The sequence below is a fragment of the Chlorocebus sabaeus genome, chromosome 12 (assembly GCF_047675955.1).
Source record: "Chlorocebus sabaeus isolate Y175 chromosome 12, mChlSab1.0.hap1, whole genome shotgun sequence".
NCBI lineage: Eukaryota > Metazoa > Chordata > Mammalia > Primates > Cercopithecidae > Chlorocebus > Chlorocebus sabaeus.
This window is the reverse complement of record NC_132915.1, coordinates 9,855,265-9,927,353: the sequence shown is the minus strand read 5'-3', so window position 1 is coordinate 9,927,353 and position 72,089 is coordinate 9,855,265. Positions and strand designations below refer to the sequence as shown.

The window sequence follows — 72,089 nt, the reverse complement described above, 5'->3', positions numbered from 1 at the left end:
TTTTTTTTCTCTAGGAAAGACACATTTGGTATATCGAATTAAATCTCCCCAAAATAGTCTCTGGAAAAGAAAATGCAAGTGAAAACGTGTTGGTGATCCGGAACTTCAGCAGGTGGATACTGCTACAGTCATACTCAAAGGTGGGTATTTGGCAGGTACTTAATTACTTTTTTTTTTTTTTTTTGAGATGAAGTTTCGCTCTTGTTGCCCAGGCTGGAGTACAATGGCACGATCACGGCTCACTGCAACCTCCACTCCTGGGTTCAGTGATTCTCTTGCCTCAGCCTCCTGAGTAGCTGAGATTACAGGTGCCCGCCACCACACCCGGCTAATTTTTTGTATTTTTAGTAGAGACGGGGTTTCACCATGTTGGCCAGGCTGGTCTCGAACTCCTGATCTTAGGTGATCCACCCTCCTCGACCTCCCAAACTGCTGGGATTACAGGCATGAGCCACTGTGCCTGGCTCTTAATTACTTTTTTAATGTTTCCTAGGGGTTATTTTGGAGAAAAAAATTTTAATTAATAATATTACAGAATTAGTTTAATAAGTGAATGTTATTAACATCTGTCTTCTCTTTTTACATAAACAAGAACACATATTGATCTTTCAAAACCTTTAATGTGATGAATAAGATCTATAAAATAACATAATTCAATCAATGCATTTAATACCTCCCCTAACAATAACCATTTGTATTTCTTTGCACATAAGGAATACTTTTAATCCGGAAGTATCAAAATATTCAAGTCAGTTGCTCAACAAAAGAATATTTCATAAGAAACTCTAGGGAAGGGAAAACTATTCTTTTTTCCTCAGCTCATCTTAGGTTCATTGAATGGGGTCCTGTAAATTAGACTGATAAAAGACAGATTAGCAAGAGGAAAATGAAGTTTGTTAACATATGCACCTTGTATTCACATGGGAGCACTCAGAGATGAGTAACTCGAAGGAGTGGTTCCATCGTGGGTTTATGTGGCATCTTCACAAAGAACAATACATTTGCAGAGAAGTCATAAGACAAAGGAAAAAAGCCTTTGAGTTTCTAGGGGTGGCCAATCATGAGGAGGCAAATCTACAGGGAAGCTAAGGGACAATAAGTGCTAGTTAGCGGGGTTGGTTTGTCTAGGCTCTTTCTGGGTGCCATCTCGTCTCCAGTGATAAGGCTGTTATTCCCTTCTTAACACAGGAACGGGGAGGGGTACCTTTTCAAGGGGAATTTGTATTTTACTTTTCAGACAGAGGGAGGGAGGGCAAAGGGCTCATCCTGTGTCTGCTTTTTCTCAACTGCCTTTAGCGCAAAATAAATCCTATGCTACAGTGGCATGTTTTGGAGCATCATACTATGAACCCCATACTCTGAACCCCTGCAAAAGTATACATTTTTTACTTTCTGCTAATGCTTATAGCTGAAGTGGTGTCAGCAATTAAACTCTTTGATCTAAGTATGCAATCTCCATCAACTTACCAGATGACTTTTTAGAAGCTGATTTCTGAGCTGGGCGCAGTGGTTCACACCTGTAATCCCAGCACCTTGGGAGGCTGAGGCAGACAGATCACCTGAGGTCAGGAGTTCGAGACCAGCCTGGCCAACATAGCGAAACCCTGTCTCTATTAAAAATTCAAAAATTAGCTGGGTCTAGTGGCGCATGCCTGTAATCCCAGCTACTCAGGAGGCTGAGGCAAGAGAATCACTTGAACCCAGGAGGCAGAGGTTGCAGTGAGCCGAGATTGTGCCATTGCATTCCAGCCTGGGCAACAGAGTACAGCTCCATCTCAAAAAAAAAAAAAAAAAAAAAAAAAAAGAAGAAGAAATTGATGTCTGTTATCCGAGACAGCATGAATCCAAACTCAGTGATTTTTTTGGAAAAGCCAGAATCTATTTGTAATAGATTCTCAGTTTTTACATGTTGGCAATTATTTGTAAAAAGCACAGTGCATGACAAAGAAAACTAAGTGAGGCTCCAATATGTAGTGTTCCCTTAACCTCTTCTCACTGCAGCTGAAGTGGGACAGAAAGATGAGCGACTGCTGCCCAGAAGCCTCACCTATCCATTCAGTCCCAGGAAGCTTAGAGGAAGGGCCCCTGACCATGGCTTATCTGGGAAGCTGATGACATAGTTGGAGATTCCGGTTATCCTTCTGGCCAGCCTCATAACAGGATAGATTTTCTTCATATAATTTTAGGAACTTCATGTAATTTTAGGTCATCAGCTTAAACCTGAGCTTCATGAAAGCTTTCCGAAGTGGTTCATAAAATACCTATACAAATATAAAGTATGTAAAGCACCATGGTGCTGCTCAGAGAATCTGCATCCTGGATACGCTCAGATGCTGGCTGGGGCAGGCAGCTCCACATAGACAGCCCAGCACTGACAGCTGCATGCTCCGTGAGTCCTTCCATCTTCCATCTCCCTCCTCTTTCCTCATATTTCCACGTGCATGGAGTCTCTCTCTATTGCCCAGGCTGGAGTACAATGGCATAATCTCGGCTCACTGCAACCTCTGTCTCCCAGGTTCAAGTGATTCTCCTGCCTCAGCCTCTGAAGTAGCTGGAGTAACAGGCACGCACTACCACACCCTGCTAATTTTTGTATTTTTAGCAGAGATGGGGTTTTACCATGTTGGCCAGGGTGGTCTTGAACTCCTGACCTCAGGTGATCTGCCCGCCTCAGCCTCCCAAATTGATGGGATTACAGGCATGAGCCACTGCGCCCAGCCCAATTTTTAAAATTTTTTTTTATAGAAACAGGGTCTCACTTTGTTGCCCAGGCTGGTCTCGAACTCCTAGGCTCAAGTAATCCTCTTACCTCAGCTTCCCAAAGTGTTAAGATTACAGGCGTGAGCCACCACACCTGGCCTCATAATACACAGTTTTTGAGATTTATCAGTGCTGTTGTATGTATCGGTAGTTGAGAATTTTTATTGCTCAGTGGTATTTTATTGTATCAACATACTATAGTCAGTTTATCCATTTTAGTAGATATTTGAGTTGGTAGATATTTGGGTTGTTTCTGACATTGGTGTTTTTCAGTGTATAGTATGGGAAAAACTGATGTAGAGGAATTTTACAGAAATGCACACATGCACACACAGAAACCAGTTTTTTTTTTTTTTTTTTTTTTTTTGAGACGGAGTCTCGCTCTGTCGCCCAGGCTGGTGTACCAGTGGTGGGATCTCGGCTCACTGCAAGCTCCGCCTCCCAGGTTCCCGCCATTCTCCTGCCTCAGCCTCCTAAGTAGCTGGGACTACAGGCGCCCGCCACCTCGCCCAGCTAGTTTTTTGTGTTTTTTAGTAGAGACGGGGTTTCACCGTGTTAGCCAGGATAGTCTCGATCTCCCGACCTCGTGATCCGCCCGTCTCGGCCTCCCAAAGTGCTGGGATTACAGGCTTGAGCCACCGCGCCCGGCCTTTTTTTTTTTTTTTTTTTTTTTTTTTTTTTTGAGACAGAGTCTTGCTCTGTCGCCCAGGCTGGAGTGCCAGTGGCGGGGTCTCAGCTCACTGCAAGCTCCGCCTCCCAGGTTCACTCCATTCTCCTGCCTCAGCCTCCCGAGTAGCTGGGACTACAGGCGCCTGCTACCACTCCCGGCTAATTTTTTGTAGTTTTAGTAGAGACAGGGTTTCACCATGTTAGCCAGGATGGTCTTGATCTCCTGACTTTGTGATCTGACCGCCTCGGCCTCCCAAAGTGCTGGGATTACAGGCGTGAGCCACCATGCCTGGCCTGAAACCGCAGTAGTTTGTAACATGGTTCCCAATGGAAGCTGATGAGAAGGATGCTTTTTTCAGTATTCTCCATACAAATATACAATAAGAGAGATCTGCAGTCATCTTTGTAGTGATCTGTAACCTAGGGAGATGTTTTATGTGGAAGAGTAGATGGTTTTTTTTTTTCTTGGACAGAGTCTGTCACCCAGGCTAGAATGCAATGGCATGGTCTTGGCTCACTACAACCTCTGCCTCCAGGTTTCAAGCGATTCTCCTGCCTCAGCCTCCCAAGTAGCTGGAATTACAGGCACGCACCACTACGCCTGGCTAACTTTTGTAGTTTTAGTAAAGACGGGGTTTCACCATGTTGGCCAGGCTGGTCTTGAACTCCTGACTTCAGGTGATCCACCCGCATCAGCCTCTCAAAGTGCTAGGATTACACGCATGAGCCACCATGCCCAGCCAAGAGTAGATATTTTTTATGTCAAAAATCTCAAGGTGTACAGTTTATTTATCCAATTCGTTTATTCCTTTTCTCTGAAGAAAACTAAAGATTTTTTTCACAAAGGCTCTTAAAATATGCAAATGGTTTACATAAAAACATATACCATATAGGGTAGTAAATTTTGAAAATATAAAATCGAAAGCAAAGCAAAAGGATAAAGCAAATGTGCCAACAGTAAAAGGAAACATAATTACTTAACTGAGCTAAAAGTTTGACTTGGCTCTTTCTGGTAAGGAATTTAAACCAGAGATATTGTAAGTCACACAATTCTTACTACCAATGACAAAAACATTTTATTTCCTTCAGAAGAGATGAAGTCACCATAATACATTTCTAAAATTTATATGAAGAGACAACCATTCATTTCAGCAAATACATTTTAAAAATTCAACTGGCCATCTGAGAAATTGGTTGGCTTCTTATAACTAAATCACACAACTGTCCTATCAATCAGTATGCACTGCTGTCTTTGTATCCTGGTGGGGACATCTGACTTCAGGCTCAGGAGTATCTCATAGAAGGAGATCTGAGAGGGGACTTGGGCCATTGTATACCAGGGCATATATGGAACCAGTAAACTGTGGTGTAAAATTTCACAATGAAAACTCTGTTCTTCTATGGCCCAGAAAGAAATGGAATTTTAAGATAGTACACAAAGGTTAAGAATGAGAGTGTAGTGAGGCTTCAAAACTGTGTGGATTTTTAATTCTTATAGTTCTTTGATAATTTTAGCTAGAACACTGTTGCTTTCTTCCAGATCACAAGGTTGGTTTTGTTTTTGTTTTTTTTTTTTCGCTAATCCCATGGCAGATTAAAGATAAGGTTTCTACATGTGTGAGTGCAGCAAAAAGATCTGAGGAAAATCATAAGGATCATTTTCTTCCTCAAGGAACTAGGGGAAAAAAACCCAACTAAACCCAAGGTTAGCAAAAGGAAGGAAATAATTAAGTTTAGACCAGAAATAAATAAAATAGAGAAAAAAATAAATAAAATAGAGAACACTTTGGGAGGCCAAGGTGGATGAATCACCTGGGGCCAGGAGTTCGAGACCAGCCTGGCCAACGTGAAACCCCATCTCTACTATAAATACAAAAATTAGCTAGGTGTGGTGGTGGGCGCCTGTAATCCCAGCTACTTAGGAGGCTGAGGCAGGAGAATCGCTTGAACCCAGGAGGGGGAGGTTGCAGTGAGCTGAGAGCATGCCATTGTGTTCCAGCCTGGGCAACAAGAGCAAAACTCTATCTCAAAAAAAAAAAAAAAAAAAAAAAAGACAAGAAAAGAAAAGAAAATAGAAGTGGGCATGATGGCACACAGCTATGGTCTCAGCTACTTGGAAGGCTGAGGTGGGAGGACTGCTTGAGCCCCAGAGTTAAGGCCAGCCTGGGCAACATAGCAAGAGCCTATCTGTAAAATAAACAGGCTGGGTGCGGTGGCTCACACCTGTAATCCCAGCACTTTGGGAGGCCGAAGTGGGTGGGTCACCTGAGCTCAGGGGTTTGTGACCAGCCTGGCCAACATGGCAAAACCTTTACTCTACTAAAAATATAAAAATTAGCTGAGTGTGGTGGCAGGTACCTGTAATCCTAGCTACTCGGGAGGCTGAGGTGGGAGAATCACTTGAACCCGGAAGGCAGAGATTGCAGTGAGCCGAGGTTGTGCCATTGCCCTCCAGCCTGGGCAACAAGAGCCAAATTCCACCTCAATAAAAAATAAAATGAGATAAATACACAATATATAAATAATATATAGAAGAGAAAATTTAAAAAATCAATAAAATTACAAATTGGGTTTTTGAAAAGATCATCAAAATTGACAAACCCTTAGACTAAGAAAAAAAGAGAAAAGGCTTAAATAATTAAAATCAGACATGAAAGAGGAGACATTACCACTAATGCCACAGAAATAAAAGCAATTATGAGAGGCTACTATGAATAACTATAAACCAACACACTGGGTAATCTTGGTAGCTTACAAACACACAATCTACCAAGTCTGCATCATAAACAAATAGAAAATCTAAAGAGAGCTAAAACTAGTAAGGAGATTGAATCAATAATCAAAAACCTCCCAACAAAGAAAAGCCCAGGACCAGATGACTTCACTGGAGAATTCTACCAAATATTTAAGGAATAATTAATACCAACCCTCCTAAAACTCTTTCAAAACATTAAAGAGGAGGTAGGGAACACTCCCACACTCATTTTATGAGTGCAGCACTACCCTTATACCAAAACCAAAGATACTACAAGAAAACTGCAGACCAATATCTTTAATGAATATCGATGCAAAAATCATCAACAAAATACCAGCAAACTGAATTCAACAGCACATTAAAAGGCTTACACATCATGACCAAGTGGGATTTATTCCTAGAATGCACTGTTGGTTCGAAATGCAAAAGTAAATCGACATCCAAAACCAGACTCTTGTTCTTGTCCCCAAACCTGCTTTCCCCCAGGATTCTCAGTCTCAGAAAATGGCACCGCCATTCACGCTACTGCTCAGGCCAAAACTCTGCATCATTGTTAACATCTGTGTTTGTTTCACACCCAATATTTAACCTGCTCGCAAATCCTTTCAGCATTCTCTTCACATATATCCAAAACCCAGAATCTCTTCCCTTTGCCTCCATTGCTAGCCCTCAGGATGGCATCACTGTCTATTCTTCTGCTCTTGGCTATTTGCATGACAGACAGTGCAATTCTTTCAAAATCTGAATGTGATGATGATACTCTTCCACTCAAAACTGCCCAGTAGCTTCCCATCACACTTAGAAAAATTTGGGGTCCTCACTGTGGCCAATATAGTGTTCCATGACCTGGTCATGGCTTCCACTTCAGCCCTCATCACCAGCGCCTCACTCCCTCGCTCTGCTCTCGAGCACCACCTCCTCCCACAGCCTGGAAGATGTCCCAGGTGCTTCTGCTTCAGGACCTTTGTATTTGCTGTTCCCTCTGCTGAATGATCCTTCTCCCAGATCGCCGCATTTGCTGATCCTAGGCCTGAAAATTTTCTCCCACACATCTACATGGCTCAATGCCTACACTACATTCAGAAATAGCTAGCAGAAAGGTCTTTCATGACCACCCTGTATAAAACAGCACCCCACCAGTCTCTTGGCATTTTATTCTGTTCAATTTTTCTTTGATATCATCCCCTGATGTTACTTATTGCACCTATTGTTTATTTATTTATTTATTTTTGAGATCGGCTCACTGCAACCTTCGCCTCCTGGGTTCAAGTGATTCTCCTGCCTCAGCCTCCCGAGTAGCTGGGATTACAGGAATGAGTCACCATGCCCGGCTAATTTTTGTATTTTTACTAGAGACAGAGTTTAGCCATGTTGTCCAGGCTGATCTTGAACCCCTGACCTCGGGTGATCCACCCGCCTCAGCCTCCCAAAGTGTTGGGATTATAGGCATGAACCACCGCGCCCAGCCTGATGTACCTATTATTAAGTGAGACTATAGGGTACAGAAAATACAACATTTTGCCTGTGTCAATATATTTCTGTAGTGTCTGTGAAAAAAAAAGTGCCTGATGCTTAGTATATGCCGAACCAATATTTACTTTAATGAGAGGATGGCTTTCTCTTTCCCATCTTTTACCACACTGGGTGTGGACTAAGCAAACGGGAAAAATGCAGTAGTCAGAGGCAGCAGCAGATGGCACCGTAAAGAAAGGTGAGCATTAAATTTTGGACAAAATTGAGGAGTCTGTAGGAACCACGTGTGAAAAGCAAGTGATGCTTGCTGTAACACGCAGTCTACGAAGTCTGCATCATAAAGAAATAGAAAATCTATTGCTATTGCTGTAAGACATTAGCATTCCCCTAGTCAGTCTCTCACCCTTAAACTGCAGGAAATCCTGGCGTGAAAGGTTAGTGTCAGTGACCAGGAAAGCCAAGCTGCTCAATTTCCCATAACCACATCAAAGCAGGGGCAGGGTTAATAACATCAGCCTTTCTTATCTTGATGCTCTATAAGGAAATAGCCAACACATTTTAATAAGAGTTGCCTTGAAAAGATCTTGTCCTGTGAATGTGGAAATGGGAAATGGAGTGAGAGGATGGTGCAGGCATTTTGGCAGCATAGGTACCTTCGAGTCCTTAAAAATGAAGGTGCTGACATCTTGATTCACTTTTGAAAACTTTTTATGATTAGTCTCCTTTGGGGATAAGTGAAAAGAGTGTGTTTTTGGGATAAGACTCTTTTCCTTTGTAAAGTCATTGTTTTAGAGTATAAAAAAACAAAACAAAACACAATTCTGTGTGTTTTTCCAGATGGGAAACGATGGGATGGGGGGCGATGCACAGACACTTATTTTTTAAAAACCTCCCCTCGCATGCGACACTTCTTGGGAAGCCACTGCATGGTTTTCTCCAAAAAAAGTGGATGTGGAAAGCAACAAAAAGAAATACACTGGAGATAAGAAAAAAGGATTTGGAAAGAGTCAAATCCTCATTTTCATACTAAACCACAGTAAATGATATCTGAGTTAGAATAATCAAGAAATAGCAGTGTAAGTATGTTGTTTAGCAACATGAAGACTAAGACCAAGAGAACCAGCTAAGAGCTAAAATTACTACTTTGCTGGGGTAGCCAGGTGTCCAGGCTGACTCAGGACTGTCAGTCCCACACTCCGGAAAAATCCTCAGTCCTAGGACACAAGATGTCTCAGTTTTTCATGATGGGTGAGGAAAGTTGAGGGAAAAGTAGAAAACCCATAAGGTATCCTAAAAAATAGGGGCCGAATACAGCATAGATCCCCTGCAACCATGGCCACTGCCCACTGATGTTGGCACCCACAAGTTGGGGTTCCCTGCAATGGGGCATTGAGTGATGAGTGAGTGAGGTGACTGGTATGACTTAAGCGTGCAGCAGTTCAGGGAAGTATTAAGAAAAATGAAACAGAAAGAGTAAAAATATCCCACTGTCTCATGGTACAGAAAAAAGATATCATTGTTGTTTTCAACTAAATATAGGTAATCTCTCTTTGGTTAGTCTTGTTGTACTTTCTCCTTGTTAAAACATTCACATGTATCTTGAGAATACACAATTACATGACCTACAAAATTTATTAAATTTAATAAAGAGTTAAAATAAGTTGATATGTCAGAGAATAAAAAATTATGAAAATATTGTTATATTTCCCTCACACATATTTTTTGTTTAATCAGCCCTACTACTAATTGCCACTGTCAACTAGCTATTGTTTTTTGGTTAAATAATAAATTCATCATTTCATTTTGTTTAAATGATAGCATTTATGTAACAGAAAAGTAAATAATATATAGTAATATTTCAAATAAACACCCATTTATCTCATCTTACATAACATAAAGTTTAAGTAACCTGGGTTGGCGCTCTAATAATCTTGTTGCCCTCATCTGGGGAGGGAACAGAGGGACAGGAAAAATGGGAGATAACTTCTGTTTTCCTTTTCTAGTATGTATATAAATTATTTTGTTTAAACTTAAAAATTTTAAGTGTACCATGGTTTAAGAAGGAATATCTCTAGAACCGTTGTCACTAAAAGTACTGTATACTTCAAAATACCAAAAATGCAGACAAAGTGAATTAAAATGAATTTGTTGAAAGACTAAGATGAAGGTAGTAGTTAAAGCCAGAAAATAAAAACAGAGTCTGCTGAAATAAGGGGAGGAAAGGATTAGTAAACATAAGAACAGAAATCAGAGAAAGATAAACCAACAAACCAAGCAGACAAACCAAACAGATGATTCTTTAAAATGACTGATTAACTCATGAGAAAAGTCTGACTACATGAAAATTAATTAGCTGATAAATTAAAATGGATATATTTGACTTAGTCAAACTTTAAAAATTGAGTACTACAGAAGACACTCTAGACAAACCAAATATAGGAGACATACTGAGAGGTGAAGCCAGCTGGACTTCCTAGGTCGAGTGGGGACTTAGAGAACTTTTCCACAGTTAGCTAGAGGTTTGTAAAACGCACCAATCAGTGCTCTGTACCCAGCTAGAGGTTTGTAAAATGGACCAATCAGCACCCTGTAAAATGGACCAATCTGCACACTGTAAAATGGACCAATCAGCAGGACATGGGTGGAGACAAATAAAGGAATAAAAGCTGGCGCCCCCAGCTGGCAGCTGCAACCGGCTTCCACGCTGTGGACGGTTTGTTCTTTCATTCTTTGCAATAAATTTTGCTGCTGCTCACTCTTTGGGTCAGTGCCACCTTTAAGAATTGTAACACTCACCACGAAGGTCCGCAGCTTCATACTTGAAGTCAGTGAGATCACGAAGCCACCGAAAGGAACCAACTTGGGACACAGTACCAGGAAATAGATTTGCAACATCAACAATAAGCAAAAGCTTGATACAAAAAGATCTGAAGAATTCTTACACATCAGTTGGACAAAAGCAGTCCAACGGGCAGGCATTTTAATCTTAAAAGAAGAAAACTCATGGCTTAATAATTGAATAGACACTAAATAAACTTCACTAATAATTGGGGAAATGCAAAATGACACAAAAGGAGATCCATTCAAACTCATAAGACTAGCAAAGTATTTTAAAGGAATTTAGTATATCAAATGATGACTGAAATATGAAAAAGCAGAAATTCTCATTTTGCTAGTGGAAGAACCACTCGAAAGAGTAGTTTGGCAACATATGGAAGAGTTAGAAATGTCCTTTCCTTGTGACCAAGAAAACACCTGAAAAAAAACTTGCACATATATACCAAAAGATGTGTACAAAAATGTGTTCATAGCAGCAGCACTATTCATAAGAGGGAAAATCCCCAGGGACATCCAAAAATGTCTAAAAGAAGAAAGAGATGAATAAATTATAGTCATATAGTAGAATATTATAGTAAATAAGAGAAATGATCTAGAAATATATGTATCAACATGCATACACTTTACAAAAATAAAACGGATAAAAGTGTTTCAAAATGAAACATAAGGTGTGATACCATTTATGTAAATTTTAAAGTAAATTTTTAATTGAAATAATGGTGTAAATATTAAACCATGCAAAATAATATTTTGCAAACAAAATAAGGCTAAAAATATATCAAATTCAGAATAGTGGCAGCTTCTGGGGATTGATGTAGGGAAATGAGGCTTAGAAAATTAAAAATAGAGATTTCAACGTTCTCTCCAGTGTTTTTATGTTCTTTTATAAATGTGTCCAAAATAAAATGTCTAGATTTTTTGTGTGTGTAATAAGTACAGAAGTGTTTATGACATTATTCTCTGTATCTTTATTCTCTGTATCTCTCTAAAATTTTTAATTTCTTAAATATACACACACACATATATATAGAGAGAGAGAATATGAAATACTATGAGATCCCTTAAAATGGCAGAGACTATTGTACACTAAGTAAGCATTTTATTAGGACGAGCTTTCTCTCCGGGGTGAAAAGGTGAGTTAATTTATCCCAAATCAAATAACATTAAATAACTAGCCTTCAAGAGCTGAGAAAAAGAGTATGTGCTGATACTGAGCATATTGGGTTGGGTTCGTCACAAAAGCAAGGGCTGAGCCAAAGGAGTGCAGATAATTCCAGAGAGCAGAAATGGAGGACTGCAACAGGAAAGGATGGGAAGGTAATACAGGGTGAATTCTCAAGTGACTCATTGTTGCGGGCAGCTAGTACCTCTATCTGTGGAACCCTGGTGTTTCCATCAGCTCCTGTTTCCCAGTGACCTGTAAGATGGTAACACCCTCACGTTCCATCAGTGCCAGAGCATTGTCCTCAAGTCCTGGAGCAGGAGGCGGGTCTACACCCTGCAGTGGAGGCCAAGTACGGTGTACAGCTGGGTCGTGCCTACCTGGGGATCGCTGCTGGAGACGTGTGCTGAGAAGATGGGAGGGGTGGGGCACTGTGAGTTAGACATCTAATCCAGGAGAGCATTTTCATTTGCCCAATGTGATAACCAACCTGAATTGAAAGAGTAAGGATATGTTACACATTAGGAAACGCTCCCAAGCTTAGCAGATGGGAGGTACTGACAAGAATTAGTAACAAAGGAAGGTCCAGGAATGGTGACTTACGCTTGTAATCCCAGCATTTTGGGAGGCTGAGGCGGGAGGATCATTTGAGGTCAGGAGTTCAAGACCAGCCTGGCCAACATGGTGAAACCCCATCTCTACTAAAATACAAAAATTAGCTGTGTGTGGTGGTGGGTGCCTATAATTCCACCTATTCGGGAGGTTGAGGCAGGAGAATTGCTTGAACCTGGGGGGCAGAGGTTGCAGTGAGTAGAGATCGCCCCACTGCACTCCAGCCTGGGTAACAGAGTAAGACTCTGTCTCAAAAATGAAGGAAGGAAGGGAGGGAGGGAGGGAGGGTGGGTGACTTCCCTGCAGACTTCTCTGACAGTGCTCAAGAAAGATCTTTCTGCAATGATAGGGCCTGGATGGAAGAAGAAGACTGCCCAGACACTCTTGACATACTAAAGTTCTAAGGGTTTGGTTCTAACTGTTCCAACTATGTATTTCCTCTTTCTTCCCTCCCTCCCTCCCTCCCTTCCTTCCTTCCTTCCTTCCTTCCTTCCTTCCTTCCTTCCTTCCATCCCCACACAGCTCTTCAGTCCTTTTACATCAGTTTTCTTTTGTCTACTAAGTTGTATTCTGAATTCTATTCAATTTAAACTCAAATTCATAATAGAAAGTAGAGCAATACCTAGATATCTGTTCTTAATAAATCGTTTGAGGTAGGGAAGGCAGGTATTGAATTTGATTTATTCACCAGTAAGTGATACTGAAAAAAATCATTGGTGGAAAATCAGTTTTTCTTATTTTCAGCAGGGAGATTACTTTAATGTGAAATTCATTCCTTTTATAATTATAAACCATTTGATTTAGACCAATTATTGATCAAAATTAGACATTTTAAATATCTCTGATGTAGTTTTTAGTCCTATATAATTTCATGATATTTTCCACGTTCTAAACTTTCTCATTTCAAATAATTTGGGTACATTTTGGAAATTCCCATGTAATATATCACACATGAATTTTATTTATGAATATAATGTTTAAATATCATAATAATCTAGAGAAACAAGTGAGGATAAAGAATGACAAGAAAAAGCAAAAACAAATCTGTGGTCATAAAAGTATAAATATTCACATTCATTTTTATTTTATTAAAAACATTTTTATATAAATTTATGGGTACAAGTGTAATATTGTTATATGAATCCATTACATACTGGTGAAGTCAGGAATTTTAAAGTATCCATCACCCAAATAATGTACATTGTATCCATTGGGTAACTTCTCGTCATTCCCTTCCCCACCTTCTCACCCTTCCGAGTCTCCATTGTCAGTTATTCTGCACTCTATGCCCATGTGTACACTTCATTTAGCTCCCACTTGTAAGTGAGAACATGTGATATTTGTCTTCCTATGTTTGTCTTGTTTCACTTAGGATAATGACCCCCACTTCCATCCATGTTACTGCAAAAGACATGATTTCATTCTTTTTTTATGGCTGAATGGTATTCAAGTGTGTATAACACCACCTTTTCTTTATGCAATCAGCCATTGATGGAATCTTAGGTTGATTCCATATCTTTGCTGTTGTGAATAGTGCTGTGATAAACATATGAGTTCGTGGGGTTTTTTTTGTTTTTTGTTTGTTTGTTTGTTTGTTTTTGTTTTCTTTTTGAGACAGAGTCTTGCTCTGTGGCCCAGGCTGGAGAGCAGTGGCACGATGTCTGCTCACTGCAAGCTCCGTCTCCCAGGTTCACACCATTCTCCTGCCTCAGCCTCCCAAGTAGCTGGGACTACAGGGGCCCACCACCACGCCCGGCTAATTTTTTTGTATATTTTAGTAGAGATGGGGTTTCACTGTGTTAGCCAGGATGGTCTCAATCTCCTGACCTTCTGATCTACCCGCCTCGGCCTCCCAAAATGCTGGGATTACAGGCATGAGCCACCGCACCCGGCCATGTTATCTTTTTAATATAATTATTTCTTTATTTTTGGGTAGATACCCAGTAGTGGGATTGCTGGATCATATGGTAGTTTTTTTTTTAGTTCTTTAGGAAATCTCTGTTCTGTTTTCCACAGAGGTTGTACTAATTTACAGTTGTGCTAACAGTGTATAAGGGTTCTCTTTCTCTACATCTTGCCAACATCTGTTTTTTTTTTGTCTTTTTAATATTTAATATTCTGACTGGCGTTAGATGGTATCTCATTGTGGTTTTAATTTGCATTTGTCTGATGATTAGTGATGTTGAACTTTTTTTTCAAATGCCTGTGGGCAATTTGTGTGACTTATTTGAAAACTGACTATTCATGTCCTTCTTCCACTTTTTAATGAGATTCTTTACAGGTATTTTTGTAGAGTTGTTTGAATTTCTTGTAAATTCTGGATATTAGTCCACTGTCAGTTGTATTCAAACTCATTTTAAAATATATATTCTGCATGGCAAAATAAAATAAAACAGCATAACCCCAAACACACACATCTGCTGACTTTCATAAGTCAGTCAATACTAGGGAATTGGCTGAAGCAGGACAGAAGATACATACACATATGCCTTTGGCATCCAGATAGACAACCTAGGTCCATTAGGCATTAATAGGGAACTCTGGAAACTGCAGTTTACTGCAGAGCACGTGCCACACCCAGATAATCTTTTTTAAAAAATCTATAATTAGCTTTATTAACAGTGTAACATTTTCACAAATTCTTAAATTTTATGTTTTAATTTTCATATTACAGTTTAAAACATACAGCTTAAAAACAAGCATATTAATTCAAATCAACAAATATTCAAGCCTACACGAAAGAAGAATGAAATGAGATTACCTTTTTATATAATCAGCTGAATTCTTTTTACGGGCAAAAAGTTAACATTGGTATTTAAAAACCTAAATGTCCAATGTTTCTGCTGGCCATCCAATCCAACCATATGTATATTACTTAGGCCACAGGATTGCCCATTAGTCTTTCTTGTCAGAGAGCAATTAGCCTCTGAATCATTTTCACTCAGCACCAGCTTTCTCTATAAATAAATTTGGATAGGCCAGGGAATTGTCATCTTGGTACTTGATAGAAGTAGGGATGCTGCTCAGTTGTATTTCGTTTTTCAGTACTGGGTGGATCAACATCTGCTAATGCTGGTCCTGATGTTGAAGTTGCATGTTTTGCCTCACTACGTTCCACTAACTTTTTGACTTCTTTTTTTTTTTTTTTTTTTTTTTTTTTTGAGACGAGTCTGGCTCTGTCGCCCAGGCTGGAGTGCAGTGGCTGGATCTCAGCTCACTGCAAGCTCCGCCTCCCAGGTTCACGCCATTCTCCGGCCTCAGCCTCCCGAGTAGCTGGGACTACAGGCGCCCACCACCTCGCCCGGCTAGTTTTTTGTATTTCTTAGTAGAGACGGGGTTTCACCATGTTAGCCAGGATGGTCTCGATCTCCTGACCTCGTGATCCGCCCGTCTCGGCCTCCCAAAGTGCTGGGATTACAGGCTTGAGCCACCGCGCCCGGCCCACTTTTTGACTTCTTAATTGATCTGAATGTCTGCTGAACAAAGGAATCACTTTCAACAGCTTCCATTTCTTTTACTTTTTTCACTTGTTCTACCAGGGTGGCTTGGTCTTCCTCCTTTCTTCTCTTTGCTTCTTCTCATTTCTTTCTTTGGCTTTCAGTGCATCATCAGCTTTTGCAGCAGCTTCAAAAACCAGCTGTAGTCTGGCTTTGGCCTGTTCAGCTGGTGGCAGATGTTTTAATCCAGCTTTGATGTTTCCAGATTCCCAATGTTTAATGTTATGTAATCCTTGTCCTTCCCTTATCTTTCCCCTTTTCTCTTTATCTCTGCCTTTACGTTGTTCTTTATCCCGAGAACAACTATGCATTCTTCTGTGGCTGGACCTTTCACTGCTCTGACTGTGAGAACGTGGACAAGGCCTTCACCTAGATCTTCTTCTTCTGCTTTTTGACCTCGACCTCTTAACTCCATAGGATTTCCCTCGACCCCTTGAACGACTTCAAGTTAGTTTCCTTCTAGAGCCATGAGATCCACGGCTTGATTGATGCCTGAGTCTTCTATCATAAGAATGCCAACGAGGCTGAAGATCTCTGGACCAAGATTTTGACTTTGATCTTGATTTCCTTCTTTCTTTCTTTCAGCTGTATATTCTACTATCTGAAGAACTCCTCGTTGAGGACCGTCTACAGTTCTTTTTTTTTTTTTCTCTCTCTCTCTCGGTTCTGCTTTCTTCTACAGTATTTGATGACCAGCGTCCCGTTTCTATAAGCTAGGTCCAGACCTTTGGGCTCACACCTTCCTTTGACACGCAAGCGCTGCAGACCCTGAGAGGTTTCTTCGGATCAGGGTGCCACTGGCATCCACTGAACTTGCTTCAGTTTAAGCTCGGCACCTTCCTGAGAATCATTTCATTTTATCTTTCATTTTGTAGTGAGAAGAGGCTTCAGCATGAATAGGGACATGCAAGGTGTATAAAATAGAATGGAGTTGTGAATTAGGTAATATGAGGGAGAAAATTATAAAAAATATAAAGCATTTTAAAGACAAATGTGTGTTACACAAAACCAGGTATCTGCTGGTCTCAGAAGCTTTAAGTGGTTTATAATCGAGTCAACAATAAGTGGCAGATCAATTGAAAATATGTTTGCATGAAGTTCTTAGTTCAGAGGTAAAGCTAGGATGCTATGCACAGCAACATTGGAAGGGAAAGAGCTTTTGAAATCCAAGTCTGGGCATTTGCTCTAATCAGAGGTCAACATCTTCTCTGCCCTCCTAACCCACTCCCCTGCCAGGTGTCCTATCTCCCAGACCACACATTAGCAGATATAATATCTGTCATTCGGGCTTCTCTTCATTCTCTTTCCAGAAAAATCCTGACATGATTTTACCTGCAAGATGGAGAGAAAAGGAGAGAGCATCACATGTCTTATATTAATCACAAAAACTAGATGGGTTTTATTTCAGGTGCTAATTCTTTTGAGAACACAAGGGAACCTTTGATCTTAATCTATTTGATGTGGTTTTAAGTAAAGGAGCATCTTATGTTTACTTTGAAGGTGTTTTTTACTTCGGGCTTGATCAAACATTACATTTTGTTCCAGAGAAAAACTCATTTGGAACGCAGTATGTAGTGTAGAATTAGACATCCCTAGGCTTGAAGCCCATCTCAGCCATCAACTGCCTTCATGACCTTCAGCTAGTTACTTTTCCTCACTCAGCTTCAGTTTCTTCATTTAAAAAGCAAGTGCCTCAACATCCCTTTTTGATTTTCTTACTTGTCTACACGTCTACAAGTAGCCCTTTTATTACTGATTTTTAACTAGTGCTGGCCATTGAAATGACCTGAGAAGCCCATGTCTCACTCTCAAATGGGGGGAATTTTGGTTCTAATGGCAGTCATGGTTGAGAGTCCACTGTGTTAAAGTCTCTTCATTTGAAGCATCTGATGTGAATTCTATTTTCTGCTTAAACCCAGACATAGATGTTAAGTTTTAAAATTACATCTTACATTCATTTCCACCACATACTCATTGAGTGCTTACCATGTACAGACTCTGTGATAGACTATGGAAATACATTCAAAGAAATTCCCTGTTTTTAAGAACTTTATCTAGTATTTAGAAAATGCATTTAAAACTTATAATTAAAATACTGTAGACCTTGGCTTAAAGGATGCACCTTGTTGTCTGTAATCATATTTGTAGTTATATATTGCTTTGAAAATACACTGTAGACATTAAGAAAAAAAAGGAAATAAAAAGTACATGAATCGTGAAGGAGAAAATAAAATTGTCTTTGTTCACAGATGACATGATTATCCATGTAGAAAATCCCAAAGAACTGGCAAAACAAACAAATCTAGAACTAATTAGTTCTAGATTATAGCAAGGTTGCAGGATACAAGCTTAATACATGAAAGTGAATTCCTTTCCTATATACCAGCCATGAACAATTGGAATTTGAAATCAAAATACACCACCATTAATATTATTACCAAAAGAGAGAGAGGGAGAAATATGTATTATGCTAACAAAAGAAGTAAAAAAGGTATGTGAGAAAAAGTACAAATCTCTGATGAAATAAATCAAAGGAGATCTAAATAAATGGAAAGACAAACTATATGAATGGATAAGAAGACTGAATCTCGTTATGTGTCAGTTCATCCCAATTTGATCCATAGATTCAGTGCAATCCTAGAAAGCTACTTTGTGGATATCTGCAAACTGATTCTAAGGTTTACATGAAAAGGCAAAAAGATGCGATAGTCGAAACAATATTGAAGAAGAACAAAGAAGATGGACTCTCCTTGACTTCAAGTCTTTCTATAAAGTTACAATAATCAAAATAATGTGGCATTGGTGAAAGAATAGACAGATCAAAGAAACAGCATAGAGTATTCAGAAATCAACTCATACAAATATAGCCAACTGATCTTTGACACAGGGGTAAAACCAATTCAATGGAGAAAGGGAAAAGATAGTCTTTTTAACAAATGGTGCTGGAACTGGAGTTCCTTATGAAAAAGAAAAAGAGGCCGGGCACGGTGGCTCAAGCCTGTAATCCCAGCACTTTGGGAGGCCGAGACGGGCGGATCACGAGGTCAGGAGATCGAGACTATCCTGGCTAATACGGTGAAACCCCGTCTCTACTAAAAAAATACAAAAAAACTAGCCGGGCGAGGTGGCGGGCGCCTGTAGTCCCAGCTACTCGGGAGGCTGGGGCAGGAGAATGGTAAACCCGGGAGGCGGAGCTTGCAGTGAGCTGAGATCCGGCCACTGCACTCCAGCCTGGGCGACAGAGCGAGACTCCGTCTCAAAAAAAAAAAAAAAAAGAAAAAGAAAAAGAAAGAATCTAGACACTGACATTACACCTTTCACAAAAGTTAGTTCAAAAAAAAAATCATAGATCTAAATGTAAAACACAAAACTATAAAATATGTAAAAGATAACATAAGGAAAAATCTAGATGACCTTTGTTTTGGTAATGAGCTTTAAGATATGATGCTAAAAACATGATCCACGAAAAAAAAAGTGTTAAGTGGGACTTCATTAAAATTAGAATCTTCTGGGCCGGGCATGGTGGCTCACGCCTGTAATCCCAGCACTTTGGGAGGCCAAGGTGGCAGATCACAAGGTCAGGAGATTGAGACCATCCTGGCCAACATGGTGAAACCACGTCTCTACTAAAAATACAAAAATATGGCCAGGCACGGTGGCTCAAGCCTGTAATCCCAGCACTTTGGGAGGCCGAGACGGGCGGATCACGAGGTCAGGAGATCGAGACCATCCTGGCTAATACGGTGAAACCCCGTCTCTACTAAAAAATACAAAAAACTAGCCGTGCGAGGTGGCGGGCGCCTGTAGTCCCAGCTACTCGGGAGGCTGAGGCAGGAGAATGGCATAAACCCGGGAGGCAGAGCTTGCAGTGAGCTGAGATCCGGCCACTGCACTCCAGCCTGGGCAACAGAGCGAGACTCCGTCCCAAATAAATAAATAAAAAAATAAATAAATAAATAATAAAAATACAAAAATTACCTGGGCATGGTGGCACGCACTTGTAGTCCCAGCTACTCGGGAGGCTGAGGCAGGAGAATCACTTGAACCCAGGAGGTGGAGGTTGCAGTGAGCCAAGATTACACCACTGTACTCCAGCCTGGCAACAGAGCGAGACTCCGTCTCAAAAAAAAAAAAAAAAAAAAAAATTAGAATCTTCTTATCTATGAAAAATACTGTTAAGACAATGAAAAGACAAGTCACACACTAGGAGAAAATCTTTGCAAAACACTGTTGGTAAAGGATGTGTATCCAAAATATGCAAAGAACTCTTTAAAAAAATTCACAATTAAAAAAAAAAAGCCCAATTAAATTGAAAAACCATCTGAACAGACACCTCACCAAAGAAGATATATAGCTTAAAAGCAAGTATAGGAAAATATGCTCAACATCATATGCTATTAGGTGATATAGCTTGGATGCTTGTCCTGTCCAAATCTCATGTTGAAATGTAATCCCTGTAATCCCTAACGCTGATGGTGGGGCCTGGTGGGGAGTATTTGGGTCATGGGGGAGGATCCTTCATGAATGGCTTGGTGCTGTCCTCACAATAATGAGTGAGTTCTCACTCTGTTCACGTGAGATCTGGTTGTTTAAAGAGTGTGGCCCCTCCCCACTCTCTCTTCTGCTCCCACTCTCACCATGTGATGCCCCTGTTCCTCCTTCTCCTTCCACCGTGACTGTAAACTGACTGAGGCCCTAACAGGGGCAGGTACCGGTGCCATGCTTACTGTGCAGCATGTAGAACTGTGAGCCAATTAAACCCCTCTTCTTTATAAATTGCCCAGCTTCAGATATTTCTTTATAGTGATGCAAATGCAGCCTAACACATCAGGGAAACACAAATTCGAGCAATAAGGAGACCCCTATTAGAATAACTAAAATCTAAAATACTGATGATACCAAATGCCAGTAAAGATGTGGAGTAACAGGTACTCTCATTCACTACTAGTGGGAAAGCAAAATGATACAGCTACTTTGGGAGAAAATTTGGCAGTGTTTTTACAAAGTTAAACATATTCTTCCCATACATCAGGCAACCACACTCGTTGGTATTTAGACTATGAGTTCAAAACTTATGTCTACCCAACCTGCACACGAATGCCTACTGTTAAGTGAAATAAGCCAATGTGAAAAGGCTATGTAATGTATGGTTTCAACTACATGACATTTTGGAAGTGGCAAAACTATAGATCAATGATATAAAGGGATTTGGGAAGCACAGGAGGAAGAGGAGAGGGATGAATAAGGTGGAGCACATGGGAAAGCGGTGAAACTATTCCTTTTTTTTTTTTTTTTTTTTTTTTTGAGATGGAGTCTCGCTCTGTCTCCCAGGCTGGAGTGCAGTGGCGCAATCTTGGCTCACTGCAAGCTCTGCCTCCTGGATTCAGGCCATTCTCCTGCCTCAGCCTCCCAAGTAGCTGGGACTACAGGCACCCGCCACCAAGCCCGGCTAATTTTTTTTTGTATTTTTAGTAGAGACGGGGTTTCACCGTGTTAGCCAGGATGGTCTCGACCTCCTGACCTTGTGATCCACCCGCCTCAGCCTCCCAAAGTGCTAAGATTACAGGCGTGAGACACTGCACCCGGCCGAAACTATTCTATATGGTATTATAATGATGACACATGGTATTATGCGTTTGGTCGTAGAATGTACAACACAAGAGTGAACCCTAATGTTAATGATGGACTTTAGTTAATAGGAATGCATCAATATTGGTTCACCAATGGAAACAAAGGTACCGTTCCAAAGCAAGGTGTTAACAATAGCGGAAACTGCTAGTTAGGGTGGGGTGGAAAGAACGGGCTATATTTACTTCCTGCTCATCTTTCTATAAACCTAAAACTGACCTAAAAGTAATGTCCATTAATAAAAAATATGCTGCAGAAGTATCACAGGCTGCATTTAATAAAACTGCTTCTCATGCGTATCTAAAACTTTTTAAAAATTACTAATAGAATCTTATTGATTAGAAATAATAAAATATAATGGTGGGACAAGGAAGCATTAGGGGTCCTTTCCTTCTCTTTGGAGTAGGAAGCCATCATGTGTTCCGGAGGCCAGAATGTTCAGAGGCAAATTTCGAGTTGTTTGGGTTGTGCCTTAGCTTTCCCACTGAGTACAAATGTTCCATCCAAATGCACCGGTGGAATTGTTGCCCCGAATTTAGTGTTTGGAATTACTAGTAAGACTCACTAGGAATTACTAGTAATTCATGCAGGCTTGAAGTTGGACTACATGAGAAGCAGGTAAGATGATTCTGGGGAAGGTTTCATGAAAGTCTTTCCATACAGACTTTATTTTCCTTAGCTGCAAACAAGGGAGACAGAATAGATGATGTGGATGATTCATCTTAACTCAAATTATATGAATGATTGATATTCTGGGCACAGTAGGAAAACGAATGTAAAACATCTTTATCAGATAATGAGTTTTGTACTTGAGTTATCACTCGGGAATGGAATATAAAATTTCCTATCAACCAATTCCGGAAAAGCAGGGATTGGCAAACTTTTTCTATAAAAGTAAAAGACTTGATAGTAAATATTTTGGGTTTTGTGGACTCTACTGTCAATCACAGCTATTCAACTCTTCTATTATATGAACACATCACAGATAATACATAAATGAATGAGTGTCACTATGTTTCAATAAAATTTTATTTAAAAAAACAGGCAAAGTGGGCCGTGGTTGGTCAACATCTTTTAGGCACTGAAACAATATGTTGGACCAAAGTCAAAAGAAAAGGAGAAATGAAGAAAGGGGGAAAAGAAAGAAAAAAGGAAGGAGAGAAGGAAGGAAGGAGAGAAGGAAGGAAGGAAGGAGGGAAGGAAGGAAGGAAGGAGGGAGGGAAGGAAGGAAGGAAGGAAGGAAGGAAGGAAGGAAGGAAGGAAGGAAGGAAGGAAGGAAGGAAGGAAGGAAGGGAAGGGAAGGGAAGGGAAGTCACAGGTGCCTTATAGTGTTCATTCACTTAATCGTTTGTTCCCATGGCAAATATTTGAAGCTTCTGTTTCCAGGCATTGTGCTAAGCACTCGAGATTTTTAAAAAAGAGAGTGAGGCCGGGCGCGGTGGCTCACGCTTGTAATCCCAGCACTTTGGGAGGCCGAGGCGGGCGGATCACAAGGTCAGGAGATCGAGACCATCCTGGCTAACATGGTGAAACCCCGTCTCTACTAAAAAATACAAAAAAATTAGCCGGGCGCAGTGGTGGGCGCCTGTAGTCCCAGCTACTCGGGAGGCTGAGGCAGGAGAATGGCATGATCCCAGGAGGCGGAGCTTGCAGTGAGCCGAGATTGCGCCACTGCACTCCAGCCAGGGGAACAGAGCAAGACTCCGTCTCAAAAAAAAAAAGAGAGAGTGATAAAAAGTTGAATAAGAGAGTCTCTGCACTCCAGAGGCATACGGGCTAGAAGGGGATATATTCATGTAATAATAATCATAATAAGTAGATGCACTGAGACCTCCCCGACAACCCTGAATAGGCATGATCCCTACCTGCTACCCAAGTATGCCTGAAATCATAAACGGCAGCCATTTAGAAGCCACTCGCTTTTGTTTTGCTGAGTAGGGTGTGAAAAGTACAGGCAAGAATTGAGTTCCCGTGCGTCCATGGGCAATGACGTGGATTTTAGAGGTTATGCTGGGTGGAGGTGAGGAGAAAAGAGATGAGAAAACTGATAGAACTGTGGGAAGAAACACGGAGCCAATGAGAAGGATTGCGATGAGGCTTCTGAACTGTAGTGTGCAATATGGATTCTCCGTCCTTCCCCCTGGGAAACAGCACATCATTCACATGCTGTGAACTTAGACCTGTCTTGGGGAATTAAAAGGAAGTGCTCATGTGGGCTCAGAGCAGCTAGGGGGAAAAGACATAAGAGGTCTGCCCATCCTGCCTCCCATCTCTAACCCCTGGCAACCAATAATCCACTCTCCGTCTCTATAATGTCACTATTACAAGCTGACTTATAAATGGAATCGTACTGTATGTGACCTTTGAGACTGGCTTTTTTCATTCTGCATAGTTCCCTTGAGATGCATCCAAATTGTTGCCATATCAGTAGTTGATTCCCTTTTTTTTTTTTTAAGACTGAGTCTCACTCTCTTGCTAGGCCTGAGTCTAGTGGTGTGATCTTGGCTCACTGCAACCTCCGCCTCCTGGGTTCAAGCGATTCTCCTGCCTCAGCCTCCTGAGTAGCTGGGACTACAGGTGCCCACCACCACGCCCAGCTAATTTTTGTATTTTTTAGTAGAGATCGGGTTTTACCATATTGGCCAGGCTGGTCTCAAACTCTTAACCTCATGATCCACCCGCCTCGGTCTCCCAAAGTGCTGGGATTACAGGTGTGAGTCACCGTGCCCGGCCCTGAATTCCTTTTCATTGGTGAGTAATAGTCCATGGTGTGGAAGTTCCCACACCTTGTTTAACCATTCATCCACTGAAGGACATCGGGATTGTTTCCGGTTTTGGGCTACTGCAAATAAAGCTGCTGTAAACCTGTGCGTATGTATTTTGTTGTGGACATAGGCTTTCACTTCTCTGGGACACAGGACCAGTGGTGCAATTACTGATCATATCTTATGTGCATTTCTTAGTTTGAAAAGAAACTATCGAGCTATGTTCCCGAGTGGCTGTACCGTTTTACATTCATACTAATATGAGAGATCCAGTTTCTCTGCAATCTCCCCAGCATTTGGTGGATCACTGCTTTTTAAAGCTGTTCTAATAGGTGTCTGGTGATATGTCAGTATGGTCTTAATTTGCCTAAAGGAGAGTGATAAACATCTTTTCATGTGCTTATTTGCCAGACACATAGGCCATTGGAAAAATGTGTATTCGTTGCCTTTTGCCCAATTTCTTTATTTTCTCTCCTCTTTCTTTCTCTTTTCTCTCTCTTTTTTCTCTTTCTTTCTTCCTCTTTCATTCTCTCCTTTCTTCCCTCCCTCCCTCCCTCCCTTCCTTCCTTCTTTCCTCCCTTCCTTCTTTCCTTCCTTGTCTTTCTTTTCTTACATCTCACTGTGTCACTCAGGCTGAAGTGCAGTGGCAGGGCTCACTGCAGCTTTGACCTCCCAGGCTCAACTGATCCTCCCGCCTCACCCTCCTAAGTAGCTGGGACCACAGGTGTGTGCCTCCATGCCCCGCCGATTAAATTTTTTTTCTTTTTCTGTGGAGACGGCATCTCACTATGTTGCCCAGGCTGGTCTCAAACTCCTGTGCTCAAGTGATCCTCTCGCCTCAGCCTCCCAAAGCTCTAGGATTATAGATGTGAGCCACAGCACCCAGCCTTACCCATTTTCTAATTGCATTTTTGTTTTATGCTTTTGCAGAACAAAAGTTTAAAATTCGATGATGTCCTATTTATAATTTTCCCTTTTATGTCTTGTGCTTTGGGGGCCAAGTCCAAGAATTCTTTACCTAACCCTAAATCCAGATGATTTCTCCTGTTTATTTTTCCTAAAGGCTTTATAATTTTACCTTTCACATCTACGTCTGTGATCCATTTTCAGTGAATGTTTGCATAAGATGTGAGGTTTGGGTCCATTCTTTTTCCTGTGGGTGTCCCATTGTTTCAGCATCATTTGTTGAAAGGTGATCCTTCCTCCATTTAGTTATTTTTTGCACTTTATGAAAAATCAGATGGGCATGGCTGTGTGGGTTTTGTATTCCATTCTATTAATCTACGTGTCTATACCTTCTCCAATATCACAGTCTTAACAGCTGTAGCCATAGTAAGTTTAACATCAGGTAGAGTGATTTCTTCCACTCCATTTATTTATTTCCTTATTTAGAGACAGGGTCTTGCTATGTTGCCTGGCTGTGTTTGAACTGGGCTCAACTGATTCTCCCACCTCAGCCTCCTGAGTAGCTGGGACTCCAGGTGTGCACCACTGCACCCAGCTCCATTTTCTAGTTCTTTTTCAAAATGTTTTAGCTATTCTAGGTTCTTTGCCTTTCCATATACATTTAGAACGTGCTTCTCTATGTCCTCCCGCCTCAGTATGAAAAACTACTGAAGCCAGGCACGGTGGCTCATGCCTGCAATTGCAGCACTTTGGGAGGCTGAGGCAGGTGGATCACTTGAGGTCAGGAGTTCGAGACCAGCCTGGCCAACGTGGTGAAACCCCTGTCTCTAATAAAATCACAAAAATTAGCCAGGTGTGGTGGCAGGCACCTGTAATCCCAGCTACTTGGGAGGCTGAAGCATGAGAATTGCTTGAACCCAGGAGGCAGAGATTGCAGTGAGCTGAGATTGCGCCATTGCACTCCAGCCTGGGCAAAAGAGCAAGACTCCATTTCAAAAAAAAAGAAAGAAAGAAAGAAAAAAGAAAAACTGTTGAGATTTTGATAGACATTTTGTTATATCCTCAAATCAGTTTGTGGAGAATTGATGTCTTTACTACGTTGAGTCTTCCAATCCATGAACGCAATATGTCTCTTCATTTAACTACGTCCTCTTTAATTTTTTTTGTCAGCATTTTTGCAACATTCAGTATGTAGATTCTGTACATGTTTTTTCAGACTTATACCTGTTTCATTAGGGAGGGTACAATTGTAAAGGGCATTGTGTTTTTAATTTTAGTTTCCACATGTTTGTTGCTAGTATATAAAAATGTAGTTGATTTTTGTGTGTTGATCTTGTATTGTGCAAATGTGCTGGACTCTCTGGTTAGTTTAAGAGGTTTGTTGAGGAAAATTCTTTGAGATTCTATGTGTAGATGATTGTGTCAGCTCTCAATAGGAACAGTTTATTTCTTTTTTTCCAATCTCTATGCCTTTTAATTCTTTTTCTTCCATGTTGTACTTGCTAGAACTTCCAGTATTATGTTGGCTATGAGTAGTGAGTTTGGACATCTTTGCCTTGCTGCTGATCTTAGGGAAGGGCATTTGGTTCTTCACTATTAACTACGGTGTTAGCTGTAATTCTTTGGGAAAATGCTTTTTGTCAAGTTCAGAAAGTTCCTTTCTAGTATTAGTGTCTTGCAAATTTTCATCATGAGTGGATGGTGGATTTTGTCAAAGACTTTCTTGGTGTCAGTTGATATGCTCATAAAACCTTTTTGTTTTTTAGCCTAGTGATATGTTGATTGATTTTTGCATATCAAATTGACTTTGCATACCTGAAATAAATCCTAATTGATCATAACATGTAATTCTTTTCATTGTTGGACTAAATTTGCTAGTATTTTGATGATTTTTATGTCTAAGTTCAGAAGAGATATGGATCCTTCCCTCCTTCCTTCCTCCCTCCCTCCCTCCCTCCCTCCCTCCCTTCCTCCCTCCCTCCCTCCCTTCCTTCCTCCCTCCCTCCCTTCCTTCCTCCCACCCTCCCTCCCTCCTTGCCTCCCTGCCTTCCTCCCTCCTTTTCTCCCTCTCTGACTTCCTTCCCTTTCTCCCTTCCCTTGCTCTCTTTCTGTCTTTCCTCTCTTCTTTCTTCTGTCTTTGTCTAATTTTGGTGTCAGGGTGATACTTGCCTTACACAAAGAGTGGGGAAGGGTTTTCTCTTCTATTTTTCTGGAAGACATTGTGTAAAATTGGTTTTAATTCTTCTTTAAATGTTTGGTAGAATTCGCCAGTGAAACTGTCTAGGCCTGGAAACTTTCTCACAGGTGTTTTAGCTATAAATTAAATTTCTTTAATGGTTATATGACTATTCAGGTGATCTATTTTATCTCAGTTGCATTTTGATAGTTTGTGCTTTTCAAGGAATTAGTCTGATTTTCTATATTCTTGAATTTATGGGCATAAACTTGTTCATAGTAGTCCCTTACTCTCTCTTTAATGACTACAACAGATACAGTGATATTCCATCTTGTTCTGACACTGGAGATTTGCATATTCTCCCCACTGTTATCAGCCTTCTTAGAGGTTTTTCAATTACTTATTATATTTTTTTAATGATCCAGCTTTTGTTTCACTGATTTTCTCTATTGTTTTCCTGTATTAACTTCTTTGATTTTTGCTCTTATTATTTCCTCTCTTTCTGCTTATTTGGATTTAATTTAGGTTTTCTTTTTCTACCTTCTTCTTAAGAACTTAAGATCACTTAAGATCATTAATTTGAGAGCTTTTCTGTTTTAAACATAAGCAGTTCATGCTTAAATTTCCTTCTCAGTACTGCTTTTGCTGTATTCCACAAAATTTAATGCATGATATTTTCATTTTTCTTCTTCTTCTCTGTATTTTAAATTTTTATTTGAAAGTTTTTATTGCCCCATGGATTATTTAGAATTGTGATGTTTAATATACAAGTTTGGGAATATTTTTATTGACTTTCTATTATCGATTTCTTAGTTGATATTTTGTGATGGGAGAACATACTCTTAACTGTGTGTGTCTTTTTCTCTTTTCAGCTCCATCAATTTTGCTTCAGTGTTTTGACGCTCTGTTGTTTGGTGCATGCACAGTTAGGTCTTCTTCGTGTATTAATCCTTTTATCATTAAGTGATATTCCTTTGTCCCTACTGTTTTTCTGTGCTTGGAAGTCTACTTTATCTGATATTAATATAGCCATCGCTACTTTTTTAAAATGAATGTTTGCATTATCATTTTACATAATTTTTTTAACCTACCTATGTCATTGCTTTTCAGTTGAGTTTCCTGTAGGCAACATACAGTTAAGTTGTGGTTTTTTTAACCCACTATTCCAATCTCTGTTTAGTGGATTTAGACCATTTCATTTGAAATAATTATTAAAATATTAGGGCTAAAGTCTTTCATTTTACTATCTTTTTTTTCTGTTTGTTCTCTCTGTTTCTTATTCCTGTTTCTCTTTAACTTTTTTTTTTTCCAGACAGTCTCACTCTGTCGCCTAGGCTGGAGTGCAGTGGCACTGTCTCAGCTCACTGCAACCTCTCCCCAACCAGGTTCAAGTGATTCTCGTGTCTCAGCCTCCCGAGTAGCTAGGATTATAGGTGCCCACCACCACACCTGATAGATGACTATTTTCAAGATATTGTTTCTTTGCCTTTCATTTAATTATAATATGCTTTGGCATGGGTTTTCTTGGGTTTATCTTATTTAGGGTTCACTTAGGTAATTTAGTCTATAAGCTTAGTTCTTTTGCCATGTTTAGATAGTCTTCACCAATTATTTCTTTTTTTTTTTTGTCTCTCTCTCTCTCTCTTTTTTTTGAGATGGAGTCTGTCACCAGGCTGGAGTGCAGTGGCACAATCTTGGTTCACTGCAACCTCTGCCTCCCAAGTTCAAGTGATCCTCCTGCTTCAGCCTCCCAAGTAGCTAGGACTACAGGCACATACCACCACGCCCGGCTAATTTCTGTATTTTTTGTAGAGACAGGGTTATCACCATGTTGGCCGGGTTGGTCTTGAACTCTTGACCTCAGGTAATCTGCCTGCCTTGGCCTCCCAAAGTGCTGGGATTACAGGCATGAGCCATTGTGCCTGGTCCATTATTTCTTTGCAAATTTATTCAGCCCTATTCTCTTTGTCTGCTTACAAATGTTAGATCTTTTGTTACAGTCTCACAGGTCCTGAAAACTCTGTTTTTTTGTTTTGTTTTGTTTTGTTTTTTTAAGTCTTTTTCTCTCTGTTGTTCAGATTGAGTAATTTTTGTTGCTTTATCTCCAGGTTCATTGATTTTTTTCTTCTGTCATATTCATTCTGCCATTGCACCCATCCAATAAGTCTCTGCTTTTCAACTATTGTACTTTTCAATTCTATAGTTTTCATTTGGTTCCTTTTTATATCTTTTCTTTCTTTAGTGAGACTTCATTTATTTTTTCATTTGCAAAGTATATTTGTCATTTCTCTTTTGAATGATTTTTGTATGATGGCTACTGTAAAATTTTTGTGAGATAGTTCCAACTTTGATTCACCCTGGTATTGACATCTGTTGATTGTCTTTTCTCATTCCATTTGAAATTTCCTGGTTCTTGGTATGACAAGTGAGTTTTGGTTGTATCCTAAACATTTGGATATTATATGAGGAGACTTTAGATTCTACTTAAATCTCCTCTTCTAGCAGTCACCCTGTTTAAGTTTAGTGCATAGGTCCTGTTCCTCCTGTGGGCTGTGGTTCTTTTATGTCTTGTTTGTTTATTTGTTTGTTTTTTTGTTTTGAGACTGAGTTTCGCTCTTGTTGCCCAGGCTGGAGTGCAATGGCATGATCTTGGTTCACTGCAACCTCTACCTCCCAGGTGCAAGCGATTCTCCTGCCTCAGCCTCCCAAGTAGCTGGGACTACAGGCACCCGCCACCACGCCCAGCTAAGTTTTTGTATTTTTAGTAAAGAAGGGGTTTCACCGTCTTCGCCAGGATGGTCTCAATCTCCTGACCTCAGGTAATCCGCTCACCTGAGCCTCCCAAAGTGCTGGGATTACAGGCATGAAGCACCACGCCCAGCATGTGGGCTGTGGTTCTAATGACAATAGAGTTTTCAAAGCTCCTGCAGTGCTGTTCTTGTCCGTGTCCTTCCCTTGGTCCAAGCTGGTGCAGTGCACTTCCCCGGGACTCTGGGTGTCAGCAGGAGATACCAGCACATGGGCCAAGAGTGCCTTGCTCATTTGCTCTCGGCCATCTGGTGCCAGCTTTCATCATTCGTTCAGGTGAAAGGGAACCTGGAGGCATCAGGTTCCGCAGGGCAGTGTGCCCCTTGCCCACTGTTCTTTGGGCTGCCAAAAGGATCTCTGCCTGTCCCACTGTGGGAGGAAAGCCCCTGTCTGGGCTGCCTGTGCTCTGGGGTGAGGGGACTGTGATCACATGGGCCTGTGTCACCTTCTACCACTGGGTGAAAGAGGTATGAACAGGCAAATTAAAAATACAAAGTCAAGATGTGTTCAGAAAATGAAATTTTCTTATCTCTCTCTCTGCTAAGAGCAATCAATTTTATATTTTAGCTTCATTTTGGTTCTTGAGTTACTTTCAGTTTTAAAATGCTGTCTCGTTCAGAGAGCTTTTCTGCCAGATCTGATCACTTTCCCCCTATTCTCGATGCTCCTGAGGGAGTCTTCTCCTGCTCTTGGTTCTTCCCCTCCTTCCTCCTGGTGTACGAAAGGGCCCATTGCTCATTAGCAGAGGGCAGGGAGGGCCGGTGGGCTCCTGCAATCAGGCACGTGTCTGTGGTCCCCTTCCTTAGCCTGAGATCCCCAGATTCAGCAGCATCCAAGGCTGGCTCCTCTGTGTGGGTCACTGGGTGGCCCTGGGACTCCCTCGTTTCTCCTACAGGTTCCATCCTGCACAGAATTTCCCCAGCCCCAGCTCCCTCCAGCCCCTACCCCTCTTTGCTTCTGTGTGTGACCTATTGTGGGCTGGCACATAGACCATGTTCCCAGGCCTTTTCTACCTCAGCCTTTGGTGCATATGATTACAGAAGTCTTTGCCCTGCCATGGGGACCTGCACAGATACTTTCCTTGCCAACTGGTATCCTCAGCTCCGCTGCCGCTCATCTCTCTCCTGACTTTCTCCCGTGCCCTGGCAGGACTTTTTGTCGAATAATTCACATCCAAGAAGCAAACCCTGGCCACTCTTCCCATAAGCTTGTGTCTCCCTAAACATCATTCTGCCTCCTTCGCAAATACCTCAGATTCACTTTATTTCCTTTCCACTCTTCCTGATTGTTCTTATATCTTCTCCCTCCCGTCTCTCTCCCTCCCTCCCTCAATGATTAGACATTGTCAGGTAAAGGTCAGGACCGGTAGATCAGTTGGAGTCACTGCCACATTGCCTCAAAAGCTGCACCTGAGGCCTCCACCAGTACTGAGTGACCATCCTGCTCCCACAGCCTCTTCACTTTTCCATTTAAAAGTGCATTTCTTGTCACCTCCACTTCCTCCCTCTTGAGGAAAGATAGCCCTCCTGGGTCTCTCAGACCACTGCCCGTCACTCTGATTTCCACAAATGCCAAGCTGTGATCATGCTTTATCTGAGCCTTTTCTCAGGGCTGTTCGCAGCAGGCAACCTTGAGGGATGGGGTAATGCCTCTCTCTGGACAAAGAGGAGGTTTGTTCGCTGCTTGCTATTAAAGTGATGGATTTCTCATGTTCATATTCTTCTCATACAACTTACTTCATGTGCCAGTGTCATCTGGATGCTCCGGACCAGCTCCATAGGAACCTGGGGGACAAGAAAAACGAACACAAACACACAAATGCTAAAATGAAGCAGAAACTCACAGTCATTTAGGTGAGGTTAGAGGAATACTTTCCTTCCCCTGAACAATCCATATTAACATTTTCCTATACAGTACCAGATGCTTAGGTAATTGCTTGCCCTCTTCCCTGCTCTTTTTTGCTTTGTATTTTTAGCCCAGAAGCCTCCCGCTGACAAGAACAATATGGCACTAAGGAGATTAAAACTTTGACGTGATAAATACTTGGGACTTGAGACCTGTTCTCAGAAGGTACATTGTCTCCATTCAAATTGCCCAGGAAGTCTTGTGCAATGATACACATTTTAGCATCTCTTTCAATGCCTGCTCTTATGTCTGATAATATGAAGAAAGCTATATCTAACATAACAAGCTGCTTCCTCTTCTATCCCTGGCTCCTCCCAAGGGACATGAGGAGATGCTAGAAAAATACAAAGGGGGAAAGAACCTTGGCTCTGAGTCAGAACAGAAAAAAAAAAAAAAATGTGGAGAGGAAGAAACCCTGAAAATAAGCCTAAGGACCTCAGCACCCACTATAAAAAAAAAAAAAAAAGAGTCTGGAGAGGGGACTGGACTGCAGCTTTCTTAACACTAGGCTCCAAATGGCACATTCACTTCTGCTGCTAAGTCACTACTGGTCACCTATCTGCACTGGCAGGGGGTGGGGGAGGGTGGTGGTGGTGGGGTGGGAATGTTGAGCTATGTGCCCAGGAAGCAGAGAAAATGGGGTTTTGTCGGACAGCTGGCAGGCTCTGCCATGGTGGAGGAGGAGGAGATATCTGAATCAAGTCTTATTATTTTTCTCTTTCTGAGTCACTTGATCTTTTTTAGAAGATGCCCAAATTATCTTCTCTTTATTTTTGAAGTCTAATTGCTTTACCAGGGTATGGCTGAGTGATGACTTTTCTATATCATTTTCCTCCCTAACATGGTGCACTTTTTAAATCTGCAGATTTGATTCTTCTTTCATTTCAAGAAAAATTTTTGAATCATCATCCTAAATACTTATATGTTACATTTGTTTAGTCCTCTTCTATAGGCACAGAAATCCATTTTTTAAAACAAATACACTTACAAGATTTACTGTTATCACAAGGTCACATTCCTGTAGAATATAGAAATATGTGTAGTTTTCAGTTTACTAAGTCTGCATTTTTTGTTTTTTAAGAGAAGAGGTCTTGCTTTGTCACCCAGCCTAGAGAGCAGTAGTGTGATCATAGCTCACTACAGTCTCTAACTCCTGGGCTCAAGCAATCCTCCCATCCCAGCTTCCTGAGTGGCTGGAACTATAGGGGCATAACACCATTGCCCAGGCTGGTCTCAAGCTCCTGGCTTCAAGCATTCCTTCCGCCTTGACCTCCCAAAGTGCTGGGATTACAGGTATGACCAATACACCCAGCCAAGTCTGTGTTTTCCAAATTGCAGCCTGTGACTCATGATGGGGTCATGAAATCTATTTAGCGGATTATAATCTGCTGGATTGGTTTCCTATTGTTGCATAACAAATTATGACAAAATGAGCAGCTTATAACAACACATATTTATCATCTCACAGTTTCTGTAGGTCAGGAATCTGCAAACAGCTTTGTTGGGTCCTTTGTTCAGGGTTTCATAGGGCTGCAATCAAGATGCCATCTGGGCTCCATTCTTATCTGGAGGCTCAACTGGGGAAGAATCCACTTCCAAGCTCATTCAGGCCTTTGACAGTATTTGTTTCCTTGTGGCTGTATAACTGAGGGCTCCTGCCTTTTGTTGACTGTTGGTGGGAACCCACCCTTGGTCCTAGAGGCTGCCCACAGTTGCTGGAGGCCATCCACAGTTCTTTACCACATGGGCTTCCTCAATGTGGCACTCCATTCACTGAGCCAGCAAGGAGGCTCTCTCACTCCAGTCTGATGACATAATATAGTCCTGGGAGTGGCATATGATCACCTTTGCTGGTCCTATTAACCCATAGGAGCATAAGTCACTGGTCCTGCCCAGAGTTGAGGGGAGGGGAGTATCCAAAGGTGTCAACACCAGTAGGTACAGTTCATTGGGGATCATCTTAGGGTCTTGTCACCCCATCTATATTTAGAAAATAGAGTAGGATTATCTAGAAGATACCAGAACGTATCCCTTGTAATAAGAGTATGTATTTCTAGACAAAAATTGTATTTAATGTAAATTGTGTGTGTGTGTGTGTGTGTGTGTGTGTGTGTGTGATGAAAAATGTATTTCTTACCAAATGGTCTAGAGCAAAATAGTCTGAGAGCCCCTGACCTGGGAGGTTTCCTTGCAAACACTGAAGATAAGACTGCTTTTGAATTGTACACTGCCCTGGTGCTACCTGGCTTGCTGCCTCTGTTCAGTGTGCTTTCATGGCAACCAAGATGCAAATGTTCTCCAGCCTGCTCTACTGTATTTCCGCCAGTAGTTGTAGTAGCTATCACAGTTCTTGAATTATCAAAAGACTTAAATCAATGTCATTACTTCCTCTACAGTTTTTTCACCAGCTCCTCCCATGGCTCCCACGCCATGCTGGATCTGCACACCATAGGGAGCGCCTTCTTGCTTGTGCCTTTTCCCTGCTCCCCAGCTGTGTACAAGGTCTGGTCCTGTTGTGTGCTCAGGTTTACGAGTTTCCCCTGCCCTTGGCGGCCCTGCTTCAAGCATATTGAAGTTTGGCATTAGAGATGTTCTCTTATTAACACCAAGATTGCCATTTCTGTTCTTAGTCTCCGTGTCATTTTCTTTTGGTTTAAGAGAAAAGAGGGGTCTGAGAAGTCCTTACTTTGCCATCTTTAAGTCCTGCTCACCCGAGGCAGCTCTGAGGCTTTGAAATAGGTCCCATTATCCTCCCACTACCTCTGAAGCCTCCCTGCGGCCACTCTCACAGGCAGTGAGGCCTGGATATGGCACGTCCTCAGTGTCTTCCCTGCCTTCTTGGGTGGTGGCCACTTCAGGATGGGGAGCTCAGCTGGGAATGGGCACAACCTTGACTGCCCTACGAAGACTCCTATTTCTTCTGCAGTTTGGTTACAGTTTGTGTCAGAGATGTTTATTGCTGTGGGATTGAGCCCATGGGTTTTGGACTCAGTTTCCTGTGGCCTGCCATGGGGGGCCTTCGTTTCCACCTGAGTTGGCCCTTATGCCTCAATCCCTCCAGGGCTGTAGCTGACATTTCACCTCCTTCCTGAGATCTATCCTCCTCCCCCGACCCCCACCATCTCTCCTACTTTTGGGGATTTTTGTTTGTTTTGTTTTTGAGACAGGATTTGCTCTGTCACCCAGGTGAGAGTGCAGTGGTGTGATCATAGCTCACTGCAGCCTCGACCTCCTGGCCTTAAGCAGTCCTCCTGCCTCAGCCTCCCAAGTAGCTGGGACTACAGGCATGTGTCACCACGCCTGGCTAATTTTTAAATTTTTTATAGAGATGGGGGTCTCACTATGTTGCCCAGGCTGATCTCAAACTCCTAGGCTCCAATGATGTTCTAGCCTCAGCCTTCCAAATGTTGAGATTACAGATGTGAGCCACTGTGCCTGGCCAAAGGGATTGTGTGGTTTCTGTTTCTCATTTTTCTTCCCTTCTGTTAAGTTTCTGTCTATTCATGAGAATTATTAGATCTTTGTGATTTTAATAATTTTGCCTTTATTTTCCCCCCACCTTGAAGAAATGAAAGTGGTGAGCTCAGAAGACCCCAATTACCTCTCCCCATACCTGTCCCTGCAGTCAGAATGAAGGGCGTCTCCTTTCTAAGGTTTTCTTTGTGTCTTCCCTCATCTCCCTCCCTTTCTCAATAACGTGTGTTGGCAACAATCAATGTCATTACTTCCTCTAAAGTTTTAAATATCAGTGAAAATTCTCAAGATTTTGTTCACCCACTTCTTTCCCCTTATTTGGGGGCGTGTTCTGAGGCTAGGTGCTTCTGCAAACCAAGTCAGGCTGTTCCGCTTCTTCCTTTCTGTGAGCACCGCTCTGCAGAGATCATGGCCATAAAGCCTCCTTTCTCATCATTGGCCGAGGGATGAGAGCTCATGTGTGTGCACATGCGTATGTGTGCTTCTCATTTCTTTTCTCTGTTGTTCATTTTGTCAGACGTTGTAGAGATAACCCTACAACCATCTCTCAGCTTTCTTTTCCTGGAAGTTGTAGATGTGATTGTCTAGATTTTATATATATTTAATATATGTTATATATATTATATATGTTATATATTTAATGTATACTTTTTATATAATATATATGTTATATGTATTATATTTATATATATATATATATATTTTTTTTTTTGAGACAGAGTTTTGCTCCTGTCACCCATGCTGGAGTGTAATAGTACGATCTGGGCTCACTGCAACCTCCGACTCCTGGGTTCAAGTGATTCTCCTGCCTCAACCTCCCGAGTAGCTGGGATTACAAGCACATGCCACCATGCTTGGCTAATTTTTGTATTTTTAGTAGAGATGAGGGTTCACCGTGTTGGTCAGGGTGGTCTCGAACTCCTGACCTCAGGTGATCCACCTGCCTCGGCCTCCCAAAGTGCTGGGATTACAGGCATAAGCCACCACACCCAGCCGATGGTACAATGTTTTTAAGGAGTTTTTTTTTTTTTTTTTTTTTGAGACGGAGTCTCGCTCTGTCGCCCAGGCTGGAGTGCAGTGGCTGGATCTCAGCTCACTGCAAGCTCCGCCTCCCGGGTTCACGCCATTCTCCGGCCTCAGCCTCCCGAGTAGCTGGGACTACAGGCGCCCGCCACCTCGCCCAGCTAGTTTTTTGTATTTCTTAATAGAGACAGGGTTTCACCGTGTTAGCCAGGATAGTCTCGATCTCCTGACCTCGTGATCCGCCCGTCTCGGCCTCCCAAAGTGCTGGGATTACAGGCTTGAGCCACCGCGCCCGGCCTTAAGGAGTTTTTAATTCTAAAAGTGCCACAGACCCATCCTTGCCTGTGGAAGTGTTTCAGCACACCACCACATGCATGACCTAAAATTAGCTATGCCCCAGAAGACCCTCTTTCATGCCCAAGTTGGAAACAGTGCAACACTAGGTGTGATGCGGTCTTTCCTGATTTCTTCTCCTTTCTCTCTCTCTCCCATCATCCGTGCTTCAGCCTTTACCCTTTTCCTAAAAGGGAAGTGGAAAAGCTCAATTATGCAAATAAATGCAGCACAGACTGATGCTACAGCCAAATTCAATTAGCATTACTTCAGGGGAACAAAATCAGTTTTAGGTAAAAAACAAACACGAAACTTCCAGGAAGAAAAAGAGCTACTTAACAAACAAGCAAAGAAATTGTTTGTGGCACAATAATTTTAATCTTGTGAGCACCTGTCTCCGCAGCTTGCTGTCCAAATAAGGTCAGATTTGATTTGCTTCTTGAGGCGACCCACACTGTTCATTTTAAACATCTCAATGCAGTGGCCATCAGGAACAGCTGCAGCTTCGCTGGTGGGGTCTTAGCAAGAAAGGGCCTTCATGCTCACAAACCCACCATTTCAAGAAAGAGAAAGATAAAACACAAACAAAATCACAGCTGTAAGAGAGCTACATTTGTGGAATGATAAGAAAACAGCTTTTCTGGCACTTAGCCACTGCAGGGCTCTGAGGGATGAGGTGAACAAACTGAACAGGAATCCAATGTTTTCCCAGGTGACAAGAGTGTAAGGCTGCAATAGGCAAGGAGATTGCATGAGTTCCAATGATTAAGCTAAGCTTTCATTTCGATTTGTGCAAAATCAGTAAAAATTAATAAGCACAGGATGTTCTCATGAAGCTGACATTGAAACATAAAAGTAGGTGTGCTGCATACTTCACACCACAGCAAACCCTCCCTTTTTGAGTTATTAGGTTTTGGGGACATGGGGTGGGTGGTGCTCTGAGACACTCAGTGATCGCTTTCAGAAACCAGATTCTAATGAGTATTTTTAACTAGTATCTAGTATTCACTCTGCAAATATTTTTGCCGTATAATAAATAAGTCACTGTTCCAGTGACAGATAACTATACAGATGACAGGACACCATATGGTGGTTACAAGACAGAATTTAAAATCTTAAAGGACAAAACACTCATATTCATTTGCAGCAATTAACTAGGGGACCGAGACCATCTGCTGTGACTCATGAGTTCCCCAAGGACACTTACACAATGGTAAGTTTCACATTGGTTTATCTTGCTTCCCATAGTTCAAGCAAGAAAATAATACTTTCCATAGTTTCTGATTCCCTAGTAATGTTACAGCAATGTTTTTACCACTCTTCTGTGTGGTCATTCAGTAACTTAGCCTTCTTTTGTAATGTATAGATCCACCCATCCCCAGGGTTTAGTTTTCTCTGGTATCCAAGTGGCAGAGGGGAAACAGAGTCTGGAGAGGGAGGCCAGGCATGGTGGCTCACGCCTGTAATCCCAGCACTTTGGGAGGCCAAGGTGAGCGGATCACCTGAGGCCAGGAGGCCAGTTACCAGCCTGGCCAACATGATAAAACCCCACCTCTACTAAAAATACAAAAGTAGCCGGGCATGGTGGTGCACGCCTGCAATCCCAGCTACTCAGGAGACTGAGGCAGGAGAATCGCTTGAACCCGGGAGGCGGAGGTTGCAGTGAGACAAGACCGTGCCGTTGTACTCCTGCCTGGGCAACAAGAGCAAAACTCTGTCAAAATTTAAAAAAAAATAAAAAAAAAAAAAGGAAGTTCTGACACATACTACAACAACATGGATGAAACCTGAGGACATTATGTTCAATGAAATAAGCTAGTTACAAAAAGATAAATACTGTATGAATCCACTTATGTGCGGCACCAAGAGTAGCCAGATTCATAGAGATAGAAAGTAGAATGGTGATTGCCAAGGGCTGGGAGAAGAGGGAATGGGGAGTTATTGTTTAACGGGTACAGAGTTTCAGATTTGCAAGACGAAGAGTTCTGATGACTGATGAATGGACTTATTGAACTATATGCTTAAAAATGGTTAAGGTGGGGCTGGGCGAGGTGGCTCATGCCTATAATCCCACCACTTTGGGAGACCAAGTTGGGCAGATCACCTGAGGTCAGGAGTTCGAGATCAGCCTGGCCAACATATCAAAAAATAAAAAAAATTAGCCAGGCGTGGTCATGGGCACCTGTAATCCCAGCTACTTGGGAGGCTGAGGCAGGAGAATCACTTGAACCCAGGAGGTGGAGGTTGCAGTGAGCTGAGATTGTGCCACTGCACTCCAGCCTGGGCAACAGAGTAAGACTCTGTCTCCAAAAAAAAAAAAAAAAAAAAAAAAGAAGTTAAAGTGATAAAATTTATGTTTTGTGTATTTTACCACAATTGTAAAATTTTTTAAATGGCAGATGTAATCACAAAGCAAAACCTAACGTATATGTAATATGTAAAAAACAGATCTAAAATAAACTAACTGAAACACTAAAATGATAGATGGGGCTGGGTGTGGTGGCTATGCTTGTAATCCCAGCACTTTGGGAAGCTGAGGCAGGCCCTTCACTTGAGGTCAGGAGTTCGGGGTGAGCCTGGGTAACATGGCTCATCTCTACTGAAAATACAAAAATTAGCCGGGCATGGTGGCATGCCTGTAATCCCAGCTACTCCAGAGACTGAGGCAGGAGAATCACTTGAACCCGGGAGGTGGAGGCTGCAGTGAGCTGAAATCACACCACTGCACTCCAGCCTGGGCAACAGAATGAGACTCCATCTCAAAACAAAAAACAAAAAAACTAATAAACCTAAAATCAGCTAAAATATACAAAAAAATATTAGAATACCTAGTAAATAAAATAGATAATTTTCTAGGAAAAATAAATGGAAATTATTTAGAAAATATTAACAATTCGAGTATCAAAAAATAATGAGAGAATGGTTTCAAAAGACTACCCCCATGGGGAGAAAAGAGCATAGATGGTTTTACAAATAAAGTCTACCGATCTTTAAGGTTGAGGTAAGCCAAAGATATTTAAGTGGTTTCCAAAACACAGGGGGAAAAGGGAAACATAAAATTTTTATATAGTCAGCATAATGCTGACACCAAATTCTGAAGTGGATAGCCCTAAGAAATAATCTCATAAGCAATCTGAAGTAAAATGACTAATGCAGAAATTCAAAGTAAAATATTAGGAAATGGAATCCAGCAGCATTTTATATCATGATCAATTGTCTTCATAAGTAGAATACAAGGATGGCTCAATACTAAAATTCTGTCAATAAAATTGATCATATTTATAGATAAAATTAGAAAAACATGATCATCTCCATAGATATTGAAATAAGATTTGATCAAATTTTGAAATCTATTCCTTAAAACTTCTTAATAAAATGGAAAAATATTTTCTTAATTGATGTAAAATCCAATATTATATTTAATGGAGAAATATTGAAAGGTTACCAATAAGGTAGAAATATGACAAGGATATATACCATTATTTAGCATTGTTCTGGAGACACTAGCTGATAAAATCAGAGGAAGGAAGGGAGGGAGGAAGGTAAAAGAAGAAAACAGAGAAGGAAGAATAGAAGGAAATTGAGAAGGTGGTGCAAATATTCTTTTAGTGCTGGAGACACAGTGTATATCAAGGAATCTGAAGGGAATAAACTAGAAAAACACTGCTAAAGAAATTAAGACATTTCAGTAAGGTGGTGGAAATACAATTCATATACAAATATCAAAAGCCTTCCTGTGAAAATATAAATATACCCCAGATAACTTAAAAATGTAGGTGTAAAAAATTAAAATACAGAAAATTCAGGGAAAATGATTGCATTTTAATTTTATAATATCAGTGAGAAAGACATTCCCATTATAATACAAAGCCTAGAAGTCTAAAAATAAGACATTCTTTTTCATAAAATTCAAAAAAAGGCTGAGGATACAGTTTAAAAGATAAATATAATGAGGGAAAATACTCAATGCAAATGACAAAGTATTACTTCCTTAATGTAAGAATAACCTCCAAAAGAGAAATGAAAAGGAAAACCACAGTGAGATCCATCACCTCATCCATTTTATTTTGAAATGTTTAAAAAACTGTTCACCCTATTGGTGAAAGTATGGAGAAACAAGTCATTTCAAATATTTGTTATAGTTTCTATGGAGAGCAATTTGGTAATATCTGTCAAATATTAACATGGATGTGCTTTAAGACCCAGAAATTTTGTAACATCTATGCTTTCAGGAGCACAGAGATGAATATACAGGGGCTCTTAAGGCAGCATTATTCATGAAGCAAAAATGGGTCACAAAATAATGCTCATCAGTAGAGGAACTTTGAGTAACTTATTGTTGATCTACCAGTGAAAAACTATCCATCTTCATCTATTTATTATTGCTATTATTGTTACTCTATTATTATATAATCTTTTCAATCATCTATCTATCTATCCAATAATAATAATAGTAACAGGCAGCACTTACCATTTCCTTTTCTGCAGAGGTAGAAGCTTTCTTGGGAAGTCATTTAGGCTGTGTTCTAGGAGTTGCTCTTAGAAGCCTAACAATTTTTAAATCCCTGCATTAAATCATTTTCTGTTTAAAATACCTGGAGCAGTTTCTCTTTGCTGCCCTGAACCTTGAATGATACAACTTTTAAGGGAAAACAAAAGGTCATTTCTATTGAGTGCTACAATTTATGAAAGAAAGACGCTCATATACTGGAATCCACTCACTATCTCTGGAAGGATGCAGCAGAAAGAGGTTGCTACTTGAGGGGACGGAAGGGCCTGGACCTCCACTGCAGGTAGTAATATTTTCCTTTCACATGGACCCTTTTTTATTTTTAATTTTATAGCAGGTATGTACATTACCTATTTAAACAGCTAAATTTGGTAAGGTGACATATATAACCGAGCAAACATTTTATAGAAAGTAAAAAGCAAAGAAAATGAACATAATATGAAACAGGTAAACAAAGAATCTATTATGAAAAAAAGCATAACCTAAGAAAGCAAACTGTGATCATCATCAGCATCATCCCTGTGAATGTGCTGCTCTACAGGAGAAAACTATTTTTTTTTTGAGATGGAGTCTCGCTCTGTTGCCCAGGGTGGAGTGCAGTGGCACAATCTTGGCTCACGCAACCTCTGCCTCCTGGGTTCAAGAGATTCTCCTGCCTCAGCTTCCCAAGCAGCTGGGATTATAGGTGACCACCACCATGCCCTGCTAATTTTTGTATTTTTAGTAGAGACTGGATTTCTGCCATGTTGGCCAGGCTGGTCTTGAACTTCTGACCTCAGGTGATCTGCCTGTCTCAGCCTCCCAAAGTGCTGGGATTACAGGCATGAGCCACTGTGCCCAGTTACAGGAGAACTGCTGAACTTGAATTGAAAATAGAAGTATTAATTTATGATGTGTTTTTTTCCTTAAGAAACAAAAATAACTCAGCTTAGGTCCTGTTTCTGTCTGCTGATAAATCGAGAACCACTGACCAGCCCTGAAGCTAGGAGCGGCGCCTGCCCCAGACTGTGGTTTCTGTGGCCATAGCTCACTTGAATGAACAAGGGCTCCTTGGAAAGATGGCTGACTGCTGGTCAGGGACAGAAATGACCTGAAACATCTGGTCACCCACATAGCAAAGAAGTAAGGTCGCGTCCGAAGGCCTCAGGAGCCAACCTAAAAACTTCCCACTGATCAACGGTGGAACAATTTGATGCTCAATAACCACAATCGATTGAAGCACATCAAGTATGTTTAAACATATTGGTTCATAATAATACTAAATACATAATCATATTAAATACCCACAACTCCTTTCCCTCCCAAGGAAAAAAAAAATAAAGAATGTACATTGGCTCCTTGGTCACATTTGGAGGATGCTAATGGGGGGAAAATAAAATTTTCCAGCTCTCTTCTCATCTTTCCTTTACAAATTGAAGCAGATAAGGAAAAGTTAGTGTTCCAGATAATAAATGAAGATAAAGGCTGATACAATTATAATACCACTATTTTGCAATTTCTACTGAATTAACAGATATAAGCTCTGTGCATCACTGGCTGCTGACATCACAAAAAGAGACAGCCTGGCTGGGCGTGGGTGGCTCATGCCTGTAATCCCAGCACTTTGGGAGGCTGCAGTGACAGGATTCCTAGAGCCTAGGAGTTTGAGACCAGCCTGAGCAATGTAGTGAGACCTTGTCTCTACTAGAAATAAAAAAATTAGCCGGCTGTGATGCACGCCTGTAGTTCCAGTTACTTGAGAGGCTGAGGTGAGAGGATCACTTGAGCCTCAGAGTTTGAGGCTGCAGTGAGCTACAATTGCACCAGTGCACTCCAGCCTGGGCAACAGAGCCAGATCCTGTCTCAATAAAAAAAAAAAAGAGAGAGAGAGAGAGAGAGACTGCCAGACAAAAAAAGTTTTCTGATGGAAGAGAACAGCATCTGTGAGGTAGACTTCCCAAGTAACCACACTTGAATCCAATCAAGTTCTTAGTAACAATACTAATCCAGCAGAAACATGAGGAGCAAAGGGAGATGTTAAAAATGATCAAGAGACAAATCTCCCTTGTTAATACTAAAGTAAATATTAATGCAAATCCTTAATAAGATATTAATAAACAGAGCTTATTAAGTGCATTATAAAATCATAAACTTCAGACAAGTTAAAGGTCATCTCAGTCACCACGAAGATGGTGCAATATCAGGAAATCAACCAGTATAATTAATCATGTTAAAAATCAACAAGAAAAACTGTATGATCACTTAAAATTTCATGCTTAGGCCGCGCGTGGTGGCTCATGCCTGTAATCCCGGCACTTTGGGAGGCCAAGGAGGGCAGATCACCTGAGGTCAGGGGTTCAGGACCAGTCTGGCCAACATGATGAAACACTGTCTCTACTAGAAATACAAAAATTAGCCAGACGTAGTGTCACATGCCTGTAATCCAAGTTACTCAGGAGGCTGAGGCAGGAGAATCTCTTGAACCCAGGAGGTGGTGGTTGCAGTGAACCGAGATCATGCCACTGCACTCCAGCCTGGGCAACAGAGTGAGACTCCGTCTCAAAACAAAACAAAACAAAAAAACCCTCATGTTTGATTAAAGCCATAAGTATAATAAAATAAAAATATTTCAATTATTCAATAAGACGTGTATGTGTGTGTGTGTGTGTGCATCACTTAATGATAAAATATGCCATTAAAATCAGGTACATGTGGTTGTGTGTTATCTCCATTACTTAGTTGTATTCTCATTATTAAATTGTTTTGCCTGTTGTTAGACAAAAGAAAGAAGGTATAAATATAGGACAGAAGGAGGCAAAAGTATTATTTTTAGATGATATATGCCTGGAAAATCCAAAAGAATAAAAATTTTATCATAAGGAAAAAAGAATTCAGCGAGATGGCTGGAGAATCATCATCATCATTATAACGACAGCTCACTCTCTCCAGGCTTTGTGCTGAGAGTTTCTCACACATGAGCTAGTTTCATTCTCATAACCATCCTGAGAGGCACACAGTACCGTTATCCCCATTGTAAACATGAGGGAACCAAGGTGCAAAGAAGCTAGTAATTTGTACAAGTCAAAAGCTGGTAAGTGGTAGGGCCAATATCCAGAAGCAATGGTGCTCAGAATTTCATATAATAGCCACTTTTAAAAATTTCCCATTGATAATAACGACCTAATTAAAAATACGTAGAAATACGTGTAGCAAGAAGTGAAGACTTGTATGATTAAAACTTTAAAAGACAAAAATATAAAATGAAAAAATAAAAAAGATGAACAGCAGAATTGTTGAATTCCTGGTAAACTCTCACCTTCTTGGTTGTCTAGACCAGCCATTTCCAAATCCATGGGGGCAGCCATCAGATCTGCCATTTGGATTCAGGGTTTATGCCCCCTTGTCACAAGGGGGTGGCAGGGGCATCTGAGAAATAAGCAGAAGTTCCATAATGAGAGCGGCCCCCACACTCAATTATTACTCATGAACTTCTGCCCACATCCAGTTAAGTGAATTTATAGGTGTTATTATTAAGTAGAAAATCTCTTAATTGAGAAGTATCGTAATTATACAGGGAACAACCAAGAAAGTCTTTGGCATTCATGGTAATTTGTAGGTCATCTCATAATAAAATATTTAAACCAGAGTTTTTACCTTACACATTACAACCAAAATGTGCTAATGCTGCTAAATGTTTCTATAAATAGAAATGTCTTAGTAATTTGTTGCCTGGAAGATATTTTCAAAAAATGAACAGACGGCCAGAGGCAGTGGCTCACGCCTGTAATCCCAGCACTTTGGGAGGCTGAGGCGGGCGGATCACGAGGTCAGGATATTGAGACAATCCTGGCTAACACAGTGAAACCCCATCTCTACTAAAAATACAAAAAATTAGCCGGGCATGGTGGTGGGCACCTGTAGTCCCAGCTACTCTGGAGGCTGAGGCAGGAGAATGGCGGGAACCCGGGAGGCGGAACTTGCAGTGAGTCGAGCCACTGCACTCCAGCCTGGGCGACAGAGCGAGACCCCGTCTCAACAACAACAAATAATAATAATAATAATAATAAAAAGAACAGACAAAAATCTACTCTTTCAAGGCAAATTTTAGATTCTAACAAGGAGGAAAAAAAACAACCTTTTTTGAAAGAGAGATGAGAAAATTCTGTGTCATTGTGAAATTTCTTATAACACACTTAAAAATTAGGGAACAGAGTTGTTTTTTTTTAATGTTTTGAAATCTTCCAAATGAAGAACCCACTTCATAAAACATAAAAAGTAAAACCCCTTCTAATCGATTTGCAAGGCCTCCTGAACTGCATCAGGACAGATGAGCCTGACTCCCTTCAGATCTCTGCAAAGCTGGCCCGTGGACCTGGACTCCGGGATGCACAGCTGGCAAGGGCAGCACAGCCACAGGCTCCTGTCTGGATTCTTGTGTTTCAAAGAACTCTTTGCAACAATGAAGGAGATAGAAACCAGGCATCAAAATAAATGGAATCTAGAGCCAGAACTTCACAAAAGAAGTTGTATCAAAAGATTCAAGCTCAATTTTTCAAAAATAACAATACACGTCCAATCACATTGCTGTATTAGAATATTTTCTAGTGAAAGTAAAATAGGTTTTTGTATCGTAGATACAACGCAAGTATTTTTAAATAATGCTTATTTCATCTCCAATTTATCCCTTTTAATTTCTATTTTTGCATATGTTATAATGAACACAGGGTTATAATGTAAAGGTATACTTAAAATACTTTAAGGATAAATATATATAAACCCATGATAAATATAAACAAACATACTGGGTGCATACTAGCCTATTTAAAAACTGTTTAGGGCACATGTTAGAATCTGGAGACATCTATATTGACTTTCCTTACTTAATAATTGATGATCAAATAATCTCCTTTGGCTGCACAGCAGCCAGAAGATTGACTGTTCGTAAGTCTTCCCCTGCTGAGACTTTTAAGTGTTACTTGTTGGTTCAGTTGATAAAAACAAAGCAGGCATTTTGCTCACACACACACACACACACACACACACACAAACACCCACACAGTCAACATAATCTTTGCTGAGACATTTGCATTTGATAATAGAAAGAAACAAACTAATCGAATCTCAGTTTTCCCAGATAAGACTCTTATTTTCAATTCTGCATTTATGGGTTATAAAACCAATTTCTTGATAGTTTATTTTTCTGAAAATAATTGGATTCCTATACATGGCCATCTGACATTAAATATTATTATTATTGTTGTTGACGTTTTGCCTCTTTGCCTTTGCAGTAGGCCACTAAAGAAATAGTTCCTTGAAAAACTGAATTTCTGTTGTCTCTGTCAGAAGAAATCATTCACTAGCAGGAGAAGAACAGCAAGAGATCAATCACATAATCTGTAAGTACTTTCTGGAAAGAAACAGTTTAATTTATGGTTCTCAACCTCAGTGACACATTGCAATCACCAGGGATCTTTAGAAAGTCCTGATCCCCTGCTTTCCCCCCAATCTCAGGGGTCTGAGGTCATTGGTTTGGACATCGGGGGTTTTCAAAGCTCCCCCAGTTAAATAAATGGGAACAATAGCCTGAGAACCTGTTGACACAACTGTAATCATGGTTGCAAAGGTATTGATGGCTGAAGGGGAAACTCCATCTGTCTGTGTGGGAACAGTCACTGTGGGAACGGAGGGTCCCACCCACTGCCAAAGGCCCCATCTGCCTGGCACTTCTCAACACAAGCATCACTTGAACTTTGTTCCTACCATGTTTTTCAGTTGTATTTTTAAAATCTTGATTCTAAGTTCTTCTCAGGGTTTAAAACCATTGTTCAGGGTTTGTTTTTTAATGAAATATCATGAAATGCTTTCATGATGTTCCAAAGTCATAAAAAAAGGAACTGTGTGTTAGATACGTACAGATCCTTGTTAATAGAAAAAGAACAAAAGATCTATCGCCTTCATCTTCCTAAAAATAGTAAGCAGTTAAGGCTTTGGAAATGCAGATGGAAATGAGAAAGAAAACATGTGGCTAATGAACACAGGTGCTTTGAATCACTTTAATTTTGGAACAGAATTGAACAGAGGAAGGGGATGCAAAAAAGAATCAGGATCTTGACAAGCTGTGTGATTTATCCACTTTCATGTTTTTAGATAATAAAGCAAACAATTTAGAAAACTGTCACATTCTTGGAGTCTTATAACTTGGACATTCTTTTAAATTGGATGCCTAGTGAGAAGCTCTAGCATGGGGGATGCTGAGGCTACTGGTCCAGGAAGCACATTTTGAGAACCACTGAGCTAGAAGATTACTGCATTAATCCAGGTGAGAAAAGATGAATCTGAAATAAGGCAATGGTGAAAGAGGCAAGACAAATCTGAGAAGTGTTTAGGAGTATTATTACAATTCTCCAAAGAAACAGAACAAATAGAATGTGTATGTGTGTGTGTGTGTGTGTGTGGTGTGTGTGTGTAGAGATTTATAAGGAACTGGCTCACAGGATTATGGAGGCTGAGAAGACTCATGATCTACTACCTGCAAGCTGGAGACTCAGGAAAGTTGATGGTGTAGTTCAAAGGCCTGAGGGCGTGAGAGCCAGTGGTGTAGAGTTGTAGATTCCAGTTTAAGTTTGAAGGCCTGAGAACCTGGAGCACTGAAGGCAGGAACAATTGAATGGCCCAACTCAGTCAGGCAGAGTGAATTCAACCCTCTTCCACCTTTTTTGTTCTATTTAGGCCTTCAACGGATTGGACACTGTCCACCCACATTGGGGAGGGCCACCTGCTTTCCTCAGTCCACCAATTCAAATGCTGCTGTCTTCCAGAAACACCACAGACACACCCATTATATATTAAATACCATGTGTTGCTAAATATCTGCGCATACTGTGGCCCAATGAAGTTGACACACAGAATTCACCACTACAGGAGTCAGGGTTAAAATGACTGGATGATTATCTTGAGATCAGTGGGTCGGCTCCCAGGTTTTAAAATTGAGTGACAAGGTAGGAAATACCCAAACCAGGAATCTCAGGAAACACAGGATAAGTTTGATGAAGCGAAGACAGAGCTTCTGCTTTGGGCACATGAAGTTGAGGTGCTAATCATGATTTGGGTTTTTAGTGTAGAAACCCAGGCAGCCGTTTGGAAGATTGGTCTGGAGTGCTCAAGAGAGATTTATCTAGAGAGAAACTTGACAGTCATTGGCATTTGGGCTGGGTGAATCCACAGATCCTTTGAGAACGATGTGAGAGACTGGGAGAAGGAGGGACATGTGAATACTCAGGTCACTGAGAATGAAGTGGCAGTGGAGAGAAGAGCAGGAATCACAGAAATGGAGCAATGAGGAAGGAAGGAAGGGATGGCATCTGTGCCAAAAGTCAGCGGGAGGGCACGCGGCAGAGCATGGGAAGTGTCTACAACTCTCATGATTTTGGGTAAAACTGGAGTCCTGTGTTCTAGTAGTCTCGATAGAGGGAAGAAGGTGGAAGCTAGATTTTGAATGGGGTTGAGCCAGAAGGGAAGTTAGGAGGGAAATGAAACTATTTTTAGAAATTTGACTATGAAGAAGACTTGAGATGGATAGCTCTCTCTTTATCTTTTAAGGTGAAAATCATACAATTGTGTTTATATCTCGAGAGAAAGAAGCTATGCTGGAGGGCTCACGTAGGTCTCCGGATGCCAGGGAGACCCCAGCCCCAGCCGGTTTTCCAGGTTCTCGACAGCATCACAAGAACGAATTCAGGCACCGGTCGAGTCAGAATGAAGCTCAAGGCGAGAAGCTTCCATTGTAAAGCAAAAGTCTGCGCTTGAGAGAAGCACTGGCATGCCCGTGAGAGCAAGTCAGGCACAACAGAGGCTGGGTTTCTTGTTTTAGGGATGTTTCTTTTTTTATTATTTATTTTATTTATTCTTTTTAGACGGAGTCTCGCTCTGTCACCCAGGCTGGAGTCCAGTGGCACGATCTCCCCTCACTGCAAGCTCCGCCTCCCAGGTTCATGCCATTCTCCTGCCTTAGCCTCCTGAGTAGCTGGGACTACAGGTGCCCACCACCACGCCCGGCTAATTTTTTGTATTTTTAGTAGAGACGGAGTTTCACCGTGTTAGCCAGGATGGTCCCGATCTCCTGACCTCATGATCCACCTGCCTCGACCTCCCAAAGTGCTGGGATTACAGGCGTGAGCCACCGCGCCCAGCCGGGATGTTTCTTTAATAAGGAGGTGGAATGCTCATTAGATATTCTGGAAAAGGAGGGGATTTCAGGGACTCCTCCCTGCTCCTGTTGTTGCCCCCTTTCTCTCTTATTTGGGTTTGCCTGGAAGAGTCACGGACATGTCACCCTGACCAGGGTTTTGGTCACTTTCTCTGCCTTATTTTGGGCTTTCTCTACCCTGTGGTTTCTTTGCCTAGCCCCTGCTTCAGGGGCACTTTGGGTTTGTCCATACTCCTGCAACTACCCGTGCTATTCCTATCTCCTTAGAGGAGGAGAGACTGACAGTATCGAAGAGAAATTACTCTGCTCTGTGGATCTCGTTGGCACAGGTTCCTGCTGAAGTCTGGGGGAGAAAGGGGATTCTGGAAGGCGGGGAAATGAATGGGTCCTGTGGAGAGGCCAGACAGCTTCCGAGCAGCTGGTAAAGAAGGAAGTCAGCCAAGGTCTGAAAGAAGAGAGATGGATGCTGGAGTGCATTTAAATGAAAAGAATTTAACCAGAAGTATCGGCAGAAGTAAAAGAAATAAAAGCGATGTTAAAGGAACCTAAAGATTAGCCACAAGGGTTAAGGGAAAGGAGGGAGGAGAGAAGACGTTACTGCAGCCTGTGAAGGCCAGAGCAAGAGGCGTGGCCATGGAAGGTGCAGGAAGTATGGCTACGGAGAGTGCTGGGGTGTGGCTGTGGTGGGTGCAGGAGGCGTGGCTGGCTGTGGAGGGAGTGTGGTTGTGGGGGTGTGTGGCTGTGGAGGGGGTGTGGCTGTGGAGGGTGCTGGGGGTGTGGCTGTGGTAGGGGAGGTGAGGTTATTGGATAGTCATAGCTGTGGAGGGTGCAGGAGGCATAACTGTGGAGGGGGTGTGGCTGTGGAGGGGGTGTGGCTGTGGAGGGGGTGTGGCTGTGGAGGGTGCTGGGGGTATGGCTGTGGTAGGGGAGGTGTGGCTATTGGACAGGTGTGGCTACTGGACAGCTGTGGTGGGTGCAGGGGGCAAGGCTGTGGTGTAGGAAGTGTATTGTGGCTATTGAATGGGGTCATAGCAGTGATGAATACAGGAGGCGCGGCCTTGGTGGGTACAGGAGGGTGGGCCATGACACAGGAGGCGTGGCCTTGGTGGGTACAGGAGGCATGGCTATAATACAGGAGGCGTGGCCTTGGTGGGTACAGGAGGCATGGCTATAACACAGGAGGCAAGGCCTTGGTGGATGCAGGAAGCTTAGCTGTGATGCAAGAAGCATGGCCTTGGTGAGTGCTGGAGTATGCTCTCTAAAGACACTGTGAGCACTGCTAGCCCATACTGAACCATCACTCCTGGAGAAATACACGGTTAGCTTCCATGCCTCTGGTCACTACATTTTTGTCATCCAACCAATACATATTTTTATGTGTTTTTATCTACACACACCTTGTTTAATATATATTTCTTACCAATAGCTAACTACATGTATTATTCTTTATAATAAAACACAAGCTGGGAAGAGTTTTGCATTTTCCTGACCATGGGTAATGTGACTACAAATTTCTTTGGCTGTCAGCCTCACAACAATGCTGTCTACTAAACTTTTTTTTTTTTTTTTTGAGATGGAGTCTCACTCTGTCTCTCAGGCTGCGGTGCAGTGGTGCAATCTTGACTCACTGCAACCTCCACCTCCTGGGTTCAAGAGATCCTCCTGCCTCAGCCTCCTGAGTAGCTGGGATTACAAGCGCGCACCACCACGCCCTAATTTTTGTATTTTTAGTAGAGACAAGGTTTCACCATGTTGGTCAGGCTGGTCTCAAACTCCTGACCTCGTGATCTGCCTGCCTCGGCCTCCCAAAGTGCTGGGATTACAGGCGAACCACCGTGCCCGGCCAGTCCACTAAATTTTTAATGTCATCTCATGAATCCACAAATTTCACCTTCTTCTTTCTTCTTCTTCTTCTCCTTCTCCTCCTTCTTTTTTCCATAACTTTACCAGGTACTATAGGTGTTACTTGGGCACTTTTCAGAGTGGTCTCACATCTGCGTCAATGACTTTCCTCTTCCTCCTTCTGGATGTAAAGTATTGTTGACTCAATGCTGTTGAACTTGCTGTCAACAGCACTATAACTCATGCCTGAGCCAAGCTTGTCTAACACGTATATTTTCTCTGTAAAGCACATCACAGCCTTTCTGCACTTAGGAACACTAGACACCACTTCAGCAGTACACTTGGGGGCCTTTTTTTTTAATTTATTTTTGAGACGGAGTCTCACTCTATTGGCAGGCTGGAGTGCAGTGGTGCGATCTCGGCTCACTGCAACCTCCACCTCTCGGATTCAAGCAATTCTCCTGCCTCAGCCTCCGGAGTAGCTGGGACTACAGGTGAGCGCCACCACGCCTGGCTAATTTTTGTATTTTTAGTACAGACGGGGTTTCACCATGCTGGCCAGGATGGTCTCTATCCCCTGACCTCATGATCCGCCCGCCTCGGCCTCCCAAAGTGCTGGGATTAGAGGCGTAAGCCACCGCGCCCGGCCAACTTGGGGGCCCATTTTAAACAATTAAATCACTGACAGGTTCCACCCCGGGCTGCCCCAGACATGGGTTTCCCGCGGCAACACCCGCGGCACGCCCGGCGTAGGCGCTGCCCCGATCCCCCGGCTCCAGGGGGCAATGAGGGGGCAGTGGAAGGGGCACTACTCCTCGGGCATTACTTACAGAAGCCAGACCGGGAGTCCCGGCCTCCCACCGGCGCAGTTGTCCGCCACAGGGACAGTCGGTCCAATATGTCAAGACCTCTGATCACTAGATCCCCTGCATCTCCGCTGAACAACCAAGGCATCCCTACACCGGCACAACTCACAAAATCCAGTGCACCTGTCCACACTGATGTGGGCGGCCACATGTACACCAGCAGCCTGGCCACGCTCACCAAATACCCTGTAACCAGAATCGGAAGACCTTTTGATGATACAGAACCCATTGCTTTGGACAGTCTCAAACAGCACTATTTGTTGAAGCAGGACAGAGAAACTGGTCGTTTTTAAAGGCCCTGTGAGTGCCTTGTTGCACGTGTGGACCCAGACCTCAGAGAAAGGATTACGCTAAGCAGTGACAAATCCCCGATAGAAGAAGTATTTCCAGAGATCTGCGACGTGATGTGTGACTCTGTCAATGCAGACTAGAATCACGACTCAACACACGTCATCAGGTTTCCACTAAGTGGCTACTGTCGCCTCATCTCAGTCCAGGTCCTCGAGAGGTTGCAGCAAAGAGGATTTGAAACGGTGGGCTCCTGTGGGGAAGGAGTGGGCTCGTCCTAGTTCAGCGAATGCCTCCTTCATAGGGAACTGAGGCGGACGTCCCCCCGTACCCTCCATCACCCAGATAAAGTAAGAGCCTCTGGACTAAACGGACATATTTCTTATGCAAAAAGGAAAACACATACAACTAATAGCTCAAACAACAACAACAAAAAGGACGTTTATGTGCAGTTGGGAGAGCAAACCAAGTCCTGGACCTAAACTTGAATAAAAGACACATTTATATCCACTAGAGACCACACCTGTATTCATATGGGAACAACTGGAATAATGATATCCTCAAGGTGTTAAAAAAAATTATATATATATATGTCAAAAGATAGGAAATGAAAAAAAGAAAAAAGAAAAAAAAGGGTGCTAGCCACAGTTGGTGGTGTGATGGCCATGAAGTGTCCTGGGCCTCCCGAGCCTCTGACTAATAAACAAGCCATGAGCAGTGAGGACACAGTCTCCTTACAGTTTCCATTGCCAGCAGCCATCCATTCTTTCTTTTTCCTTTGTCTTTCCTTTTCCTTTTTTTTTTTTTTTTTTAAAAAAAAAACAACAGCAACAACAAAAACACCTTGAATCAAGTTTCTTTGTATACGGAGGTTCCACATCTCTCTTTTGGCAGGGACCGGGCAAGACTTCAGAAAAACCCTTATGAGCACATTGCATTTGAAAGATGTTAGACACGAAATGCTAAATGTAGTTTGTACAGAAGTCACACTTTTTTGTCCACCTCACAGATGTGAACTTTACTTTGTTTTAAAACTAATCAGTTTTGCCAAGGGGCCAGAATTATTCCTTGTTTGAATTGCTCCCGTTCAAGTCTGCTGCTTTCCTACAATTTTTCAAATTTTATAATGTATTAAATACGATAAACTGTTTAAAAAATAAGGTCTGTGTGAAACACACGTGTAGGGATCAGGCTGGATTAAAATGAAATTTTTGTTTTAAAAAAAATTACTGACAAAAAGCACAAAAATGTACAACATGTGACACTAAATAGACGGTGATCAAGACACCGTTACAGTACGACAGTTGAAACAAGAGGCAGCACACTGCCTTGTTTGACCTCAGCTGAGAACTGTGCCTGCAGAAACACATTTTTCACCACTCGGGGCATGCTTGTGAATGACTGAGGAGGCCTGACAATGACTGATTCGGGGGTTACAAATAAATTTCAGCGAGCAGGCAAATTTGGAAGTTTGGAACCTGCAAATAATGAGAGTATCTCATGAAGCCACTAGAGGATGTCCTTTTGCCCAAAAAGAGAATTCAGCCGAAAAGAAGAAATTTTGTGATATAGAAAACAGAAGATTCAACCCAGGAAGGATTGGAGTGGTTGGGAAAGGCGTCTTCAGAAAGAGGAAAGTGATAAAATAACCGATGCACCTGATTATACTGAGAAGAGACTTAAATAACTGGTGGAAAATTGTGCTTGAATTAACGATAATTATATATGTATTTAAAACCAAGTGAATAAACAATAGGCCAGGTGTGGTAGCTCACGCCTGTAATCCCAGTACTTTGGGAGTCCAAAGTGGGTGGATCACCTGAGGTCTGGAGTTGAGACCAGCCTGACCAACATGGTGAAATCCCGTCTCTACTAAAAATACAAAATTAGCTGGGTGTGATGGCACATGCTTATAATCCCAGTTACTCGGGAGGCTGAGGTGGGAGAATTGCTTGAACCTGGGAGGCGGAGGTTGCAGTAAGCCAAGATGGCGCCATTGCACTCTAGCCTGGGCAATAAGAGTGAAACTCCGTCTCAACAACAACAAAAACAACGGGGAAAAAATAAACAATAAAATGAACGCTATCTCTAGGGAAAACAAAAAGTTGGGGTAGAAAAGGAAAAACCAACATAGACTTTTGCAAAAATCTCAGTGACAGCAGACATGTCTATTACTGTCATAACGTGAGTAGTGAGCACTGTTCTACCAGCACCAGGATGCAACCCTCTTGACAGCACGGGGAGGGGAGTGGGAAGGATGGAAGTCTGTGGTGGGGCTAGGAAGGCAACAGGGGAGATCTGCAAGTCCAAAATTTCAAGATGCGACAACATAAGCATGTTGTTTGCAGATACAGCAGGTAAATTCCCCCCAAGAAAAAGCATTCTGAGTTGGGGAAAAGCTGGGGTGGTGTGTAGGACACAGGGTGTAAGAGAATGCTGTATTTTGCTATAAGCATTCTTAGAATATGTCCTGATACATGTATATAATAACTTTCATAATAATAAAAATTGGGGGAAGAAGATGGGTTTTGAGTGATGGAAGAAAAATTGAAGTATCCAGATGATGTAGTAGTCAGGGTTGTTAACAATGTCCTTGGAAAATTCCAGGCTTAGAGCCAATAAACACAAAGCCCAGAATGGGGCTCAGGCAGATTGCCCAGGAGGCTGCAGAGCCGCATTCAGGGTCGGTGGGCCACCATGCCTCTCTGTCACCCTCCATGGAGCTGCTGGAGCGACAGCTTTGGACCCAAGTGATGGACACTCTGAAGAGAAAACAAAACCTTCCTGGGTGGGGAAGGAGAATCAAAACACAAGCCCAGAACTCCCCACTTTTAGAGCAGACCCCAAGCCAGGGTCCAAGCCCCCTGGATAAGGAGAGGAGTGGGAAATCAAACTCAGAAGGCAACCCCCTGCTCCCATGCCAGAGGACCACACAGTCTTTTCCACTCCCAGGTTGACCAGTGTAGGGTTTCTTCCATGACAATTACCATCGGACCACCAGGAGTTTTCCCATGGGCTGAGGAAACCCAATGTTTAATACAGACCCTCAACTACACACAAGAACAGAAAACCTGGAATCAATCATCTGAGGAAACAGAAGTAGCCCCAAAGAAAACAAAACTAGTAGGGCAAAGAGGAAAGGATTTTCATCATAAGTATAATGAATATCCTGAGAATAGTTTAAGTAGATACTGCATTTTTTTAACAGTGTTATGAAAAAAAAGATTAACTTATTGAAAATGTTACTGGATGGAAAGTCAATTTTTTTTTAATGTTTTAGATGGAGTCTCACTTTGTAGCTCAGACTGGAGTGCAGTGGCACGATCTTGGCTCACTGCAACCTCCGCCTCCCAGGTTCAAGCAATTCTCCTGCCTTAGCCTCCTGAGTAGCTGGGATTACAGGCACACACCATCATGCCCAGCTAATTTTTGTATTTTCAGTAGATACAGAGTTTCACCATATTGGCCAGGCTGGTCTTGAACTCCTGACCTCATGATCCACTCACCTTGGCCTCTCAAAGTGCTGGGATTACAGGCGTGAGCCACCATGCCTGGCCACAGATGGAAAGTGTTGACTGTGAGTTGTCCAGCTTCTTGGTATGTTGAACAAAGAATTTAACAAAACACACAAAACAGAAAAAGAAGAAAGAAGCAATGAAAGTGCAGATTTACTGAAGCGAAAATATGCTCCAGAGAGTGGTAGCAGGCTGGAGCAAGTGGCTCAAGAGCCCAGATTACAATGTTCTTTAGGGTTTTTATTAAGCTAAAAGAATTTGGTAACACCCCCTAGGTGCCCTTTAGAGGCCTCTAACTGATAACACCCTTTGAAGGACTGGCCTACAGCCAATCAAAGGCTGAAGTGGAGACTTCACCTGTGACCAATCAGAGGCTGAGTGAAGAGTTGGCCTGTAGCCAATCAGAGGCTGAAGTGGAGACTTCTGTCTGGTTATCACAGGAGTGAGGGTGTGGCCTGTAGGCTGCTTAACCTTGCCTAGAACTAGCTGCATCTGCTGTCCTTTTGCTTACGCCTTAACCCTTGGTTGCCCCAACTCCCTATTCTTCCACCTCAAAAATTAACAATGATTGCCAAAATAAAAATAGGCCAGTAGACGAGGCCAGCAAATGAGGCCAGTAGATGTGCGATAGCAAAATGGACGAAGCTGAAGATAAAATTTGTAAACTAAAAGATTAAGAAATTACCCCAGAATGCAATACAAACAAATATGAGAGACAGGGGAGATAGATCCAGAAATTCCAGTGGCCATCTAACAGGAATTCTAGAAGGAAAACATAACCTTCATAATTTGGGCAGGGAGGGAGTACTTTCTAAGAATGTTACAGAATCCAAAATAAAAGATTGTCAAATGTGACATTATGAAAGTCAAAATGTTGGTACTGCAAAAAAGAAATGAGCAAAACTAAAACATAAGTGACAGTCTTGGAGAAAATATTTGCATCATTCATAACATGTGAAAACTTAACGTCAAAAATACAGAGAGAATTTCTGCAAATTTGCTAGAGAGAGGGAAGGAGTAGAAAAATGCACAAAGAAAATGATGTGAGAGAACAAGGAAAGGTTACTGGCTGGATTTCAATGGAGGTCAGTGGCTGGGCCCGAGGTGTAGGTTCCTCCATGAGGGCAGGGTCTGGTGTGGTGTGAATCTCCCACCGGTGCTGAAGGAGGGGGCACCAGCCTGTCCAGTAGTGGATAGAGAGGAAGAGAGAGGGGCCAGGCTTGAAAGCAATGAGCAGTCAGACCCCCAAAATGGCTTTATTACAGTTCTAATGCCAGCAATTTTTTTCTCAAACCTCAAAATAATCTCTCCTCAGCAAAGTAAATAAATGACATCATTGGGATGTTTTGAAAATCATATTCAAAAGCCACCATAATGCAGTAGTAAATACTTTCCAGAACAAAAGGCAGCCAATGCGGATAATTATTAGGAGCTCAACCATCATTATCTCACAGCCCAAAACAGCCAACCTTCCAGCCTTTAGTGCACTTACTAACTGGAGTCGGACAGAGGCCCCAAAGTCAAAGACATAGCCTTTAGTAAAAAATAAGAAAGCTCTTTGAATTTATGAGTCCATGTGCCATAAGAACATCCAGAATGTTCTGACAGAGCCTTCAAACTCCTGTTGCCATCGTCACAGTCTATTCTTGTGGGTTACGCTCTAATTTAGTAACTGGGGAAACATCTCCCCGCATGGCTGCCACTCAGAGAGCTGGGTTTAGACTCATCACTCCTTTCTTTGACATTAAACAAGGGTCGTCATTTATTTAAGAAGCTGCATTTCAGACTTTTGTGTATGGTAAAGGTGTTTGTGCACCCATATCCCCTTGATAATTAATGATGAGCTAGGAGAATGGGAGAGAAAAGAAGAAGAAGGAGACAGAAACACACTTTTTAAATGAAGCCAAGAGATACCTGTTCATTGCACACGAACATTTGAGGACTGGGAACTGCCTTAGCAGAATGTGTAGAATGAAAACTAGATGCCTACCAAGGACTGATTCATCCTGCAGAACTTGGAAATGCTCAGGGATTGAAGACATGGGTACCTTGAAGGCAGACATAAGGTGTGGACCAGAACATGGTGGGAAACATAAAAGTCTGCATAAAAACAACCAGGAAGCCTGGACCAGCAGCTGGCTACGCATACATGAATGAGCTGAGGCTGGCTGACAGCAGCCAAAGTGCAGAGCAGAGCCTATAAGCTAACTAAGTGTGTTTTCTTTATTTTTATTTATTTATTAATAATAATTATTATTATTATTGAGATGAAGTTTTGCTCTTGTCACCCAGACTGAAGTGCAATGGCATGATCTCAGTTCACTGCAACCTCCACTTCCTAAGTTCAAGCAATTCTCCTGCCTCAGCCTCCTGAGTAGCTGGTATTACAGTAACCCACCACCATGCCCAGCTAATTTTTTGTGTTTTTGGTAGAGACAGGGTTTCACCACGTTGGCCAGGCTGGTATCAAACTCCTGACCTCAGGTGATCCACCCACCTCGGCCTCCCAAAGTGCTGGGATTTCAGGCGTGAGCCACTGTGTCCAGCCTCACTCTCCAGACTCTATTTCCCCTCTGCCACCTGGATACCAGGAGAATTGCTTGAACCCGGGAGGTGGAGGTTCAAGTGAACTGAGATCGCACCACTGCACTCCAGCCTGGGTGACAGAGTGAGATGCCTTCTCAAAATTAAAATAAATAAAATAAAATAAAATAAACTGTTGGAAGCTATTAAGTGCAATAGTTATGAAAGTAGAAATGTCGGGTAGAACACACTATTAAAACTATGAATATGAAAAAAAGAGCTTTGAATTATTTTGTATGTTCTCTAACTGATCTATTTCTTTGGATAATCTAGTAATTTCTTCTTCCAGATATCTTTGAGTAACAACAACTTGTTGCCACTGGCAAGCAAAAGTGATAGCCATTTCTTGTTGTACTTTGTGGCTGCAGTTTGCACTCCTGAAGCTAGCAAACATCTGAAGTTTCTCAGAGGCGTAGTTCACAAACCGCTGTTTAAAGCCTCTTTCCTTGGCACAGGTGCTCCAGGACAGCCTTTCATAAAGATACCAAACTCCATACATACATAATGAAACATATATGAATTGCCAGCCTACAGTTTTCCAAATTACTCCTCCAACAGTGATGCCCATAGAAGTCCTAGATGTAAGAGAAGCTAATCCTGTTATGAAGGTAACCATGAGTTCTGTGTGTGATGCGTTATCTGGTGTTGCTGGGTTGATAGAAGCAGTGGGAGTACAGGCTAAAGAGCTAGGGAAAGTTAGGCTCTGACAATCCCAGGAGCGCCCTCTGAGCATTTGTAGGAATCAATGCACAAGTGAAGACCAGCCCAGGGAAAAATGGAATACACTGTCCTCTTGAAAATCCAGTCATAACTTGTGGCAATAGAGGTCATAACTGAGATCAAATTTCTTGCAAGGGATCAGTGTATGCAGTTTATTCTATATGTCAGCTGAAAATAATGGTTTCAAATTTTTAATAATTTCTTGCTTGGATTAAACATTGAGGCATTGTCTTCATTGGTGCATCAATCAACCATATTTCTTCTCATACCATCTTCTAAGTGCTAATTTAAGTCACCTTTATATACTTTCAATCCACTTAGAGTAGGATGAAACTCTGAACAAAATTCATCAACCAAAACAGTCAACAAATCTCATTTGTCCTTGCACGTGAAACCTCGTTTGCTACTTCCTTGGTAACCTCCCTTTTTTCTTTTCTTTTTTTTTTTTTTTTTTTTTGAGATAGAGTCTCGCTCTGTCGCCCAGGCTGAAGTGCAGTGGCGTGATCTTGGCTCACTGCAACCTCCGCTTTGCCACCAAGCCTGACAAATTGTTGTATTTTTAGTAGAGACAGGGTTTCATCACGTTGGCCAGGTTGGTCTTGAACTCCTGACCTCGTGATCCACCTGCCTCAGCCTCCCAAAGGTGTGAGCCACCATGCCCAGCCTTCCTGATTTTTTTCTTAACATCTAGTGTTAAAAGGTTCATCTGGTTTGGGATAAAGATCAGTCTACCAATTTGTTCTTCCCGCTTTTCCTTTGAATAAGCTCTTCTCTGTCGCTGCCACATTTATTGACTCTATTGTGTTTTTCACAATATCTAGTCTTGGCTTAGCTCCGATAGTGTGCTGTTTGAACCTTGTTTTCACTGCTGATTGTGAGATACACTCCTCAAAGATTTGTTAAAATTCTGAAACTCCTGTAATCTTGCCTGAAATCCTTTCCCAAGTATTTCACTGCCTTCTGGCATCCCCTGTGGTTTGTGCTGTCTAGCACTAAGAACTTCCTTTGCTGAAATGAAGAATATATGATTCTGTGCTTCTAAAGGATCCACAACTTTAACCTCCTCCACAAATAAATGCAAGCACCTTTCCATGTGCTGTCTGCACACATCTTCCTTATATTCCGGCTCTGATGAAGAGACAACCCAGTGATTATTCAGAGTTAAATTATTAGGCTTGGAAAGCTGCTTTTACCTTGTGAAAAAAATGTTTTTCTGTGTTCATTAGTGTTGATTCAGAGTTTACAAACAAAAAATGATGACATGAGCATCTAAGCAACACTCATCAATCCAGGTATCCAGTTCTGTAGTGACATCTGTGCCTGGACTGTCTACTAAAATCATCTCACCTTTCAAGAGGACACACTTTGTCTTTGGCCAAAACACATGTGTAAGACAGCCAGCATCCAAGTGTTTGTCCATCTGAAGGGCTAATGAACTGTCTTTACGCTCTTTTTTCATCTTATCCCTTTGTCATAAGATAGGTTTTATCTCCATTGGTCCCTTAAACACTTAGGAAGCAATTGGTTGTATGGTCAGTCCCACTAGGGAGAGCTTTATCCCACAACATTGCATTGGTAACAGAGCTTGTCCTGCCAAAAAATGCCACCTTCATTTGTCTCTGACATAGCACCTTACCAATGATAGAAAGCTCGTTTTTATATTCTTGTATTTCTACTTGATTATCCTCAGTAGCTCAGTCAAGTTCTAGATTCTTATATGTTGCTATTTTTATTCCACCCGGATTGGATCTTCAGATCTTGAGCTGAGAAGGGAGATTCACATACTTCAGCAATATGTGATCCTCAGTAACAAACTCCAGTAACTGGTCAAAGATTGCAGTAATTGCCTTCTTATCCAGCACAAAGTGCTTCAGTGGCAAAGTCCCCAAGCTGCCCCATCTTTCCAAGAGATCACTCTGTTAGTTTTTTTAAAATCTTTTTTCTCTTGGTGTTTCATTTTAGATAGCATCCAATTAGTACTGTCTTTTAGGTCACTGATATTTTCTTCTAAACTTTCTGATCTGCTGCAATTCTCATCTAATATATTTTTCAACTCAGTTTTTGAAGTTTTCATCTCTAGAAGTTTGATTTGGATCTTCCATGTCCCTATTTAGCATTTTTAATCTTTTCTCTAGCTTCTTGAACATATGAAATTTGATCAGAATGACTGTTTTAAAGTCCTTGCCTATTCTATCATTTGTGTCATTTTGGAGCTGATTTTGATTCAATGATTTTTCTCCTCATTATGGACTGTATTTTCCTGCTTCTATGAATGTCTGGAAATTTTTCTTTGAATAGTAGATATTGATGATTTATTTCATTGGTTGTTGACTATTTTTGTACTCCTATAAATATTTCTGAGCTCTGTTCTGAGATATAGTTAAGGTACTTTGAAAGAGTTTGATCATTTCTGGGCTTGCTTTTAAGATTTGTTCATTAGAAGCAGTTCTGAATTTATTCTAGGATTAATTTTTCTCCACTACAGTGGCAAGGCGGTTCTTCGTACATTAACTGATGCTCTCTGAATTACAAGGTTTTCCATTCTGGTTTTTGGGAACAGGTGTATTTTTGGCCTTGTGTGTTCTTTGAAGCACTGTTCTCTTCAATCTTTTGGATCATTCTTCCCCCATCCTCAAAGCGTTTCCTCACACATACGTACTGATCAGTGCTCTGCTCAAGATCCCATGGAACTCTCTGCAGGTCTCCAGGGTTCTTCCTCTCTGCAGCTCTCTTCTCTTCAGAACTCTTGCTCTCTTGACTTCCCCAATTCCCAGCTCTGTCTCAACTCAGGAAGACCACCATGCTCCACCTGGGTGCCCCTCCCTGCACCATGGCCTGAAAGCTCTGTCAGAGCCATAAGGTAGGCGATCTTAGGGCTCACTTTACGCAGGGCAGATGAGCCCCCAAATTGGAGTCTTACCCCAGGAAGGTTCTTGGCTTTACCCACGAAGGAATTCAAGGGTGAGCCAGGGGTATTAGACAGCAATCTTTTATTGAACCAGAACTGTCCTCACAGAGCAGGGCTAACTCATAGGCAGTACCCCAAAGCATCTCTTGTGGGCTGTTGGCTACCTGTACTTTTACCTTTTACCCACTTTTAATTATATGCAAAATTAAGGGATTAATTAATGCAAATTAAGGGGCAGGTCATTCAGAACTTTCTAGAAAAGAGGGGGCAACTTCCTGGTCATTGCCACAAAAAGAGGTGATAACTTCTGGTCATTGCCATGACATTTGTAAACTGTCTTGGTGCTGATGAGAGTATCTTATACTAACGAGCACTGGGAGCAACTAGAAGCTGCCTTTGAGCCACCAGCTGGGTTTTGCCAGTTTCTTCACTGCGTCCTGTTTTGACCAGATCCTGGCTTGGTCAGCAGGTTTGTGACTGGAAAGCAAGTCCTCCCAGCCTCCTTCTCAACTGCACGTTTCTCATGCTTCTTAGAGATCACTGTCCTTCGTTGCCTGATGTCCATGCCATGTTGTTCTTTCATGATTTATTTTGGTTGTTTCAAGCAGGAGATTGTTACTCCATTTCAACCAAATTTAAAGCCCTTTAAAATCTCTTTCATTTTACACTGTGTTCTCCAGATAAAATTCCTTTGACTTTCTGCAGTCTTTCTTTGAATAGTAAACCTAAAAATATACTTATTTTTGGATGTTTAAAAGATTTCTCTAGTTATTATAGTGCAAGTTCATTTTTATATTTCAATATCAGGCTTTCATTTTAATAGCAATATTATTGTCTACCTTATACTTACTCATATTACAACTTCTCTCAAAATGCTCTTTGAAGCCATTTCTAAAGTTGAATCAGGAAATTATCTAGCAAAGGCCAAGAATCAGGATTATGGCTCTATTACAATAATAGAGTGTCACTACCATACTTCTTTATAAGGCAAAAATGTTACCCATATTGTGACTGAAATTCCCATAGTAATGTCTTCAAAAAGTAATGAGTACTTTAGTATTTTTTAAATTTATACAAGAAAATTTTTTAAAGTATCATCGTTTTCCAGGTTTCCTTGAAGTCCTAACAAATATAAGAACGTTTCCCATTATTCTATCTGTGTATACTCATATTCCCACTATTTTCCTCCCTTATAGAAATGGCATATTTTCTTTAAGTGTTTTCTTTTTTCTTTCATTATTAAAGTACTAGTAATGATATTCAAAGATTTCCATGACTGAGCCTCTACTGGCTGTTTCACACTTTCTGCTTCACCCAAATGGAGGATTCTAAGGCCCCCTCACAGGACACTTAACTGTGTCCACCTCCATCTTCTCTGTTATCCTCCTGAGATGAACCTCCTGCTGCCTTCCAATGTGCGCCATCCAATCCCACCCTTCCGTAAGGAGCCAGCCCCAGGACCAAATCCAGGAAGCCTTTTCAAGATTTCCCTCCACCTCAACTCAACTTTCCCTCTTGGAAATTCCACTGTATTTTGTCTAAACTTGATTTTAACTTTTAGAGTCTTTTGTTTATATTTCTTACACTGCTAGATCAGTGATTCTCAAAGTTTAGTGTGCATCAAAATCACCCAAGGAGCTTGTTAAGACTTTGCTGAGCCCTACTCCCAGAGTCTCTGGGGCCCAATAATTTCTAGTATGCTCTCAGCTGATGCAGATCATGCTGATCCAAGGAAAACATTTTTCACAACCCCACGGTCTAGACCCCTTGAAAGTAGTGTCCATGTCTCATACATCTTAATTCCACAAAGTATCCAACAAAGTGACTTGCAAAGCGCTGTTCAATAGGATAGCTTTATTAGTACTGAATTTCTGGACTTCGAAGATGTATTTTAGAAAATGTCATATGTATTGGCTGGGCGCCATGGCTCATGCCTGTAATCCCAACACTTTGGGAGGCCGAGGCGAGTGGATCACGAGGTCAGGAGATCGAGACCATCCTGGCTAATACAGTGAAACCCCATCCCTACTAAAAATACAAAAAAATTAACCAGGCGTTGTGGCAGGCACCTGTATTTCCAGCTACTCAGGACGCTGAGGCAGGAGAATGGTGTGAACCCGTGAGGCGGAGTTTGCAGTGAGCCGAGATCGCGCCACTGCACTCTAGCCTGGGAGACAGAGCGAGACTCCGTCTCAAAAAAAGAAAGAAAAAAAGAAAATGTCATATGTATGAATGTAATAAAAAAAAGTCACAGTTACAATGAAAAAAGAATTTTTAAAAGAGCATAGGATCTGTTTATAAGTTTGCATGCTTCATCAGTGAATAAAGCAATGGGGATTGGGGTGAGGCAGGCGCAGTGGCTCACTCCTGTAATCTCAGCACTTTGGGAGGCCAAGGCGGGTGGATCACCTGAGGTCAGGAGTTCGAGACCAGCCTGGCCAACATGGTGAAACCCTGTCTCTACTCACAATTCAAAAATTAGCTGGGTGTGATGGCACATGCCTATAATCCCAGCTACTCAGGAGGCTGAGGTACGAGAATCGGTTGAACGCGGGAGGCGGAGGTTGCAGTGACTCGAGATTGTGCCACTGCCTAGGCAACAGAGTGACACTCTGTCTCAAAAAAAAAAAAAAAGCCAAGAGGGGGAAGTATGAAGCTGAGTGATTTCCAATATCATATGTACCAAAGTTTCTGGTTAATTATTCCAGTTTTGCACAAAGAAAAGGTATTTTTGTTCTTACCATTGCATAGTTCTAGTGATTAGGAGGTTCAGTATGCCTGCTTTATTAATTATTACTTGGGAAAAATCAATAGAAAATCTGATGTTAAAAAACATCAGATACAAAAGTTAAAGCTAAACAAAAGACAGCCATGCGTAGGGCAGTGGGGATGTGCAGAACTCTGAGGATGAGGTTGTCTGGGTGTGAGTCCTGGTTGCATCTTGATGCCTGTGTGCACTTGGGTGCTCTCCTCTGTAGAGGAGCTCTAGAAATAATCATGCATGCTTCCAAGGGTAAAGTCCTCACAACAGTGCCTGGCATATAGCGTTAGTTAAAAATAAACTAGCAGAGAGTCTGCTTAGGTTAGTCTATGCTTTCAGTGACCATATTTTTCCAACTAAAATTTAGAACAAGAGTGATATTTGGGCCACTTATGGGAATAAAAGGTTATCAAAATAATCCTCTGATTCCTCAGATATTTCTAGAGTTTATAGAATCCAAAGGCAGTATATTATATAGAAAAAAATGTTTAGACACTCCAGATTGTCCAGTATCCATATTTGTATATTCTCGGCCTCCATCTTCCATTCTTCCCAAATATCGTATATCTCCAGGGAAAGGAAACCAGAGCATTCTCCTCCCAAATTGAGAGTAGGCAGGAATAACTCACATCTTCATCAGTTTTTCCAGTCTTTATGTGGGTAGATTAATCTAGAATGGAAAGGATTTCATGGTAACGATTGTAGGGAAGTTTAGATGCTATTTTTCCAGAAGGTTTGATCATTTTAGTTTATAAAACACATAGATTAACAGAAAAGAAAAATAGCTTACTGGCCGGGTGTGGTGGCACACCTGTAATCCCAATACTTTGGGAGACCAAGGCAGGTGGATCACTTGAGGTCAGGAGTTCAAGACCACCCCGGCCAACATGGTGAAACTCTGTCTCTACTAAAAATACAAAAATTAGCTGGGCCTGGCAGTGCAAACCTGTAACCCCAGCTACTCTGGAGGCTGAGGTGGGAGAATCGCTTGAACCCAGGAGGCGGAGGTTGCAGTGAGCCGAGATCTCACCACTGCACTCCAGCCTAGGTGACAGAGTGAGACTCTGTCTCAAAAAAAAAAAAAAAAAAAAAAAAGGCTCACAAATTTTAGAAATGTGCATATGAGCTTGGGAGTCATACAAAATATAAAAACTCAGGCCACGCGTGGTGGCTTACTCCTGTAATCCCAGTACTTTGGGAGGCCAAAGCAGGTGGATCACCTGAGGTCAGGAGTTCCGGACCAGCCTAGCCAACATGGCGAAATGCTGTCTCTACTGAAAACACAAAAATTAGCTGGGTGTGATGGTGGGCGCCTATAATCCCAGCTACTCAGGATGCTGAGGCAGGAGAATTGCTTGAACCCGGGAGGTGGAGGTTGCAGTGAGCCAAGATCGCGCCATTGCACTCCAGCCTGGGTGACAAGAGCAAAACTCCATCTCAAATAAATAAATAAATAAATAAAAATAAAAACTGAAAGAAATCACCAGATGGTTGACACTTTTCTACCATCTTGTGGTTACAGAAAGAATCGGGGCTCAGAGCATGGCCAACATCAGGTTATGGCAGTAAGACAGGTTATGGAGGGAGAGAAGAGGCCTGGCTCGCAAAGGGGGTCCTGTTATGTAGATGATGTAACCTCACAGGTTGCAGCTCTCAGAGAGAATACATGGTAAGAGTTTCCTTCAGACCTTTAAAGATGTTGGACTCTCAGTTAATCTTTTCTAGATCTGAATAAGAGAAGGCCTCAGAGGAGGCCTGGCTGCACCGTGCAGATTCTGCACAGATGCAAAGTTCCCCAGGAAAGACAGCTTTTCGGGGCTACTGCTGTTTGCAGACCCTCTGAACAGCTATCTCAAAATACGTCAAAGAAGGATATTTTGGAGTGAAAGATTTTGATTTCCTTCACGATCCTCACTGGAACCCATGATAATCCACATCCTGGCCCTGAAGTTTTAGGGTGGTAGGTAATGTATATAAACAGAATACACCAAAGGACACCCAGAAAACAAGCAGGTAATTTCTCAGCAACTTTACTACTCTTATAACGGGTTAATAATTCTATGGAGAGCCCTGGAATTTACTATAAGTCTCTGCGTTTGTTTCTTATAGAAGCAAATGGAGTTACCAGTAAGGGACTAATAAATTCCAAAAATCACTTAAACATCGCGTTTATCCATGAGAAACATACCTCAATAACACGTAGGGGCCAACGGAGGGCTTTCCGTTTGACCCTCGCTGAAGTTTCACTGAGAAATTAACCTGCAAAAGGCAGATTAATAGGAGAAAAGCCATACAAATTCATTTAACACATATACATTGGGAGCCTTCTAAATGAAGACCCAAATTCCCAGTGAGGTAGAGAAGCTTATATACCATTCTGAGGTTAGGAGACAGGAATAACAAGAGTGGCCACAGGAAAATAGAAAAGTCCAGGCAGTGGTTTCACATGGCTAGCAAAAGGACACTGTAGAAATAGCTTCAGAAACTATGGGCTGGTAAGACCCTGAAAAACCAGGGTGTGCTCTAAGCTGGGTGACACTAACTGGACTCACTGTGGCACTGGATTTGACCTAGGTTTCACCTAGAACCTCGTTATACGCTCATTAACATACACATCACACACCCACCAGCACCATGACAGTTCCAGGAACATCCATATTTGGTGTGAAAATGAGTAGCACTACAGTTCCAGAACATCTCCACCTTTTTCCAGGAATCTTCATGAATATTCCACCCCTTAAAGAAACCCATAAAAAGGCAGCCGCTCCAAACCCTTTTGCATGTGACTCTCTCTTGAGTACACCCGCACTCCCCTTTCTTGAATGTGTACTTTTCACTTTGCAATACATTTCCGTACTTGGACTATTTTCTGACTCAGCCTTGAATTTATTCTCACTGGGGTGGAAGTCCCATAAGCAAGTGGGGACCTCCTGCAGTCCACTAATGTCAGTTACAGAAAGAATGGGAGCTTGGATCCTGTTAAAACAGGTTATGGGAGTGGAGAGAAGAATTCCATTGAGGGGCAATAAATGATTACTAGAAAGAATGACTGGATGGGAAACAGAAATTAACTTGTAAATAGTTCTCTTTGGAATTTAAATGATCCTTGGAGCTAGTTATTATCTTGAAAAGGGTCTGTTCGGATGTAGTTACATTTTTTGGTCTTCTTTTGTGTAATGGATACGGAGATAACAGGGGAGACAGCAAGAATAATTGTTCTCCTTGGTAGGTTAGCTCAACCTGTATATATAGATACGAGAAAACCAGTGCTTAAAGGTCTCTAAGGGTTTTTAATTTAAAATACTCATTACACCAGGGACCTGTATTTTGGAGTGAAATACTTTGATTTCCCTCAAACACAACCAAAGGCAGAGAAATAGTCCCAAATTATTGATGAGAAGATTAAGTAAAATGGGCAGAAGAGAAAAAGATTCTATGTCTATAATACGGCTACCCTTCCATTATTTCTCACATCTGGCAGAATTAAGATATTTCCCAAGACTGAGACACTCATGGAAGGCAGCCAGCCCTCCCCACGAATCTTCATAAGTTCACTGCAGCTTTCCTGTTGCTGCACACAGGTACATTCTCTCCCCGGCTTCCTTTTTTTCCTTCCTTATTTCCTTCCTTCTTTCTTTCCTTCCTTCCTTCCTTCCTCCCTCCTTCCCTCTCTTCTTCTTTCCTTCCTTTGCTGAGCCAAACTCAGTTCTGTGTTATTTCTACAAACATTTTGTTATAAATATTTTCAAACATACACAAAAATAAAGGAACTATATAATGAATCTTCACGTATTTATTACCCAGCTTCAAGTATTATAAACATTTTGCCAATCTTGTTTTATCTACTCTCCACCCCTTCCTCTCCTCACCACTCAGTGTTTCTCTGGATCATTTTAAGGCAAATTCCAGGTTTTCAGTCTTAAATGTATGACGTCTGTCTAAAAATAAGCACTTAAAAAAAAAAACCTGGCCGGGCGCGGTGGCTCAAGCCTGTAATCCCAGCACTTAGGGAGGCCGAGACGGGCGGATCACGAGGTCAGGAGATCGAGACCATCCTGGCTAACATGGTGAAACCCCGTCTCTACTAAAAATACAAAAAACTAGCCGGGCGAGGTGGCGGGCGCCTGTAGTCCCAGCTACTCCGGAGGCTGAGGCAGGAGAATGGCGTGAACCCGGGAGGCGGAGCTTGCAGTGAGCTGAGATCCGGCCACTGCACTCCAGCCCGGGCTACAGAGCAAGACTCCGTCTCAAAAAAAAAAAAAAACCTAATCACAACACATTATCATACTTCCCCAAATTAATATTTCTTGATTTCATCTAATATCCAGTTTGTTTTAAAATTTTCTCAAAAATAACTTTATGCAGTTGGTGTGTTCAAATAGGCTCTATGCAAAGTCTACATCGTGCATTTGGTAAATCTCTTAAGCTCTTTCAATATGTGATACTTCCCCTTCTTCTTTCTGGCTTTCAGGCCATATGTTTGGTCTGCTCAGTTTTCCACAGTCTGGATCTTGATGAATTGCATTCTTGTGGTGCAACTAATACATTCTTTTGCTTCCCGTATTTCCTGTAAGCTGATGTTTACACTTAGATGTTTACACTACGCTTGTTTAGACTCAGGTTTGAATTTTTTTAGCATGAAAGTTCCAGTTGCACTGCAGAATGTCTGGTGATCCCAAGTGTAGTATTTTTGAGGTTGATCAGTTAAAAAGTAGCTGTTTGGGAGGCAAAGGGCACATGTTAGTCGCTTCTGCATGCCCATTGCCAAGCACAGCATTGCGCCTAGAGCAAGCCCTGGCAATGTTTACTGAGTTGAAGCAGTTGATGAAACCCAGATTCGTGGGACTTCAGATATAAATCTCTTCTCAGCTGATGCCTAAACTTTATTAATTCACATCTGTATGTTGTAAAAATTCTATTTTACGACCTTAGCCAGTTTTGACCAGTTCACCTTGGCTGCAGTTCTTTCTGTTTCATCTTTTTCTCATAATAGTGTCAACCTTAAATAATGAGATTCAGAAAATATGACTAAGGATAGAGTTTATTCGAGTGCAAAGTTTGAGAATAGTCACTCAAGAAGCGTCAGCTCCAAATGAATATGGTCAGCATTCCCAAGTGGAGAAGTTAAGGTTTCACTTTTACAGAGACAAAGACATTTTCAGAGGGTTACAACATTTTCCACAGGAGACCAGTGCATACGTTAAAGCAATTTGATTGGTCACAGGTTGCTATGTGCCAAGGAAGATTACTTTGTTACTCAATGAGGAGGGGTGGTGATCTGAGGGAGTCTTCTCTCTGGTGTTGTTTGGGCTTCTTAATTATTCACAGGGGGAAAAAAGGCGGAAGTTGCAGCTGCATGCCACGTGACTCAGGCTGCATAGCCACATTTGTCACAAGGCCCAGAATGACTGAAAGTTCCAATGACTTGAAGTTTGAATTATTTAATCTCACAATAGAAATTTAAACAAAGATTTTAATGTTTCTTAATAAGAAGCCATCTTCAAGCAAATTGTGAAATTTTTAAATTAAATCTATTTTTAAAGTTAGTAATTTACTCACACGTAGTTTAGACATTGTTTTAGAAACTGGGATCTTGAGTGTCTATGCCTGTCATCTTTCATGATGAATGGTCCCTATTTATTTGCAAAACTTGCCAATCTGCCAAAGCGTTATTTGCTGGGAAGTTAGCATGTCTGGGAAAGTAACACTTTCTTTTTGCTTTAGTAATGTATAAATATTTTAAAAATAGGATATACATATTTTTAGGAAAATATTCTTAGCAAACCCAAGATTGGAATCTATGAGTTCATTTTTCCCCTATTTTTCTACACCTTTAAAAAAAATTCCCCTTTGGAGATTGAAACAGGAGAAAGGGCAGGGCCCAATATCACACAGGGACAGGAGTTGAACCTGGGAGAGTCTTTTTTTTTTTTTTTTTTTTTTAGTAGAGACGGGGTTTCACCGTGTTAGCCAGGATGGTCTCGATCTCCTGACCTCGTGATCCGCCCGTCTCGGCCTCCCAAAGTGCTGGGAGAGTCTTATATTCAGGACCCACACTGGGTGCAGGGCTGGCTCGTTAGGAGTTAGAATGCCTCTGCATCAGTCACAGGTGGAAATAGGTGCATTCACATGAACACGGCTGCATCAGCTTTATCCACAGGATATCCTGAGTCGGTCATTAACCTGCGATCTGGTTAGGATCTATGTACCCTGTGGGTCAATGTGAAATTACTTTCTAGAGAGAGAACCACAGCTGAGGGAGCCCACAAGGTAAAATTCCCACAGAAGATAAACTCACATGTAAGAATTGCAAAAAACATAAGAGAATGTCTAGTGTCGTGACAATAGTAAAACCGGGTCTGCTGCATATAGACGGTATAATTGTAGGCATGTAATTCACATTGATCACAGTTGCACACTCAAACTCACACCCCATGCAAAACCTTACAGTAGGAATTCTAAAGCGACCTGATAAAAATATTAAATCCTCAAACTGATAAAGTAGAGAATGACATTTGTGGAACAAAAACATTTGAAATTTTAAAATGCCATTATGGCAAGGGAATGGATGAGTATTTTTTAAAAATCAGATCTCTGGCTGGGAGTGGTGGCTCATGTCTGTAATCCCAGCACTTTGGAAGGCTGAGGCAGGCAGATCACTTGGGGTCAGGAGTTTGAGACCAGCCTGGCCAACATGGTGAAAACCCCGTCTCTACTAAAAATACAAACATTAGCTGGGCATGGTGGCACGTGGCTGTAATCCCAGCTACTCAGGAGACTGAGGCAGGAGAATAACTTGAACCCAGGAGGCAGGGGTTGGAGTGAGCCAAGATCACGCCATTACACTCCAGCCTGGGCAACAAGAGTGAAATTCCATCTCAGAGAAGAAAAAAAAAAAAACAAAAACCAAATCTCTTGATAATTTAAAATCTAGAGGACAGGGAGCAAAATAATTAGCAAATTTAAAAAGAAAACTGAGAAAGTCTCCTAGTACAGAGCAGAGATGGAAATTAGAAAAAAATAGTGAAGAGATATGAAATAAATTTAAAGAGATGTCAACATGGTGAAACCCCGTCTCTACTAAAAATACAAAATTTTAGTATTTTAGCTGGGATAAAATTTAGCTG

General features: G+C 41.6%; 3 pseudogenes; 1 reads left to right on the top strand and 2 right to left on the bottom strand.

The window, feature by feature from the left end:
• Positions 1–15,144: 15,144 nt before the first annotated feature.
• Positions 15,145–44,650, bottom strand: LOC103219899 (uncharacterized; annotated as a pseudogene).
• Positions 44,651–52,219: 7,569 nt separating this feature from the next.
• On the top strand, positions 52,220–52,844 carry LOC103219712 (BTB/POZ domain-containing protein KCTD1 pseudogene; annotated as a pseudogene).
• Positions 52,845–58,772: 5,928 nt separating this feature from the next.
• LOC103219900 (mitofusin-1 pseudogene) lies at positions 58,773–60,752 on the bottom strand (annotated as a pseudogene).
• Positions 60,753–72,089: the final 11,337 nt, after the last annotated feature.